Below are 72,089 nucleotides of genomic sequence, written 5' to 3'. Positions count from 1 at the left end.
GGATTCTTCTGCTTTAATATGGTGATGTTAGGGTACACTGCCATCTTGTCCCAGAGCTTTATGAGCTTTGATCAATTACGGATGTACTTTTGTGTGTTAATGTGCTAATCTGCAGCTAATCTGTCTATTCATATCAATGACAGGTTATGCTCTTCCATAACCTGTCATTGATATAAATAGACAGCTTATGCCCCCCCTGATCTGTAATGCCTGAAGACCAGAGTGGAAAAAACTGGCTCAAATCACCATTCTAAAAAAGAGAGAGGGAGAAGAGGTAGAGCAAGAGAGAGAGAGCTAAAGAGAGGGAGAGAGAGAGAGATAGAGGCAGGTGAGGTATCAGTTCAGAATAGAACAATGGTGACTGATTTCACTATGGACATTTAGAGGTGTCAAATCAATGTTATCATCAGTGTTTTTACGCAGATGTATCTGGATAGAAAGAAGGCAATAGTGACATGTAGAGAGTAACAACAGAAAGACAGGGGAAATTGAAATGAGGCAATTATGCAAGACCCAGTAAGAGAGGAGAAAGGATGATGGTACAGAGGAAGTGTCAAATTAAATCAAATCAAATTGTATTGGTCACATACACGTGATTAGCAGATGTTATTGCGGGTGTAGCGAAATGCTTGTGCTTCTAGCTCCGACAGTGCAGTAATATCTAACAAGCAATATCTAACAAATTACACAACATATACCCAATACACACAAATCTAAGTAGGATTGAATTAAGACTATATACGTATGCACGAGCGATGTCAGAGCGGAACGGACTAAGATACAGTAGAATAGTATAGAATACAGTATATACATATGAGATGAGTAATGCAAGATATGTAAACATTATTAAGTGGATGAGATACTGTAGAATAGTATAGAAAACAGGATATAAATATGAGATGAGTAATGCCAGATATGTAAACATTATGTGACTAAGATACCATAGAATAGTATAGAATACAGTATATACAGTGTAGGGTGAAAGAGAATAAGACTTGAGTTAAATCATCCCTGTTCCTTTTCTGAACCCCATGCTCCCCTTTCTCCTCTCCTCTCTCTTATCCCAAAAAGCACAAGGGGTCAGAAGGGACAAGAATGTACTTTTTTTTTTTAAACATAAGATATTTTTTTCCTCTCCAATAAATCATCGCTAGAGCGCTATCTATAGCTAGACTCATTTGAAATGAAACCCAAAACACTGTCCAATGCCTGAAAAAATACATTATCTGTTTCTCTCACAGCTGGGGTACATCACAGACAAAGTGAAATGATTATGTTCTTGCACTGTTATGAATATATTGAATGTTATTACAGATATTTTCACCCTATTTAACATCCAGGTTTTGCATTAAGAATCTATTTCTTCTGAGACATGGAAGGGTAGCCTACCGCTGAGTGTCACATTGACATGTTTAATTAAAAGCCACGTAGGCTATTTCAGGAGGGACTTATTGTGTCACCTCTTAAAATGGTGCATTAGCTTAAATACTTATGTGGCACTAATGATGGATCAGGTGATCACGGGTTTTCTTCTTCAGCTTGAGCTTGCAGGCACCATTAGGGGCTCCTGAGTGGTGCAGCAGTCTAAGGCATTTCATCTCAGTCCTAAAGGTGTTACAACAGACCCTGGTTCGATTCCAGGCTGTATCACAACCGGCCTTGATTGGGAGTCCCGTAGAGCTGGCATTGAAACAGAATGCAGTGAGGTTGTTTCACAGCACATATTTCATGCTCCCTCTGAAGCAATGCGCTGACCCTTGAGAAGTTTACTGGTCAACCCCTACAGTCTACTCAGACACTCAGATAAAGTGCATGCCACAGGGAGCAGGTCATGGAAAGTCTTGCGTTTGACTAAGTGCTACTCATGACACATGCTTGCTTGAACATTTGCAATGCTCTAAAAGGCTTGGTGTTTGATTAGGAGAGGAAGTTTAAGAAAGCTGTTCGAGTCCCCTTCGATACAGACATGCAGTCCACTTTTCCTCACCCAACCCACATAAACAGCGTCCCCTGTTGGCGCGTGCGTGCAGTGACGGGTGAGAGTTGGAAGTTGAGAGGTCGTAGTATGAGGTAAAAAGGTAGCTAGCTGGTGCTGCGACAGCTGCAAAGCTTGCATCCATCTCGCGCTGTTAACTTTCATAAATGCAAGTTTTATAACCAATAATAATAGTTTTGCTTCTACTTAGCATGCGTTTACTACAACCAGGCGTCAGAAAAATAGTTTTCGCTTCAGCAACTGGTTTTATGCTTGCTAACGCTAGCTATCTAGCTGGCTAGTATGTCGCAACCAAGTTGTTGACATTTCTTCTGGCCGCACCCGACTGGTGCTCATTGTAGCGAATTTGGTGTGAAGAGCATTCAGGTGGGTGGCAATTTTTTTGTGTTTTATGGTTACATTTCTCACAGTACTCTGATATTGAGTGAAACTTTGTTGTACGAAACAGTTTGCAAATCAGTGTTGTCAAGCCAACTCTTGCCAACATTGGTTAGTTAGGCTAGCTAGCTAACAGGCTAGCTGTAATGGACTGGCTGAGCTAGCTAACTAATTTAGCGTGTTAGCTAAGCAGCTAAAAGAAAAGCAGACGCGTATACGTTACTTAGATTACATTTCAGATAAAGTATTGTTTTGTTTTTTGGACAAACAAACTAGCTAACAATTGGCTATGTTTACATCCGATACTATCTCACAGGACACATTGTAATTTGTGCAGGGATGCAGAACTAACGTTACCTAACAATTAGCTATGTTTACAGCTGACACTATTTCACAGGAACACACATTGTAATTTGTGCAGGGGTGCAGAACTAAGTATTCCATGTGAAGGTGGAGAAATAGGCTTCATTGCAACCAGTAGCTAGAAAGGATTTATCCAGTATTGTATCCAATAATCCCTGTCTTTGAGTTTAAATAAAGGTGTGCTGTTAGATTGCGAAAATGGCTTGGCTCATGATGATCAAATTAAGTCTACTAGCTATCCTTTTTTTGTTTAGACTAAATCATCAACCGAATTAAACTGCTTTCTCTCTGTCAGTATGAGTTTTTCACAGTGATTAAGCAGACCCCATGAATAAACTCACATGCCCTCTGTCACCAATGCAAATCCTCAGTGGTGATGTCCATTATCAAGCATTTCTAGGCCTATTCACTCTTAATGGTATTTTTGAAGAACTTTCAGGTTGTTATCCATGCACATTCACAGTACACACACACACGTTCTTCACAATGTGTTTCTTTCAGGAGGAGGGAAGGCAGTGCTTTATGTGGGCCTCTGTGGGCACGGTATCCTGGCCAACTTCCCTGACCCTGATAAGAGCCCTAGCTGGATGGTTTACCTCCCAGATATGAAATCATCACTACTCTGGCACCATTGTGCTATTCAAGTCCAATCAGTGTGTCCTGTCTATTGCCCTGACTTCGATGACCTACTGAGGTGGAATAGCCCATGTGATGCAATTCAAGTGCAATGGACATTGTACTGTGATACATGGATAATGCCACACTTGTAACTACTGGTTAATAATTGGGCCACAGTTAGGCCTAGTTAATGTTGTTGAGATCTTCTCAGTTCATTTTGAAAGTAGGCTGACCTTAGTCTACTGTATGAACACTGACTAGATCTACAGGCAGTGCAGGGCTTGAAATTCAGGTACATTTCTCAGTGGCAAAATGGGCCAGTGCCAACTGAAAGCTACTGCCTGGAATAAAATAAATAAATAAATATATATATATATAATACTGGCCTTGGCCAAGATCTCACAAAGCGGATAATAATTGAATTACAATGTGTCATATTTATGTTGATTGTTTGGAGGGGGAAAATAAATAAAACCTGTGCAATCTAAAAAAGGGTGTTCATTTTAGTTATTAAACTTCTTGACGCACGGATCCCTTTAGCAGGATCATTTTCATCATCAACCGCTGAATTGCAGAACGCCAAATTCAACAAAAAAAATGCTAAAAAAAATTATATTCAAGAAATCACAAGTGCAATATAGCAAAACACAGCTTAGCTTGTTGTTAATCCACCTGTCGTGTCAGATTTTGAAAATATGCTTTACAGCGAAAGCAATCCAAGCGTTTGTGTGAGTTTATCGATCACTAGACAAAACATAAGATCACCTAGCAGCAATGTAGATTGGTCACGAAAGTCAGAAAAGCAATCAAATTAATCGCTTACCTTTGATGATCTTCGGATGTTTGCACTCACGAGACTCGCAGTTACACAATAAATGTTCCTTTTGTTTGATAAAGATTATTTTTATATAAAAAAAACTCAATTTGTTTGGTGCGTTATGTTCAGTATTCCACAGCCTTAGGCATGTCATCAAGGCTTGACGGAAATTCCAAATAGTATCCGTAAAGTTCGTGGAAACATGTCAAACGTTTTTAATAATCAATCCTCAGGTTGTTTTTAACAAACAATCGATAATATTTCAACTAGACTAAACTATTCAATACTGGCGAGAAAGAAAATGTCTAGCTACCAGTGTTGCACGCATGAACTAATGGAAGGACATCGGCCATCCACTGACGCGATTTGATAAATCTCGCTCATTTTTTCAGAATAAAAGCTTGAAACTATGTCTAAAGACTGTTCACACCCTGAGGAAGCCACATGAAAAGGAATCTGGTTGATATCCCTGTAAATGGACGAAAGGCAGGCAATGAATGGAACAGTGATTTTTCAAAATAAGAGTCACTTCCGGGTTGGATTTCCTCAGGTTTTCGCCTGCAAAATCAGTTCTGTTATACCCACAGACAATATTTTGACAGTTTTGGAAACTTTAGAGTGTTTTCTATCCTACTCTGTCAATTATATGCATATTCTAGCATCTGGACCTGAGAAATAGGCAGCTTACAATGGGAACGTTATTTTTCCAAACATAAAAATTCAGCCCCCTAGCTTCAAGAGGTTTTTAAGCTAGAGACCATTGTGTTTGGCTAATGGTGTTTTTGTGCTCCAGGCAGTTCCTCGTAAATCTAATGCCTTCCCCAGACTCGTAGAACAGCTGTTTGTCGGTAATGCTCTTTTGCCCTCCCACACCACTTTATACACAGACCTCCGCTAGACATAGAATCACCGTGTTTATCCATCTCTCTGTGACCGCCAATAAGTTAACGACAAATACAAAATTCCCAATGTCTTTGCAATTGTTACAAACAAAGGAAGGATAAAAAGATGCTTCAAATGAAAACTGAGATGACTACCTATAGTATAGGCCTATATACAGTGCATTTGGAAAGTATTCCACAACCTTAGTCTACTGTATGGTCTGACTAGATCTACAGGCTGTGCAGGGCTTGGAATAACATTTGTAACATTTTGTTACGTTACCGCCTTATTCTAAAATTGATTAAATTATACATTTTTCCTCAATCTACACACAATACCCAATAATGACAAAGCGAAAAACTTTTTTTTTTAGAAAGTTTAGGAAATGTTTAAAAACAGGAAGTATTCAGACCCTTTTGCTATGAGACTCGAAATTGAGCTCCGGTGCATCCGGTTTCCATTGATCATCCTTGAGATGGTTCTACAACTTGTTTGGAATCCATCTGTGGTAAATTCAATTATTTGGAAAGCCCACACCTGTCTATATAAGGTCCCACAGTTGACAGTGCATGTCAGAGCAAAAACCAAGCAATGAGGTCAAATGAATTATCCATAGAGAAGACAGGATTGTGTCGAGGCACAGAACTAGGGAAGGGTACAAAATACATTTTGCAGCATTGAAGGTCCCCAAGAACACAGTGGCCTCCATCATTCTTAAATGGAAGAAGTTTGGAACCACCAAGACTCTTCCTAGAGCTAGCTGGCGGCCCGGCCAAACTGTTGGCCGCCCGGCCAAACTGAGTGGTCCCTCTGACAGATGGTTACCTTAGTGTTCATTGACCAAGATATCGGAAATATTGGCTGGATTCACAAAATGCTTGTCTTTCATTTGCTGTTACACCATGTATTTTTCAGAAATGATGAGTATTTAGGTATTTCACGTTGATGTCTGTAATTACTCTGGCTGCTTCGGTGCTATTTGTGACGGTAGCTGTGATGGTAGCTGCAATGTAAAACTGATTTATACCTCAAATATGCACATTTTTCGAACAAAACATAGATTTATTGTATAACATGTTATAAGACTGTCATCTGATGAAGTTGTTTCTTGGTTAGTTTGGTTGGTTCTTGGTTAGTTAGGTTGGTTTTGTGCATGCTACCTGTGCTGTGAAAAATGTCTGTCCTTTTTTGTATTTGGTGGTGAGCTAACATAAATATACGTGGTGTTTTCGCTGTAAAACATTTTAAAAATCGGACATGTTGGCTGGATTCACACGATGTTTATCTTTCATTTGCTGTATTGGACTTGTTAATGTGTGAAAGTTAAATATTTCTAAAAAATATCTTTTGAATTTCGCGCCCTGCACTTGAAGTGGCTGTGCAAGTTAAGGGCTTATAAGTAAGCATTTCACAGTAAGGTCTACTACGGCTGTTGTATTCGGCGCATGTGACAAATAACATTTGATTTGATGAATCCAAGATTGAACACTTTGGCCTGAATTAGAGGTCAATCAATTAATCGACATGGCCGATTTTTAATTAGGGAAGATGTCATAATCGGTTAAAGGACTTTTTGGTAGACGATTATTTTGCAATCCACGAGGAGACTGTGTGGCAGGCTAACCAACTGTTTGATGCTGTACTCGCGTAAAAGGACCTTGTGGCTGCATGGAGCCAAGATAAGTTGCTAGCTAGCATTAAACTTATCTTATAAAGAAAAATCAATCTTCACATAATCACTAGTTAACTACACATAGTTGACGATATTACTATCGATATTACTAATATATGCATATTATTATTAGTATTGGATAGAAAACACTCTGAAGTTTCTAAAACTGTTTGAATTATGTCTGTGAGTATAACAGAACTCATATGGCAGGCAAAAACCTGGGAAGTTCCACTTCCTGTTTGGATTTTTTCTGAGGCTGCTAGATTTTCAACCAAGCTCCCAATGAAATTACATCGAGATATGGATGAGTTTTCACTTCCTACGGCTTCCACTAGATGTCAATAGAACTTGGCGTTTTCTTCAGTAATCCACAGGCTCAAACGCAGTCAAAACAGGAAGACAAAGAAATCCAAATTGTATCCGTAAAGTTCATAGAAACATGTCAAATGATGTATATATTCAAACCTCAGGTTGTTTTTAGCCTAAATAATCGATAATATTTCAACCGGTCAATTTAAAAGGTAAACAAGAAACGCACTCTCTCGGTCTTGCGCAGTAAAAAGCTCTGTGACACGGCAGGGTCCACTCATTCAGACTGCTCTTACTTCTTAATTTTTCAGAATACAAGCCTGAAACAATTTCTGAAGACTGTTGACATCTAGTGGAAGGCATAGAAACTGCAATTTGAGTCCTAAGTCAATGGATACTGAATTGGCATTGAATAGAAAACTAACAAAAAAAACTACTTCCTGAATGGGTTTTTCTCAGGTTTTCGCCTGCCAAATCAGTTCTGTTATACTCACAGACACTATTTTAACAGTTTTGAAAACTTTAGAGTGTTGTCTATCCAAATCTACCAGTTATATGCATATCATATCTTCTGGGCCCGAGATGCAGGCAGTTTAATTTGGGCATGCATTTCATCCAAAATTCCGAATACCCTAGAGAACTTAACTGGGAATATTGAAGACTCATATTAAAAGGAACCACCAGCTTTCATATGTTCTGAGCAAGGAACTTAAACGTTAGCTTTTTTACATGGCACGTATTGCACTTTTACTTTCTTCAACACTGTTTTTGCGTTATTTAAACCAAATTGTACATGTTTCATTATTTATTTGAGACTAAATTTATTTTATTTATGTATTATATTAAGTTAAAATGTGTTCATTCAGTATTGTAATTGTCATTATTACAAATATGTATAAAAATCGGCATCGTTAAAAAAAATTGGGTCCTCCAATAATCGGTATCGGCATTGAAAAATCATAATCGGTCAACCTCTAGCCTGAATGCCAAGCGTCACGTCTGGAGGAAACCTGCCACCATCCCTACGGTGAAGCATGGTTGTGGCAGCATCATGCTGTGGGGATGTAATTCAGCAGCAGGAACGGGGAGACTAGTCAGGATCGAGGGAAAGATGAATGGAGCAAAGTACAGAAAGATCCTTGACGATAACCTGCTCAGGACCTCAGACTGGGGCAACGGTTCATCTTCCAACAGGACAACGACCCTAAGCACACAGCCAAGACAACGCAGGAGTGGCTTCGGAACAAGTCTCTGATTGTCCTTGAGTGGCCCAGCCAGAGCCCGGACTTGAACCCGATCAAACATCCTCTGGAGAGACCTGAAAATAGCTGTACAGCAACGCTCCCCATCCAACCTGACAGAGCTTGAGAGGATCTGCAGAGAAGAATGGGAGAAACTCCCCCAAATACAGGTGTGTCAAGCTTGTAGTGTCATACCAAAGAAGACTCGAGGCTGTATTCACTGCCAAAGGTGCTTCAACAGAGTAATGAGGAAAGGGTCTGAATTCTTATTTTGTTTTTCTTGGTTGTAAATTATTTTGCTTTGTCATGGGGTTTTCTGTGTAGATTGATTGGGGGGGGGGGGGGGCAATTTAATCAATTTTAGAATAAGGCTGTAATGTAACAACGTGAGAAGTCCAAGGGTCTGAATAGTTAACGAATGCACTGTATTTCAATGATATAGAAATTATCATTTTATTGGTCGTATATATGGTTAGTGTGTGTGTATATATGGTTAGCAGATGTTAATGCGACTGTAGAGAAATGCTTGTGCTTCTAGTTCCGACAGTGCAGTAATATCTAACAATTCCACAACTACCTAATACACACATCTACGTAAGGGATGGAATAAGAATATGTACATATAAATATATGGATGATCAATGACAGAGCAGCATAGGCAAGATGGTATATAAAACAATATATACATATGAGATGAGTAATGCAAGATACGTAAACGTTAGTAAAGTGACTAGAGACCCATTTATTGAAGTGGCCAATGATTTAGAGTCTGTATGTAGGCAGCAGCTTCTCTGTGTTAGTGATGGCTGTTTAACATTCTGATGGCCTTGAGATTGAAAAACAGCTTCTGTCTCGGTTCCAGCTTTGATGCACCTGTACTGACCTCGCCTTCTGAATGTTAGGGTTGAACAGGCAGTGGCTTGGGTGGTTGTCGTTGATCTTTTTGGCCTTCCTGTGACATCAGGTGATGTGGGTGTCCTGGAGGGCAGGTAGTTTGCCCCCGGTGATGCAATGTGCCGACCGCACCACCCTCTGGAGAGCCTTGCAGTTGTGGGCGGTGCAGTTGCCGTACCAGGCGGTGATACAGCCCTACAGAATGCTCTCAATTGTGCATCTGTAAAAGTTTGAGGGTTTTAGGTGACGACAAATTTCCTCAGCCTCCTGAGGTTGAAGAGGCGCTTTGCGCCTTCATCAAACTGTGTGTCTGTGTGGGTGGACCAATTCAGTTTGTCTGACGTGTACGCCGAGGTACTTAACTTTCCACCTTCTCCACTGCTGTCCCGTCGATGTGGATAGGTGGGTGCTCCCGCTGCTGTTTCCTGAAGTCCACAATCATCTCCTTTGTTTTGTTGACGTTGAGCGAGAGGTTGTTTTCCTGACACCACACTCCGAGTGCCCTCTCCACCTCCCTCTAGACTGTCTCGCCGTTGTTGGTAATCAAGCCCACTACTGTTGTGTCGTCTTCAAACTTGATTGAATTGGAGGCGTGCATGGCCACGCAGTCATGGGTGAACAGGGAGTACAGGAGGGGGTGGCTGAGCACGCACCCTTGTGGGGCCCCAGTGTTGAGGATCAGAGACGTGGTGATGTTGTTTCCTACTTTCACCACCTGGGGGCGGCCTGTCAAAGTCCAGGACCCAATTGCACAGGGGCAGAGTTCAGACCCAGGGCCTCAAGCTTAATGATGAGCTTTGAGGGAACTATGGTGTTGAATGCTGAGCTGTAGTCAATGAACAGCATTCTTACATAGTTATTACTTTTTTCCAGATGGGATAGGGCAGTGTGATGGCGATTGCATCGTCTGTGGACCTGTTGGGGCGGTATGCAAATTGGAGTGGGACTAGGTGGAGGTGATATGATCCTTGACTAGTCTCTCAAAGCACTTCATGATGACAGAAGTGAGTGCTACAGGGGCGATAGTCATTTAGTTCAGTTCTCTTTGCCCTCTTGGGTACAGGAACAATGTTGAATAGTTCTAGTCACGGGTACATCCTGTTTGAGTTTCTGCCTATAGGACGGTAGGAGCATTTGACGAAGGGAGGGCGGGGGAGGGCCGTGTTTGCATCGCGGAAGTTAGAGTAGCAGTGATCCAGTGTATTGCTCGTACAAGTGCTGCAATCAATATGGTGATAGAATTTAAGTAGCCTTGTTCTCAAATTTAATTGAGTTTTTTGTTTAGCTACCGTCTAATTTTTGAACTATCATGAGCGTTATGAACTATCATGTGTGTAGTGATGCACCAAATCTTTAGTGCATTTTTATAGGATAAGCATTAGGGTTGCACAATTTGGGAAATATTCAGAGGTGGAAACTTTCTGTGGGAATTAACGGGAATATATGGGAATTAATATTAATACCATTTAAATATAGATGTTTTTTGCATTGGATATATTTACCATATCATATGGCGACAAACATAAACCTTTTACCTTATCATAAGTAGACATAATTAAATCCTTCCAATAGAAATAAAAAAAAAACTATTTAGTTATGAATTGAACATTAATTAAATGAGTTGACTCTTCATGTGATGATTTCACTGAATAAAAGAAAGGGAATATTGAATGATCCCCAATGAGCCATCGCATCTCCAAAAAACGTTTTCAACATACATCTGTAAAATGATAGTCTAGAAACTAAAGCTTTGGATGTCTTCCTCTCAGGCTTCCATGTCTTCTCCCTGGACCTCAATGTCCACCTCTTGAACATCAGTCTGAGGCCTCATCTTCACTGTCACTTTCCAACCTTGTTGAGGATGGCTCGTTGTCAGGCTCAAAAAGCCACACATTTGCCCGGATGGCCACCACTTTTCAACCCTTGTATTGGTCAGCCTGGTGTGTGTGTGTGTTCCCAAACACGGGCCAGTTGTGCTCTGAGGTGGCTGATGCTGGTGGGATTTGGAGGATGATGGAGGCAACCGGGGAAAGAGCCTCAGATCCACAAAGTCCCTTCCACCAGGTGGCTGATGCAATATGGCAGTCATGTTAACATATCTCATCTCCATCCCAAAGCCCTTGCTTGGAAGTGTACTTCGCTAGAATGCCAAGAACCTTGCCCTCATCCAGGCCAAGGTGGCGAGACATGGTAGTGATGACACCATAGGCCTTGTTGAGCTCTGCACCAGACATATGCTCTTGCCAGCATACTTGGGGTCAGACATGTACGCTTCAGGCAGAAGTCTTCATGCTTTTTGATGTATTTCAGAACTGCAGTTTCCTCTGCTTGGAGCAACAGTGAAGTGGGCAGGGCAGTATGGATTTCTTCTCTTACATCTGCATGCAGTCTGAACATCAGACAGGATGGCATTGTCTCCCTCAATCTGTGCAATGGCTACTGCTATAGGTTTCAGGCTGCTTACCACTCTCTCCCAAAATAGATCGTCCAGGAGGATCCTCTTGATGGGGCTGTCCATATCGACCGACTGTGATATGGCCATTTCTTGGAGAGACTCCTTCCCCTCCAGGAGAATGTCAAACATGATGACAACACCCCCCCATCGGGTGTTGCTGGGCAGCTTCAATGTGGTGATCTTATTCTGCTCACTTTGCTTGGTGAGGTAGATTGCTGCAATAACTTGAGGACCCTTCACATACCTAACCATTTCCTTGGCTCTCTTGTAGTGTATCCATTGTTTTCAGTGCCATGATGTCGTTGAGGAGCAGATTCAATGCATGAGCAGCACAGCCAATGGGTGTGACGTGAGGGTAGGACTCCTCCACTTTAGACCAAGCAGCCTTCATGTTCACAGCATTGTCTGTCAACAGTGCAAATACCTTCTGTGGCCCAAGGTCATTGATGGCTGCCTTCAGCTCATCTGCAATGTACAGACCGGTGTGTCTGTTGTCCCTTGTCTGTGCTCTTGTAGAATAGTGGTTGAGGGTGGAGATGATGTAGTTAATTATTCCTTGCCCACAAACATTCGACCACCCATCAGAGATGACTGCAATACAGTCTGCTTTCTCTATGATTTGCTTGACCTTCACTTGAATTCTGTTGAACTCTGCATCCAGCAAATTAGTAGATAAAGCATGTCTGGTTGGAGGGATGTATGCGGGGCAAAGAACATTCAGAAATCTCTTCCAATAAACATTGCCTGTGAGCATCAGAGGTGAACCAGTTGCGTACACAGCTCAAGCAAGACATTAATCAGCATTTCTCTGACTACGTTCCTCCATTGAGTCAAAAAAACTTCTAATTCCAGGAGGACCATGAGCTGTTGCTATCGATAAGGTGTCTGATTCATCATTTTCACCTCGAATAGAAGAAGAGGGACTTTTGTCACAGGTTGTGAGCGCTGAGGGAACTTTATGCACTTGGCCAGATTCTTCACATATGATTTGGCACAGTATTTGCAAATGTACACCGCTTTTCGTTCTACATTAGCTGCAATGAAATGTCTCCACACATCAGATATTACCCGTGGCATTTTCCTGTAAAGATTGGGGGGAAATGTAGGGGGAAAAACCTAATACAATTCCATGTACAGGTAAACAGTTAGGTAGTTAGATGTTTTAAAATGAAACGTGTATGGAAACAGGTGAATTAACACTCCTCAGTTAGCAGGCTTAAGCAAGCTAAAACCCACATGGTAGCAAAAACTAACTAGCAGAAATTGTTAACAAGTTGGAAATGATTTAACACACTTTGCAGTAGGCAACTATTTACTAGTTAACAAAAAATCATGTATGTCATATAAAATATATTCACCCCACCCAGTATTGTAATCAAAACTTACAGAAAGAATGAAGTCCTTGGCTCAGACAGTGTAGTAGTGTGGGCTCAATAGCATCTCATTAGTGTGCGAGATCTTGAGAATCAGCTGTACATGTGATGGAAGAATGCACTGTGCATGCAGAGGGTTGCAATTCCATTGACTTGGGGACAGTTTAACCAAAATATGCCACAAGACCTAGAATTGTATTATTCTTATACCACAAAAAAAGGTTCACTGTTATAAGCAATTTTTTTAAATGAATTTAGCAAAATTCCCCAAAATTCCCCAAAACTTCCCATTGAAAGTTTTCTGAGAGTTTCCGACCCTTTGCAACCCTAGTAAGCATTAGAATAAGCCAGTATTTGCAACCATATTTGATCATATATCTCTAGGAGCTAATTCGTTGTCAGTATTGTGGAATAATTCTGTTAAGGTAAGATTTTTGAATGGAGAAAGCTGACCCAAGGGCAGTGCTGCCTTTTTGATTCAATCAGTATCGACACATGCCTCAACGACGCAATGAGAGAACGTTCTCTTTAGGTGGTGTTCTGGGATTCATGTTACATCTTTGACGGTTGTAGGAAATATGCATCGTTAAAACACTCGTAAGCCTAAATTCCATTGCTATCGGGAAACCAGGCCCTGGAGGGTTTCCAAAACCTCCCCGGGCCAGCGGGCAGCCCTGTATGTTGATTCCTGCTGTGTATTGATCATTAGCACAACTAAGCCTTTCACTCTCCCTGACCTTTATCGGAGATCCAATGGAAACAAGTCATTAAAGTGTTGTTTTTTTCTCCCCCCACTGACTAACCCTTCACTCCCTGCAAACTGCACAGCTCATCAGACTGCAGCAATTAGCTGTGAGCATAGTGGTGATGGAACCCAGGGGTAGAAGTCCTCTGTTTTTCCACTGCAACTGTTCAGCTAGACTAACTCACTAGTTCAGTTAGGGGCCCGTGTGGCTCAGTTGGTAGAGCATGGCACTTGCAATGCCACAGTTCGATTCCCACGGGACCAGTACGAAAAATGTATGCACTCACTACTATAAGTCGCTCTGAATAGAAGTATGCCAAATTACTAAAATGGAAGAAATTAAATGTAATTACTTAGGCTATGGTTTAGAGAGCAGAGAACCAAGAATGGGCAAGACTCAGCTTGCTGTTTAGACATGGTTGAGCTCTCATTTCCATTTGCTCTATGGTGATATCTGGTCTAGACTCAGACTGGAATGCAATACCATTGCCAGAGTATGCAGGGTCAGACTAACAGCAAATATTCTGCATTGCAGTTAGGCAAGATCATATTTTAGGCAATGCTCTGTGGACATTGCTATGGTGATTTGAATAAACATTTCATCAAACCTCATCTTATGATTTTATTACAGGTTGTCTTCAGGTCCTTTATTTTAAGACTGACCTTTTTATCAGATTTTAAAAGGCCTTAAAAGCAGGGTAGGTAGCCTATACAATTTGATAGTATTGTCTAACTAGTGTTTCCCCTATGTATTTTTTTTAATGACTAAAATCAATGTATGTATAACATTTTATGGAGCAATATATTTTTTAATAACATAGTCTTTGAACTAACAATCACTAAAATAAAAACTAGACAGTCAAGTAGAATCTAATATTCCAAAAATGTCATGGTCCCCATTTTTAATTTTTGTGAAAACGTTTGAGTCACTCTGATGACAATGTGTAGAATTACAGGAAACTAGCATTAAAGAGCTGAACACTCCAATAGGCATGTGTGTTATTTTGTTGCTCATTAGAAAAACCATATTTCAGTCTTGGTGTGTTTCCTGACCGATTCTGCTTTTGGTTTATTATATTAATTATATTTGTCCCCCATGAGACACTGAAGCCTATTTCACTTCCTCAAAATCCCCAGAATGAAACCAAGATGACTCAAGACATCTAATAAATGTTTATTTTTGCTGAGGATGTTTTGGTTGTGCAATTTTACATCTAACTAAGGTGTTTGGCGCTGTATTTCTCAAGTAAAAAAAAAAAGTGTTGTCTTATGTAAACAAAGTCTGAGCTGCTGGGCAGGTCTGTCTCATTGTCTATGCTATTGGATAGAGTGCAATCACTGCAGCTGTTCACCCAATGTTAGTGGGCAAATGGACATCGTCAAATCAAAACCCAACCTTCATTTACCTGTTGTGACGCACGGATGTGCCAAACTCCATTTCAGACAAAATGAACCTATTTACACTTTGTAGTCAATGTCGACACTAGAATAACTGTTTTCAATAGGCCGTTTTCAAAGGGATTCATTGCTTTTTAAAGGCACTCTCTTTTTAAAACTGTAAAATGTTTTCTCCACCCCATGGCAAAATGTGTAGTATTGTAGGAAATTTGATTTAACTCACATTTTATTGGTTGCATACACACATTTAGATGTTATTGAGGGTGTAGCAAAATGCTTGTGTGTTCTAGCTCCAACAGTGCAGTAATATCTAACAATAGACACATGTTAAAAACAAAAGAATGGAATTAATAAATATTAGGTTGAGCAATGTTAGAGAGTCCGGAGTATAAATATACAGTGCATTTGGAAAGTATTCAGACTCCTTCACTTTTCCACATTTTGTTACTTTAGCCTTTTCTAAAAATGATAATTTTTCCCCCCTCAACACAATACCCCATAATGACAAAGCAAAAAAAAATATTTTTGCACATTTATTAAAAACGTAACTTATATGAAATTCACATAAGTATTCAAGCCCTTTACTCAGTACTTTGTTAAAGCTCCTTTTGGCAGTGATTCTTCTCTGCAGATCCCTTCAAGCTCTGTCAGGTTGGATGGGCAGCGTAGCTGCACAGCTATTTTCAGGTTTCTCCAAAGATGTTCGATCAGGTTCAAGTCCGGGCTCTGGCTAGGCCACTTTCAGAGCCTTGTCCCAAAGCCACTCCTGTGTTGTCTTGGCTGTGTGCTTAGGGTTGTTGTCCTGTTGGAAGGTGAACCGTCGCCCCAGTCTGAGGTCCTGAGCAGGTTTTTCTCAAGGATCTTTCTGTATTTTGCTCCGTTCATCGTTCCCTCGATCCTGACTAGTCTCCCAGTCCCTGCTGCTGAAAAACAAACCCACAGCATGATGTCAATTGGTCTGAATACTTTCCAAATGCACTGTACATATGAAGTCAAATCTAATTTTATTGGTCACATACACATGGTTAGCAGATGTTATTTGCGAGTGTAGCGAAATGCTTGTAAGGACTAGAAGCGAGGCAGCCCTCTGTCGGGTCCATCAAGTGGGTAAAACAGTATGTAAACATTTATTTTAAGTGACCAGTGTTCCATGACTACGTACATAGGGCAGCAGCCTCTAAGGTACATGGAAGAGTAACCGGGTGGTAGCCGTCTAGTGACAGTGACCTAAAGTTCATGGCATTGTACTGGGCAGGGGCTGGCTAGTGGTGTCTCTTTAACAGACTGATGGCCTTGACATATAAGCTGTTTTACAGTTTCTCGGGACCAGCTTTGATGCACCTGTACTTACCTCGACTTCTTGATGGTAGCAGGTTGAACAGGCCATGGCTGAGGTCCTTGATGACCTTCTTGGCCTTCCTGTGACACCGGGTGCTGTAGATGCAGGCAGTGAGCCCCCGGTGACGTGTTGGACAGACCGTACCACCCTCTGGAGAGCGCTACGGTTGTAGGCGGTGCAGTTGATGTACCAGGCGGTGATACAGCAGGACCAGATGCTCTCAATGGTGCATCTGTGAAAGTTTGAGGGTCTTATGGGCCCAAACAAATTTCTTCAGCCTCCTGAGGTTGAAGAGGCGCTGTTTCACCTACACCACACACACTGTCTGTGTGGGTGGACCATTTCAGATTGTCAGTGACGTGCACACTGATGAGCTTTTCACCTTCTCCACTGCGGCCCCGTTAATGTGGATTGGGGAGCGTAACTGAAATTTTATTTTCACCCATGTCAAAACATGTAGAATTGCAGAAAATGTAAATTCAAAACGGCAACATTTTCTCTCTGCGACCTCTAAAGCCGTGCCCCACGCTAAGTTTGCCACAGCTGCTGAAAAAATTATAGGAAAAACACTGAACTAGAGCTGGGACAATAAACCAAACATTTCTGACGTTGCCTTCCTCTTACCAATGCAATTTTGCTGACATCGGTGATTAGGTGACACAATGTTCCTGCTGATTTTGGGGTTTAAAAAACATTTTGGTCAACAGTAATGTGCAGAATTTGTATTTTTTTAAATATTTTATTTAACCTTTTATTTAACTAGGCAAGTCATTTCCTGCAATGAAAGTGTATGCCTTGTCCCTTTTTCGCTTCACTCCTGCTCCACCCTTTTGCACACTGAGTAAAGCAAGCATACTGACAGTGAGCGAAAGTTTTTAAAACTGTTGGAGTTGAGTCTCTGCTTTATGTGAGTATAACAATTATTTCTTAACTGTCAATATAGAGGAAATAGCACCACACTACCATGTAATTGAGATGAAGCGCCAAATGAGAGCAGAGGGCATTTGCGGTGAATACCACAAATAGCCTATATTGGCCTACAAAAGGGATGCTTTTGCAGGACATTACAGTTTACTGTTAGATCAATTCCATGGCTAAATAGCAACAATATCATATTCAGAGTTTGCAATCTAGCTAATGTGTTTTGAGTTCCCACTTCCTCTGGTGGTAAATTATGTGTAAAATAGCCTAGGCCAATATGTAGAAAAAACATGCAGGCAAATTAATCTCTCAAGGTATCAGGATCCTATTTTGACATAAATGTCCATTGTGCATTCCCTGAACATGCTAAATGAAATAGCTGACTTCTTTCATGTGTTACTTGGCACTGGAAAAAGTCAGTCTCAAGCCCTCCCGCTTAGCTACCTTGCTTCGAAGTATAGACATTTGATACCTGAATCACTGAATGAGGGAATTATTTTATAAGACTTTTTGGTTAGTCTGTTACAGCATAATATCTCCAGGAGAGCTACTGGATATGTAATTTTTTGTTGTTGCTGAATAAGCAAATCAGTCGATTGAAATAAATGTAATTAGGCCCTAATCTATGGATTTCACATGATTGGGCAGGGACGCAGCCAATCAGTTTCCCCCCCCCACCACAAAAGTGCCTTTAAATTGAACCTTTATTTAACTAGGCAAGTCAGTTAAAAACAAATTCTTATTTACAATGACGGCGTACACTGGCCAAACCCGGACGACGCTGGGCCAATTGTGCGCCGCCCTATGGGACTCCCAATCATGGCTGGTTGTGTTACAGCCTTGATTCGAACCAGGGTGTCTCTAGTGACTCCTCTACCATTGAGATGCAGTGCCTTAGACCCGAGTGGCGCAGACAGAAATACTCCACTTTTCACCTCTCATCCTCAGAGGACCCTAAAGGTGTGTCCTCCCCACTTCCTGTGTGTGCTCTTAAGCGTGTGTGTTGGGAGTAAGTTGTGGGAGAGAGCAGTAACAGGGGAGGTGTAGTTGTGCTGAGCCAGGGTGTTCCTCACCTCTGCCACGCTTCATGTTAAAAAACAACTTTTAAACCCCAATCCTGGCTTTGTATGACACACACCTGAGTTGTTAGTGCACCAGTCTATCATCCACGTTGCATGCTGCTGCTGTGAGAGCTGCTGTGTCATGCTGTTGCTATGCATGGTGGTAATGACAAGAGGGGGGTTGGGACTGGGAGATTTGTGCAATAACAGCGGTAATTGAGGTGGAGGAGCGTGAACCAGAGGTGAAACACCTGCTTGGTCGAGCAGAGGCTTATACTTTTATCCAAAGCACATGCGTAGCATCCCAATTTTTAGGCCAGTAGCTGACACCTAACAGTAGTTCTGGGAAAGTTTGTCCCACCTGTTGGGTTTCAAATAAAATAATTTGTCACATGTGCTGAATACAACAGGTGTACAACACCTTACTGTAAAATGCTTACTTACAAGCCCTTAACCAACAATGCAGTTTTGAGAAAATAGAGTTAATAAAATATTTACTAAATAAATAAATGAAGTTATACAATAAAATAACAATCATGAGGCTATATACAGCGGGTACTGGTACAGAGTCAATGTGTGGGGGTACAGGTTAGTTGAGGTCATTTTTACATGTAAGTAGGGGTAACGTGACTATGAATAGATAATAAACAGTGAGTAGCAGCAGTGTAAAAACAAAAGGGGAGGGGGGGGGGGGGGTGTCAATTGATTAAATTAAAAGTTTTGGCAGTTTCCTGGACTTTCTGACTGGCCGCCCCAGTTGGTGAAGGTAGGAAACAACATCTCCACTTCACTGACCCTCAACACTGGGGCCCCACAAGTGTGTGTGTGTGCTCAGCCCTCTCCTATACTCCCTGTTTACCCATGACTGCGTGGCCATGCATGCCTCCAACTCAATCATCAAGTTTGCAGACGACACAACAGTAGTGGGCTTGATCACCAACAACAACGAGACAGCCTACAGGGAGGTGAGGGCACTCGGAGTGTGGCGTCAACAAAACAAAGGAGATGATTGTGGACTTCAGGAAACAGCAGAGGGAGCCCCCCCCCCCATTGAAGGGTCCGCAGTGGAGAAGGTGGAACGTTTTAAGTTCCTGGGCGCATACACATCACAGACAAACTGAAATTGTCCACCCACACAGATAGTGTGGTGAAGAAAGCGCAACAGTGCCTCTTCAATCTCAGGAGGCTTGTCATCTAAAACCCTGGCAAACTTTTACAGATGCACAATCGAGAGAATCCTGTCGGGCTGTATCACAGCCTGGTACGGCAACTGCACCGCCCTCAACCGCAAGGCTCTCCAGAGGGTGGCACGGTCTGCACAACGCATCACCGGGGGCAAACTACCTGCCCTCCATGACACCTACAGCACCTGATGTCACAGGAAGGCCAAAAAGCTCATCAAAGACAACAACCACCCGAGCCACTGCCTGTTCACACCGCTATCATCCAGAAGGCGAGGTCAGTACAGTTGCATCAAAGCTGGGACCGAGAGATTGAGAAACGGCTTCTATCTCAAGGCCATCAGACGGCTAAACAGCAATCACCAACTCAGAGAGGCTCCTGCCCACATTGAGACCCAATCACTGGACACTTTAATAAATGGATCACTGGTCACTTTAAACAATTCCACTTTAAATAATGCCACTTTAATGTTTACATGCCTTACATTACTCATATCACATGCATATACTGTATTTTATACCATCCACTGCACCTTGCCTATGCCGCTCGGCTGTCGCTCATCCATATACTTATATGTACATATTCTCATTCACCCTTTTAGATTTGTGTGTATTAGGTTGTTGTTGGGAATTGTTAGATATTACTGCACCGTTGGAAATGCACAAGCATTTCGCTACACTCTTATTAACATCTGTGACCAATACATTTTGATTTGCTGCCGATGCAGGGTAGAAGCTGTTAAGGACCTTTTGGACCTAGACTTGGCATTCCGGTACCGCTTGCCGTGCGGTAGCAGAGAGAAGAGTCTGACTTCGGTGACTGGAGTCTTTGACAATCTTTTGGGGCTTCCTCTGACACCGCCTAGTATATTGGTCCTGGATGGTAGGAAGCTTAGGCCCAGTAATGTACTGGGCTGTATGCACTACCCTCTGTAGCGCCTTGCGGTCAGATGCCGAGCAGTTACCATACCAGGCAGTGATGCAACCGGTCAGGATGCTCTTGATTGTACAGCTGTAGATCTTTTTGAGGATCTGGGGACCCATGACAAATCTTTTCAGTCTCCTGAGGGGGAAAGGTGTTGTCGTGCCCTCTTCACAACTTTCTTGGTGTGTTTGGACCATGATAGTTTTTTGGTGATGTGGACACTAAGGAACTTTAAACTTTCCATAGAATTCGATAGAGGACTCTAGATGGATAAAACACATTTTGGCATGGACATTGCCAATGGCTTCCACCATTTTAAAATGGTCAACTTGGTGGGACTCTATGGGTTAAGGAAGGAACAATTAGGGAAGCACGTTATATCGGTGAACATATCGGAATCAGTCGATATTAGCTAAAAATGCCAACTTCCGTATTGGCCAGATGTATAGTTTAACGCCGATGTGCAAAACTGATGTCAAAGCTGACGTGCATACCTATATGACGTAATGACGCCACATAAAATGTTGCGCTACACGTGCAACACAGCATTCCTAACCTAGCCCATGTCTGATATGTAGATCGAGCATTTGAAAGAGTAAGAATATTTCAGCGAGACAACTCAAAGGCAAAATCCATTAAAGCCAAGATAATGGAATTGATTGCCCTTGACAATTAACCGTTCTGTCGTGGGTGATGTTGGCCTTCACGACTGGTTGAGCACCGGTACACACTACCAAGTGCGCTATTTTTCAGATGTTGCCCTACCGGAGTTACACAGTAATAGCGTTACTGCTATTAGCTTCACAACATACTTTGGAACACCGTTTGGGTCTTTGCGTGTCAAATAACACTATTTGACAATAACACTATTTGACGCGTTAAATAAGCTTTTAATTTGACACTTCAAAAAACACAGTTGTATTATAGAAGGATGTGTGTTCTGAAATTGCATGTGCAAGCCAATATTTAAACAAGGTTGGAATGTAAAGCAATGAAATGGGGTATCAGTCTACTCTGTGACCCACAGAACTGAAGAGTTTATGCCAATATTAGCATTGTAGCTCTTATCGCGGGACATAGGTTGACATATATGGCTCAATTCGGTTGTTTAGAGTCGATAAGATCGACGACGCTAATGTTCTTTGGGTGTCACTGAGTAGACTGATACCCCATGTAATTTATCCACAATCCATAGGTAAGGCTGTACAGTGAAATAAGTTTGAGGTTGTGGACAGGTGTCTTTTATACTGATAACAAGTTCAAACAGGTGCCATTAATACAGGTAACGAGTGGAGGACAGAGGAGCCTCTTAAAGAAGAAGTTACAGGTCTGTGAGAGCCAGAAATCTTGCTTGTTTGTAGGTGACCAAATACTTATTTTCCACCATAATTTGCAAATTAATTAATTAAAAATCCTACATTGTAATTTTCTGGATTTTTTTTTCTCATTTTGTCTGTCATAGTTGAAGTGTACCTATGATTAAAATTACAGGCCTCTCTCATCTTTTTAAGTGGGAGAACTTGCACAATTGGTGGCTGACTAAATACAGTACTTTTATGCCCCACTGTATATATATTTTTTCCACCTTTATTTAACCAGGTAGGCCAGTTAAACTGTAAATGAGAACTTGTTCTCAAGTCGGAAGTTTACATACACCTTAGCCAAATACATTTAAACTCAGTTTTTCACAATTCCTGACATTTAATCCGAGTAAAAATGCCCTGTCTTAGGTCAGTTAGGATCACCACTTTAATTTAAGAATGTGAAATGTCAGAATAATAGTAGAGAGAATGATTTATTTCAGCTTTTATTTCTTTCATCACATTCCCAGTGGGTCAGAAGTTTACATATACTCAATTAGTATTTTGTAGCATTACCTTTAAATTGTTTAAATTGGATCAAACATTTCGAGTAGCCTTCCACAAGCTTCCCACAAGAAGTTGGGTGAATTTTGGCCCATTGCTCATGACAGAGCTGGTGTAACTGAGTCAGGTTTGTAGGCCTCCTAGCTCGCACATGCTTTTTCAGTTCTGCCCACAAATTTTCTATAGGATTGAGGTCAGGGCTTTGTGATGGCCACTCCAATACCTTGACTTTGTTGTCCTTAAGCCATTTTGCCAAAACTTTGGAAGTATGCTTGGGGTCATTGTCCATTTGGAAGACCCATTTGCGACCAAGCTTTAACTTCCTGACTGATGTCTTGAGCTGTTGCTTCAATATATCCACATAATTTTCCATCCTCATGAAGCCATCTATTTTGTGAAATGCACCAGTCCCTCCTGCAGCAAAGCACCCCACAACATGATGCTGCCACCCCCGTGCTTCACGGTTGGGATGGTGTTCTTCGGCTTGCAAGCCTCCCCCTTTTTCCTCCAACATAACAATGGTAATTATGGCCAAACAGTTCTATTTTTGTTTCATCAGACCAGAGGACATTTCTTCAAAAAGTACAATCTTTGTCCCCATGTGCAGTTGCAAACCATAGTCTGGCTTTTTTTATGGTGGTTTTGGAGCAGTGGCTTCTTCCTTGCTGAGCGGCCTTTCGGGTTATGTCGATATAGGACTCGTTTTACTGTGGATATAGATACATTTGTACGTGTTTCCTCCAGCATCTTCACAAGGTCCTTTGCTGTTCTGAGATTGATTTGCACTTTTCGCACCAAAATACGTTCATCTCTAGGAGACAGAAAGCATCTCCTTCCTGAGCGGTATGACGGCTGCGTGTTCCCATGGTGTTTATACTTGCGTACTATTGTTTGTACAGATGAACGTAGTACCTTCAGGCGTTTTGGAAATTGCTCCCAAGGAAGAACCAGACTTGTGGAGGTCTACAATCTTTTTTCTGAGGTCTTGGCTGATTTCGTTTGATTTTCCCATGATGTCAAGCAGAGGCACTGAGTTTGAAGGTAGGCCTTGAAATACATCCACAGGTACACCTCCAATTGACTCAAATGATGTCAATTAGCCTATCAGAAGCTTCTAAAGCCATGACATAATTTTCTGGAATTTTCCAAGCTGTTTAAAGGCACAGTGAACTTAGTGTATGTACATTTCTGACCCACTGGAATTGTGATACAGTGAAATAATCGGTAAACAATTGTTGGAAAAATTACTTGTCATGCACAAAGTAGATGCCCCATAAACCTAAATCTGATACACTCCACTCAGCAACTGATTTCTATTAACACTAGTAGACAAAGGGGCAAGACTAGATATCATCTGGAGATTTTCCGTCAGTCTCATTACTGGGTTTTGAATTTCTGCATGTTTATGTTACAGTATGTCTGTCATGTTATACTGATTTTATAATAAAGACCACCGACTGTAAAACAGCAGTAGCTTTTAAAAGAAAGTGGAATATGATGCCAGTATTGAGTGGGCTCCAGATAACATCATTCTCACAAGCATGATCCAACAAAAGACACAACTCTAGTAGGCTGGTTTATATGCAAATATATTTAGGCTATTCAGTGAAAATGTGAAATATTCAGGTCTAAGATGAGGTTGTTGGCGAGCTGCATAAAATCCAGTTCCCTGATCACAGCATTTTAGCAGTAAGAAACCCCTGGCTCCGACCCCTATTTACATTCCACAATAGGAATGTCTGCCTTGGTTTTTCCACTGTTTGTGTGGAAATGTAGGAAGATCCACAGAACATGAGGGTTTGCTTTTGATGAGGACATAACTCCATTTTGTCTTACGTTAGGTTGGTTCATGATTAATCCAATCCTTCCTCAGTACGCCCAAACTTGTAGTTCCACATCAACATAGGATTTTGGCAGAATTGATTAGCCTACTCTGGAAGTGTTTATCCTACGTATCTCCTTCATGATCAGTTTAATACTGTAGTGAACTAACAAGTTGTCTTCACTGATGCATAAGGAGAGTCCAAATATAAATATGAAGTAATCTCTCTCCTTCCCAGGTATGGCGGTGTCTGTGCGTGGGCTGTACTTTGTGGTGACCCTGTTTCTGGGCAGTTTCTTTGGCAGCATCTTCATGCTGGGCCCTGTGCTACCTCTAATGCTGGTGTCACCCTCCTGGTACCGCTGGATCACAGACCGTATTGTGGCCACCTGGCTCACCCTGCCCGTGGTGAGTCATCTTACCCCTTATCTGTCTCTCTGTGTTCCTTATGTCTGCATCCACTTGTGTCTCTTATCACCTTTGTTTGAAAACTGTTTCGCCTTTTTGGTTTTGACCTAACATTCTTTGATCTCTTGTCTTGATGTTCTTTGACCTCTCACTGACTTTGTTTTGTACTATTCTTGGTGTCTGTGTTTTGGAACCAAATTAAATGAGTCTTCCTGTTCCTACGTACCTCCCGCCCCCTCCCTACCCCTGTGCAGGCCCTGCTGGAGCTGGTGTTTGGGGTGAAGGTGGTGATCACGGGTGATGGCTTCATCCCAGGGGAGCGCAGTGTGATCATCATGAACCACCGGACGCGTCTGGACTGGATGTTCCTGTGGTGTTGCCTGCTGAGGTACAGCTACCTGCGACTGGAGAAAATCTGCCTCAAGGCCGCCCTCAAAGTTGTGCCAGGCTTCGGTGGGTGTAGGCAACACACATACACCTCAGCATGGGTTACACAGTGAAAAAAATGTATACACACGACTGTAAGTTGCTTTGGATAAAAGAGTGCTAAATGGCATTAATCTGGTTAATTTGCGTCAGGCTGGGCCATGCAGGTGGCCTGCTTCATCTTCATCAAGCGTCGGTGGGAGGAGGACCGCAGCCACATGGAGAATATGCTAGAGTACTTCTGTGACATCAGAGAGCCCCTGCAGCTCCTCCTCTTCCCTGAGGGCACTGACCTCACCGGTAACAGCTTTCAGTGACAACAGTCACTTAGCCAACCAGGGCAAATTCTTATTTACAATAACGGCCTGGCAAAAGGCCTCCTTCGGGGAAGGGGGCTGGGATTAAAAATATAAATATAGGACAAAACACACATCATGACAAGCGACAACACTACATAATTGGTGATGTTTGGTATATGACCAATGTTCTCTCACTTTTACAGTAGTGTGCTAAACCCTATCCAAGAAATGTAATTTATGACAGTCAATTATCCTAGATGCTAACAATATTATTGAGCCTACTTCTCATTTTCTGTTTTTCTCTCTCCTGCAGACTACACTAGAGCAAGAAGTGATGACTTTGCTGAAAAGAACGGCCTGCCTAAGTTTGAGTATGTGCTGCACCCCCGCACCACTGGATTCACCTTCATCGTGGACACTCTCCGCAAAGGTCAGGGGTTAACTTTTTCTATATTTACTGTCATTTTTTACTCATGTTGCTGTAACATACAGTAAGGTGAAACCAAGGGTGTTTTACTGGCTGTTTGTATTGTAATCATCTGTCATCACTTGTTATGACAACAGTTAGCCTATGTCAAATGACTCAAGCGTGAAGGAATTATAACAAGCTACATCAGTGTTACCTGTTTTTCTTTAGGAATCTCAGACTAGTACTTCATCAACACTGTGACACATTACAGCACCCCAAGGCATCTCATATTGCCCTGTGAGCTAATCCTGGCAGCCTTCCATCAGTCTTAAATACCGCCGCCTGCGGCGCTTAGCTGGGCACTAACTCACCAAGCAGGTGTTCTGAACCACAGTGATGTCATCGGACTTAGCCCTGTTCCCTCACCTCTGGTGATTGACATGTTATCTAGGTGGTCTTTGTCTGAGTGCGCTGTGCCCCTGGCCTATTTATATCCACTGACTCTCATACAGTACAGTAGGGAGTCGGTGGGAGCTCAGGGCTGGCAGGTGTCGTGTCATCCTCCCAGGCTGATATTTCACTCAGGTCCCGGCTCATTGTGTGGTATGGGAGTGGGGCTGCAGGCTTATTTAAGAGACAGGAATGATATAGTGCTCAGTGTGGGAGGCAAGCATGTCCGCAATATACTTAGTTAGTTACATTTGACTCAAGGATATGGATCTTCTGCATCAGCATCTACACAAACCCCACGGTTAAAATAAAGATGCACGTCGGTCATGCATACCTCCCCTCCTTTACAGGAGACAACCTGGATGCCGTCCATGACATCACCGTGGCCTACCCCAAGAACATCCCTCAGACGGAGCGCCACCTGATCCTGGGGCAGTTCCCCCGGGAGATCCACTTCCATGTGCGCCGCTACGAGGCCTCCGCCCTGCCCACATCCCCTTCCGCCCTGCAGGCCTGGACTCAGGAGCGCTGGGCAGAGAAGGAGGTACGCCTGAGGGACTTCTACGCCGCTGAGCCCCGGGGATTCGACAGGGAGGGCATGTGCCGCGTACCCCCTTGTAAGACGGAGCTCCGCGTGGCTCTGATCAAGGCAGCATCTCTGTTCTACTGGAGCTCTTTCATAGCCTTGTCCTTCGCAGGCCTCTGGCTCTGGGCCCCGCTCCGTCTGTACTTCTTAGTGATGATGGGCGTCTACTTCGGCCAGCAGAAGCTGATAGGAGGGCTAGAACTACTGGAGCTGGCCTGTCATCGCTACTGGAAGTCTGTGACTGGGGACGAGAAGGAAAAGATGGTGGACGGGAAGAAGGAGTGATGAGGAAGGGACGGCAGGAGGCTAACGTTTCTGCAGTGTTCAGTGGGGATGCTAGGCCTGAGTCCACAGTTGGGCTTGGTGCATATGCTGGAGGGTCATGGGCAATCTCCCTCGCTTCACAGGGAGTAAAGGGTGAACCGGCAGGCAATGTGCATGGCTTCTAGGGTGAGCTAACCTCAGGGCTGAGGATGCAGAAAAAAAACACAGGAAAGAATGAATGTTGTTCTTCTTGCTGGCTTGCTGGAGTCATAGTAGCTCATCACAGCCATTACGCTGTAAAGCCTTCATGTGTCTGACTGTCTAGCACCTTTGCTGTCTACAATTAAGAGGACTATCATTGGTCATCCTTTTTGTTCTTATGTTTATATTTCGTATCGTGTTAGAACCAGTGTCCATACATGTGTATGGGTTTCATATACAGAATATAATGTCTTAGCCATGTGTTTTAAATTGATTTTATTATTGTTTTGCGTGTTTCCATGGTTATGTATTTATTTATTTTAAGTGATGGAACAGAGCCATATACATAGCACTCATACATTAGATGTGTGTATGCTGTGATTATTTTAGTCCATATTTTAACCGTTATTGTTCTGTGTTTAGCCAATGTAGATTATCCATTAGTCTAGCCAAATGAATCACTGTTTTCCGCAAGCAATCATTAGCCAACAAAAAATGATTACCGGTAGAAATGAATGTTATCTGTCCAAGCGATGAGTCAGTTATACACTTAGTGTAGAATTGTTTACTGGCGTTGAATCTGAACACTCTTAAGACATTAAGGTCACTGTCATGCCATTTACATTAAAGGTGCAATATGCAGAAATTGCTTTGCCATTCCCTGGTTGCTAAAATTCTAATAGTTTGCCAAATTTCAGTTTGTGACAAAGCAATGTATAGTGTAGCATATCATTGTACCATCTGAACTGCAGTGAAATATATTTTCAATAACCAAAAATATTGTATTTTCAGCTGTTTTGAAGCTGGTGTACAAAACCGAAAGTAAAAGATGCATAAACAAAACTTAACGGGAAGCATAGAAATAGTGCATATAGAACAGATCTACGGCTTCTTAGACTTGCTTTCAATGATAAAGACAGATCTATAACTCACATTTCTATGTGAATTTGGTCAGGTTGCCCAAAAAGTTACATATTGCAGCTTTAAGCCTTTATAAGTTAAGCTGTTTTCATTGTTTAACTCTTGATAAACCTGATGATTTTTGTATGCATGCTGGAAAAAATTGCTTTTGCAGGAGGAAATCCAAAGGCAAGAATTGGCCATGTGATATAAGAAGGAACCAAACAGAATGTAGTAATCTGCCAAAACTGGGCAGGGCATTTTCACCACGCGTTGCTGACAAAGGTGCTGTGGACTGCGGACTGCAGCAAGACTATCGTGCACTCTGGATGGAATGGGTGACGATTTAGGATTTGAGATCTGTGACTGAGCACATATAAAATCATCTTAGTTTTCTGCTCTTTTTCGGAACCAACCGCAAGAGGGTCGAAGAATGTCATTGGGCAACACCACACCACAGCATCCACAGAGGACCAGACTTGGAGTGGAAAACTGGTCTTGAAGTCACCCTAATCCAAAAAAGCCTCATGCCCACCTCTCTCCCTGGGGAACTGGCATCGATGTTCTCGGTGTGCTAAACTCAATTTAGCGAATGACAACTGAGAAAGCTCTACTGGTTGTGCCAGGGGGAAAAAAACATATTTAAATGAGAGCATCAGATTGGGCAGTGCTCTGTCCACTAGTACCTAGCCACTGCTCTCAATGCCACCTCCAACCTTGCCATATATAGAGTTGAACGGTTTCTCGCACAATCCAGAACCGTTTTTATCAATGACACTGTGCACTGTTTGATCTACCGACCACCTCAATGCTGCAGGTCAAATGATCATTTTTGTAAGAGAAGTGTCCTACGTACCAAGTCATAGATGGTTGTCTGTTTTTGTTTCTTGAAATACGAGGCCCTGTTCAAGTGTAGGGGCTGGTTACTGTGATTAGGCTGTGTTAACAATTCTCATCAGCATGTCAATGGTTTACCAAATTACTAATCATCTCTATTACTAGAATCTTTGAACCAGCTAGAATTTCCACAATTCTCCCATCTTTCTCATCTGTTTTTGTTTCCCTATTTCTAGCTTTCTTGGTTGCTCAAAATTCTCTGTTGTGTTTTCTCTTTTTGTTCTTGTCCATAATAGACTCAACTGCTGATGCTGGACTCCTTTACAATCACTGTCCTCAGGTAAATCTTTACTGGCCACTGTTATCAGTTATCACGCTGTTCAATAAAAATATAATTTCAACCCATGCAGATGCCCTGCTCTGCGTGACTCTAAGAAATGTGTAATGTCAAATTATTTCTTCACTGGTGTGCTGCCTGGATGCTGACCCAACATTGTCAGCTCACCACGGTGAGTGGTCCAGATATTCAACCTAACTTTTAAAATGTGCATACAAAATTGTTCTAATTTTGCCAACCTGCACAACCTTTAGAATCTCATAGTTGTGGACTCCTGGAGCGTTCTTACTAAACATTGCAGTGAATGAATCAACAAGACCCTACACGCTCATGTTACACAACACCGAGCCATGGTGAGCTCATGCCATAGACCGTATATATAAATACACACACCACCGCAGTCTGCTGCAGTGCCGACAGACAGAGGGCAAGAGATTTGAAGGTGAAGCGGTGTTGCTGTGGCAACTAATGTTGACTCCACCATTCCCTAGCAACGTGATGCAGAATGATGTCAATGGAAAGTACGCTATTATTTTCTCTACTGCTAACGGAATGATGCCAGTTTGTGTGTGTGTGTGTGTGCACGTCGGTTGGGTCTATGAGCTTTGTCTCCAAGCATGAGTCTGCTCTGATTTTAAATCCCAACTCATTAATACTGGTGGTTGAGAGGGAGGGAGTGATGCTGACATCTTTGGGAAAATGCAGGTATAGACACCAGGTTTACACAGGACTTTTTAAAATAGTCACCCCAGGGACTATTAATCACAGGGCAATTATGGATATGGGTTGAATTATTCTGTCAGTTTGTCCTATATTGAATACATCATTTAAACAATCACTATGTGTAGGTTGGGAAAAGTATGTGAACACCTAGGCTAATGACTTCTCCAAAAGCTAATTGGAGTCAGTTAACCTGGAGTCCAATCAAATCAATGAGATGAGATTGGGGATGTTGGTTAGAGCTGCCTTGCCCTATAAAAAACACTCACAAAATGTGAGTTTGCTATTCACAAGAAGCATTGCCTGATGTGAACCATGCATCAAACAAAAGAGATCTCAGAAGACCTAAGATTAAGAATTCTTGACTTGCATAAAGCTGGAAAGGGTTACAAAAGTATCTCTAAAAGCCTTGATGTTCATCAGTCCACGGTAAGACAAATTGTTTATAAATGGAGAAAGTTCAGCACTGTTGCTTCTCCCTAGGAGTGGCCGTCCTGCAAAGATGACTGCAAGAGCACAGTGCAGAATGCTCAATGAGGTTAAGAAGAATCCTAGAGTGTCAGCTAAAGACTTACAGAAATCTTTGGAACATGCTAACCTCTCGTTTGACGAGTCTACGATACATAAAACACTAAACAAGAATGGTGTTCATGGGAGGACACCACGGAAGAAGCCACTGCTGTCCAAAAAAAACATTGCTCCATGTCTGGTTTGCAGAAGTGCACCTGGATGTTCCACAGCGATACTGGCAAAATATTCTGTGGACAGTTTTTTGAAAGGAACACAACACTGGAGAAAAAAAGTCACAGCACACCAACATCAAAACCTCATCGCAACTGTAATGTATGGTGGAAGGGAGCATCATGGTTTGGGGCTGCTTTGCTGCCTCAGGGCCAAGACAGCTTACTCTCATTGACGGAAAAATGAATTTTCAAGTTTATCAAGACATTTTGCAGGAGAATGTTAGGCTATCTGTCTGCCAATTGAAGCTCAACAGAAGTTGGGTCATGCAACAGGACAATGACCCAAACACAAAAGTAAATAACAGAAAGGCTTCAACAGAAGAAAATACATTTTCTGGAGTGGCCCAGTCAGAGTCCTGACCTCAACCCGATTGAGATGCTGTGGCATGACCTCGAGAGCAGTTCACACCAGACATCCCAAGAATATTGCTGAACTGAAACCGTTTTGTAAAGAGGAATTGTCCAAAATTCCTCCTGACCGGTCTGATCCGCAACTACAGAAAACGTTTGTTTGAGGTTATTGCTGCCAAAGGAGGGTCAACCAGTTATTAAATCCAAGGGTTCACATACTTTTCCCACCCTGCACTGTGAATGTTTACATAATGTGTTCAATGAAGACATGAAAACGTATAATTGTGTGTTGTTAGTTTAAGCAGACTGTGTCTACTATTGTGACCTAGATGAAGATCAGATCAAACTTTATGACCAATTTATACAGAAGTCCAGGTATTTCCAAAGGTTTCACATACTTTTTCTTGCCACTGTATACATGAACGGTGCTTCCCAACATATACAGTTCCCAGTGTATTAACTTATATTATATTGCGTGCAGAGTAATAGGAAGTGTAATTAACCTAAGATGACTTCGATGGCCAAGTCTACTGAAAGAGATCCAAGTATGGCTTAGGGTGGGTGTGACTGCATGGGGGGACAACACAGCTAGGGAAAAGAATCCCCAATACAATGCATATTGGGGACCAGAAACTTGTTTGTTGATCTTTCTGTTTTTTTCTACCTTGACTATTGGTGGAGTTGTTGAGTGCCAGACCTAATCATGTTGATCTTTTAATCCACCCTCTTTTAACCTCCTGACCCGTATCCTCTTTAGTTCAATCAGCTGAGATGCAGCACCTTACAAGTACACTACCCCACCTAGTTCTAACAAAATGGACCACCTATTCTATCCTGCCAAACCTTTGTAGTTAATCAAGATGTGTGAGAGCCTGCCTAGTAAGTGTTGGTTAGCACTCTGTTCCTTCCTTGAGTGATTCCGGACCCCTGCTGATTCTACCATCCATGACACCCACAGACAAAGATGGCTTCCAACAGGATCAACTCTAAAAAATAACCCCCATGCTTAGCTCTAATATTTATGGGTGGATTAGGAATGCTTTGTCACTGCCTTTTTTTAATAAGCCAATTTTACACACCACCAAACCCCTTTAGTGGGGATATTTTGTGGCCTGTGTTGAGTCACAAAAGTGCTTGTGGTTGTGTTGTCTGGTCACACAGCTGTGCCTGTTTGTCTCCTTATCTGGGTTGACTGGGGGTCCCCATTCTCTCACACTTTCCACTCCTCTCTGTATCCACTTTGAAGTTATCCACTATCAGTTTGTTGTGAGTTGGTATTGTTTTCTATTCATTTTTTGTTGTTAATTCCCACTGTCCCCTAATGGAGAGCATATTCCCTGTATTTTAAAGTGTGCTGAACATGAGTAAAAAAAAAAGTTAAATACATTCTTTAGACAAAACAGGTGAAAGTGGCAAAGTGTGTGTCTCCTGTGTAGGCTATGCACCAACACAGTGTGATTAACCCTCCGCCGTTGCTGTTATTTTTAGTCTACACAAAACTATTGAAAAGATATTGGCCGTGTTCGAGAGCATCAAAAACGTGATGTATCATGGGTAAATTGTGACTTACCTACAAATAAAATGGAGTAGTTATTTATGATGCTTGGGGATTTGTAGATCAGTCAGTCTCAACTCGCCTTTAAATTTGGCCATTGTTGAACGTGCTGACTGTCCATAGGATTACCATCGCAGCACACAGTATGTCATTTGTATTCAGTTGCCATCTAGTGATCTAAAGCTCAAATTGCACCAAACAACAATTGGAAACTTACTTTCAGCAAGAATACACACTTTATTCAGAAATCAACACTAGAGAGGAAAAATTGCCAAAGCAGACTAATGGGGAAAAAGAGATGATCTTGCTCTTTCTTTTTTAACCTCATATCAAGAAAAACATCTGAATAATAATTACTAAGAATAAAAATACAATGATAACCATTAGTAAAATTATAACATGAAATAATGATTTGATATTGTGTCAAATCAATCTATTGCATATTGTCCTGGGCAGGGGTTGGAAACAGAGCATACAGTGTGACTGAAAACACCGCTCCCTTCATTCCAATTGGCTGGAATCATCAGAGTTTGGGAGGAAGAGCAACAGTTCATGTAAAGGCCAGCCCAGCAGGCCAACAGTCTTTGGGCATGTTACTGCCCTGCTCAGCTCCACATGTACAAAGACGCAACAGGCTGCTTGCATTCCTCACTCACACAGAGGGACTTGTGGGGATGTGCATGGTGACAAGCATCCAGAATGGTAGAGATCGAGGATAAACACAGTACACACAGCACTGGGAGGAAGTTATAGAGACTCTAGCTATAAAGTTGACAACATATCCAGAGTGAGTGAACATATCTACTACTTATCATTAGGACCGGTACGATACCAGTATTGCGATACTCGTTAGGATGGTGGCAAGGGGAAAAAACACGAAGCAAATTTCACTTCTTTAGGAAAACAGCCTTAATTGTGGAAACAAACATTATGTTGTCATCCAGAGTCACATTGATTTATTTCCCAAGCTAAAGCACATATTTTCGTGAGATACTTGTATCGTCCCGGCCCTATTAATCATGAATGTGAGCGTCTCGTATGTAAATATGAGTGTGTGTGTCTTGCAGTGTTTGTAGTTGTGTTCAAAATCCTGTCTGTGAGTGTGCATAGAGTCCATAGCTATGTGAAAGCGGGCCCCTATCAATGTCTCTAGGTGACAGGAGGTGGTCTTTGGAGGAGGGGTTTAGAAGATGCCAATACAGCATCAAGAGATCCAACCAATCAGGAGAGGTCAAAAAGTCATAGCTACCTGTAGGTCAAAGGTGAGGGTGGAGCCAAGACGATATGGCCTGGGATGCTGAGTTTGAGGCTGTGGAGTGTGGGGGAACAGGGTTAGGGCAAGGGCGTGAGCGAGTATTTCGAGCATCAGCTCAGGAGTTGTCAGAGGGGACATGCTCTTCGAAGCCCTCGCTCTCCCTGACCAGTGCCCTCCTTGTAGCGCTGGCTGTCCTCTGAGGCAAACTCATAGATCCAGCCCAGCTTGCTGTTGCAGTTCTTACAGCTGATGTCTCGCACCATATGTCTGCCCGTCAGCATCACGCGATCCTGTACCTGGCTGTACTGCAAGTTCACCATCTAAAAGATAATGAATAATAATGCTAGGTTATTACACAGTCATAACATGGTAATAAACATGTGTTTGCTAGGTGTGTTACTTCTGCCTATTGCGGAAGTGGGTTTTCTAGGGGTCACGTGTAGTGTAACTTCTGTGTAAATTATGTGAGTGCACTTGCTAAACATAGTGAGCCTGCCATCAAAGTTATTAGTTTGAGTGTTGAGCATAAAAGGTGTTTTCATTGGACTATTTCACTCCAGGGGTGGAAATACCAACATGAAAACATGTCTCTGGCAGTAGTAGCAGGCTGGTGTCATGGCGGCGTGCCTTGTTAAAGAGGAAGACTCAGCCAGTGGCTCTGGTGAAGCGGGTGGAGGTGAGTTCCGAGCTGTTGGTCAGGATGGTGTCACATTTGGCGCAGGCAAGGAGTCGTGTGCCCCCACACTCACCTGCAGGACCAGAGGGAAGGAGTGGGTTAATGCTGATCTCTGAAAGATAAGATGGAGAATTTAAATTACACCTCTAACGTTACACTCAGATCAATGACAACTGCCATACTGGCCCTAACCACACACACTCACTCACTCTTTCATGGCCTTCTTGTCAAACTCAGTAATGCCATATCGAGCAAATGACGTCGATGGCATTTAACGTTTGAGAAAGTCGAAAACCATGACGTCGTACCGTAAACACAACCCAGTCTTAATACTCAAAGTCTTTTCGATTATTTGGGCTTTAGCTAGTTGTAGCTAATATGTCCTTTTCCATGTTAATTATTTTATTCCCTCAAGTCTGTTTTTGTTCATTATCGCTTTGTTGTTGTTCTCTCAGCTGTTTCTGTTGATTCTGTATAAACATCCGGTACATTAACGCAGAGAGGAAAAAGTGAAGCGAGAGGTTTACTCCGCCTAAAATCTGTACATCAAAATAAGCCCACGAAGTGAGGATATATATATAATATACATACAGTTGAAGTCGGAAGTTTACATACACCTTAGCCAAATACATTTAAACTCAGTTTTTCACAATTCCTGACATTTAATCCTAGTAAAGATTCCCTGTTTTAGGTCAGTTAATATCACCACTTTATTTTAAGAATTTGAAATGTCAGAATAATAGCAGAAAGAATGATTTATTTCAGCTTTTATTTCTTTCATCACATTCCCAGTGGGTCAGAAGTTTACATACACTCAATTAGTATTTGGTAAAATTGTTTAACTTGGTTGAAACGTTTCGGGTAGCTTTCCACAAGCTTCCCACAATAATTTGGGTGATTTCTGGCCCATTCCTCCTGACAGAGCTGGTGTAACAGAGTCAGGTTTGTAGGCCTCCTTGCTCGCACAGGCTTTTTCAGTTCTGCCCACAAATGTTATTATATATTATTATATACAGTTAAAGTCGGAAGTTTACATACACTTAGGTTGGAGTCATTAAAACTCGTTTTTCAACTCCACACATTTCTTGTTAACAAACTATAGTTTTGGCAAGTCAGTTAGGACATCTACTTTGCGCATGACACAAGTACATTTTCCAACAATTGTTTACAAACAGATAGTTTCACTTATAATTCACTGTATCACAATTCCAGTGGGTCAGAAGTTTACATACACTAAGTTGACTGTGCCAGAAAATGTCATAGTATATATATATATATACTAAGTGGGGCTTGTTTGATCGAGTAGAAGTTTCAGAATGGTTAGGTAGGTTGTTACAAATGTATGGAGGTAGAATAATTAATTAATTATACAAGCAAGTAAAGTATGATTTGCACATGTAAAAAATACATTGAATACTTAAATGTATGTACTGTAGTTATGTCCTTGAGCTGTTCTTGTCTATTAATGTTCTGTATTATGTCATGTTTTGTGTGGACCCCACGAGGAGTAGCTGCTGCTTTTGCAACAGCTAATGGGGATCCTAATAAAATACAAAATTCTGAGTTTTGTCCAGTGGCTTGCGAAAGTATTCACCCCCTTGGCATTTTTCCTATTTTGTTGCCTTATAACCTGGAATTAAAATAGATTTTTTGGGGGGGGTTGTATCATTTGATTTACACAACATGCCTGCCACTTTGAAGATGCAAAATATTTTTTATTTGCGAAACAAACAAGAAATAAGACAAAGAAACAGAACTTGAGCGTGCATAACTATTCACCCCCCCCCCCCCCCCCCCCCCCAAAAGTCAATATCAATACTTTGTAGAGACACCTTTTGCAGCAATTACAGCGGCAAGTCTCTTGGGGTACATCTCTATAAGCTTGGCACATCTAGCCACTGGGATTTTTGCCCATTCAAGGCAAAACTGCTCCAGCTCCTTCAAGTTGGATGGGTTCCACTGGTGTACAGCAATCTTTAAGTCATACCACAGATTTTCAATTGGATTTAAGTCTGGGCTTTGACTAGGCTATTCCAAAGCATTTAAATGTTTCCCCTTAAACCACTTGAGTGCTGCTTTAGCAGTATGCTTAGAGTCATTGTCCTGCTGGAAGGTGAACCTCGGTCCCAGTGTCAAATCTCTGGAAGACTGAAACAGGTTTCCCTCGAGAATTTCCCTGTATTTAGCGCCATCCATCATTCCTTCAATTCTGACCAGTTTCCCAGTCCCTGCTGAGGAAAAACATCCCCACAGCATGATGCTGCCACCACCATGCTTCACTGTGGGGATGGTGTTCTCGGGGTGTTCGCCAGACATAGCATTTTCCTTCATTGCCAAAATGGTCAATTTTAGTCTCATCTGACCAAAGTACCTTATTCTATATGTTTGGGTAGTCTCCCACAAGCCTTTTGGCAAACACCAAACGTGTTTGCTTGTTTTTTTCTTTAAGCAATGGCTTTTTTTCTGGCCACTCTTCCCATGAAGCCCAGCTATTTGGAGTGTATGGCATAAAGTGGATGGACAGATAATCCAATCTCCGCTGTGGAGCTTTGCAGCTCCTTCAGGGTTATCTTTGGTCTCTTTGTTGCCTCTCTGATTAATGCCTTCCTTGCCTGGTCTGTGAATTTTGGTAGGTGGCCCTCTCTTTGCAGCTTTGTTGTGGTGCCATATTCTTTCAATTTTTTATTAATGGATTTAATGGTGAGGTGTGGGATGTTAAAAGTTTCTGATATTTTTTTTATAACCCAACCCTAATCTGTACTTCTCCACAACTTTGTCTCTGACCTGTTTGGAGAGCTCCTTGGTCTTCATGGTGCCGCTTGCTTGGTGGTGCCCCTTGCTTAATGGTGTTGCCGACTCTTTTCAGAACAGGTGTATATATACTGAGATCATGTGACAGATCATGTGACACTTAGATTGCACACAGGTGGACTTTATTTAACTAATTATGTGATTTCTGAAGGTAATTGGTTGCACCAGATCTTATTTAGGGGCTTTATAGCAAAGGGAGTGAATACATATTAAAGCACCACTTTTACATTTTAATTTTTTTCATTTCAATTCACCAATTTGGACTATTTACTATTTACATATTACATGAAATCCGAATAAAAATCTATTTAAATGACAGGTTGTAATGCAACAAAATAGGAAAAAAGGCGAGGGGGATGAATACTTTTGCAAGACACTGTAGTTGCAAAAAATATTTGAGAATCAATGCAAGTGCATAATGTGGTGTGAATAAATACAACAACACTTGCGAACAGGTAAGTTGATATGTGAATCAATTCAATAAGATTTTCAAGATTGCAACTGTACTGAACAAAAATATAAATGCAACATGTAAAGTTTTGGTCCCATGTTTCATGAGCTGAAATAAAAGATCCCAGAAATGTTCCATATGCACAAAATGCTTATTTTTCTCACATTTTGGGCACAAATTTGTTTGCATCCCTGTTAGTGAGTATTTCTCCTTTGCCAAGATAATCCATCCACCTGACAAGTGTGGCATATCAAGAAGCTGATTAAACAGCATGATCATTACACAGGTGCACCTTGTGTTGGGGACAATAAAAGGCCAGTCTAAATTGTGCAGTTTTGTCACACAACACAATGACACCAATGTCTCAAGTTTTGAGGAAGAATGCAATTGGCATGCTGACTGCATGAATGTTCCCCAGAGTTGTTCTTAGAGAATTGAATGTTAATTTCTCTACCAAAGTAATTTTAGAGAATTTGGCAGTAGGTTCAATCGGCCACACAACTGCAGACCACGTGTAAACTGCCAACCCAAGACCTCCACATCCGGCTTCTTCACCTGTGGGATCGTCTGAGACCAGTCACCTGGACAGCTGATAAAACTGAGGAGTATTTCTGTCTGTAATAAAGCTCTTTTGTGGGGAAAAACTAATTTTGATTGGCTGGGCCTGGGCCTGGCTCCCCAGCTAGCAATGAGGAATCAGGAATGAGGAATATTTAAGCATACACAATACATGAACATAAACTGTATACGTGTAAGTCTGTGCTGTGTGTCTTTTAGTGGAACTTTGATCTCTCTACCTAGTTGTCTGACACGATTGTGGCTCTCTGAGGTGTGTCAGGCTGGTTTATGATCTTGTTAGATGCTGACTGATCATCATCATCCACGTGAGTGTTTGTGATCCCAGAGTCAGCACTAATGTCTCTCTCTGACTCCGTTTGTAAAAACGCTTGTTCGCCTGTTTTTAGTCGATGCTTTCTGTTTCTCCTGTATATTTGTCCATCCGGCATACAAACAACAAATTACATTGGCTGCTCTTGTCTGTTCAGCACGGCAGCTGGTTGCCACATATCTCCTCTCTAGATCCTGACGTTTTCTCCTGCGTGTATGTCTGGTAGTTGTCTCGTTTGTCTGTCGTAGTAGCTTTTCTGTTTAAGCTGTCTGTTCTTCAGCTTGTCTTGGATTTGAATGTTACCTTCAGGAGTCAGTAGGGTGGTAGAGGTTGGCAACTTGGACTTCAGCCGTAGTCCCATTAGTAGTTGTGCTGGTGATAACCCTATGCCCTCTAGTAGTGTGTTGTGGTACTCCAGCAGAGCTATGTAGGTGTCACAGTTGCTACTTTGCGCCTTCTTGAGTAGGTTCTTGACCATTTGCACAGTCCTCTCCGATTGTCCATTTGACTGAGCGTGTCCTGGATTGGAATTTATGTGCTTGAACTCCAAGCTTTCAGCAAAGCATCTGAACTCGGTGCTTTCATACTGTGGACCATTTTCGGGAAACAACAACATATGCTATGCCCTGCCTGGTGAATGTAGACTTCATGGCTGTGATGACACCTCTGCTCGTAGTTTCCCTCAGTTTGGTGATCAGTGGATATTTGGAGTAATGGTCGACACAGAGAAGATACTCTGAGCCGAGGTAGTGAAACAGATCAGTGCCGATCTTTGCTCATGGTCTTTCTGGTGGAGTGTGTGGAATCAATAGCTCTCTCGGGTTGCTGTTCTTGTTGGCGTTACAGACAGTGCACTGAGACACAATGTCCTCAATCTGTGTTGACATACCTGGCCAACATATAATGTCTCTTGCTCTTTGTTTGCACTTGACTGTTCCCAGATATGATTTGTGAACTTTTCAGCATTTCTTGTCTCAGTTGATTTGGTACAATGAGCTTTGCGGCTTTGAACATCAGTCCTGATGTGGAGCTGATTTCCTCCTTGAACGTCCATTATGGATGGATTGATTTGGGAACCGAACTCTTTTCATTGGTCTATCCGCTCATACTGTAGTTGTTTCTCTCAGCAGTTGCATTTCGGGATCTTCTGCTGTTGCTTTCCTGAACACTTGTAGCCTATCCTCTGAGATTGGCAGCTGAGGTATTATGCAGTTTACCTCCAACTCCTCTCCCAGCAGATCTTCATTCTGTACGTTGAGTTAGGCTCTACCTAACGCGTCTGCTATGTGCATTTCTTTGCCTGGCTTGAAGCAACATCCTCTGCAGCCTTGAAGGAGCTTGATGCAGCAGCTTCTTGAATGCTCTCGAGGGACTTGTGATCACTCTCAACTTGTACCTCTCTGCCATAAACATACTGATGGAACTTCTCACATCCGTAGACTATGGAAAGTAGTTCCTTCTCAATCTGAGCATATCTACTTTGACAGTCTGTGAGTGACCAAGAACCACATGCAACAGGTCTACCATCTTGGAGTGTGACTGCTCCTATACAGTACTTCATGAACTGGCATCTACTCACAGTAGTAGGGGTTTACTAATGTCAAAGAACTTCAGTGTTGGCACGTTTATTGTCGGTCTTTTGAGTTTATCAAAACTGTTCTTCTGTTTTTGTTCCCAATGCCATTCAGTCTCACTCTCAGGTAGCTTTCTGAGTGGTGCACTAACCTCAGACAGGTTGGGAATGAATTTGGCAAGATACTGTAGCATTCCCATGAATCTAGCCAAGATGGCCACCAGATCCTCAAAGTCTTTCAGTATGTCATTGTCTTTGATATCATGTATTCTCTTCACAATGCCTAGTTTTTGACATGTAACTCGCCCGAGAATTGCTGGAGCATCTCTTTCAATAATCTGGAACTCAACCATGTGTCTCTGTCCTTTCTACACACAGGTTAATGATTTATGACCCAATGGTGACATCTGGTAGGCAGAATAGGTAATGAGTTTGCAGGTAGACTTCTTCAATTTCTTTCTCAGTCCAAGTGAATTGAAGATCTTTGAAGATATTACGTTGCACTGAGCACCAGTGTAAGCTTGAATAGCACATCTTTGTTGTTTATTCTCAGTTTCTCAGTCCATTTCTCTTTGACATTGTCCATATCTGCAGTGACAGCTTCGATTTATTTTATTTTTCCAGTCATCTCAACTTCAACTGTGCCTAGGAACATACTGTCACTGTCCTAATTGCTCAACTGCCTGCATTTTCCTTGGTTGGCTCTGTGACTTGCAGATTTTGGCAAAGTGACTCTTCTTTTGTTAATCTTGAGCTGCCTTTGCTCTGTTCTTGTTGAACCTCTTTGCAGGTTTTATCTTGTGTACATTTTTACCTGACTGGACGTGATTTCACTGGCACTACACACATCAATAGCTTTAGCCAATGTGAGATACGCTTCTCTCAACAGCCTGCTTCTTACTTGGTCATCTTTTATGCCACAAACGATTCTCTGTCTTACTCATGCAGTTGACCGAACATACAAGTCTTTTGCTTTGTTCCTCAAGTCAGTGACGTAAGCATCAATACTTTCTGATGGCCCCCTGAGCCCTCATGAAAAACATGTGTCAAATGTAAGACAGGTTCCTTCTGGGTTCACAATAGTCTTTGAATTTCTGTTTCTAGGCAATCTTGTCTTTCACGCCTTCAGCAAATTCAAACATGTTGCATACCTTGATTGCTTCCTCTCCCGCAACATGTAAGAACGTAGCATATTGCACCTTTTCCTCCTTTTCAGCAACGCCACAATTAAAATTGTAACCAAATCTTCCGGTTTTCGGCAAGATTTTCTTGTAGACACAAGCTGAATGGTAGTTGTAACAGAGCCATCATCTATTTTTTTGTGGTTAGTCTGACACCATGTTATATTGTTGCAATATTAATTGTAACTGTCTAGAACTCGAGAGGGGTCCAGCTGCGACATCATATCTCAGACCAGTCGTCACTCAGGGTCTATTTTGCCACCTACTGATATGTCATCTCTCAGTGCAGTGCATCTCTCAGGAAAATTGAGGGTTTCGAAAGGAGTGGTTGTTTTGAAATTCATTGGCCACAGATAAAGTTATGTCAAATCACATTATATCTACAGTAGCTTTGATTGGACTGATATCAACATCATACTTTCCAAAATCTTAGCAAACAAGCTAGACAAGTAGTCATCATCATGAATCACGTCGACAATCTACTTCAAATCCTTTTCATTCCTTGTCATATGATGATAAATTATACATAAAACATATCAGTGCTCATCGGCCACTGGACATAAACATTACACAACAAGTTGGAAATCGCAAATTCAACAATGAGTGGTTTGGAAGAAATCAGTGGCTAACTAACTGGGAAAATACTTTTTTAACGGTCTTCCAACTCTGCATTCCAAGTCGGGAACCCGCACCTCTTTCTACACCTACGACCTGAAGATCACTGATGTCATGATTCAACCTTTTTCAGAGTTCCCAGCTGTCTTGAAAGCACCATAAATTCAGAGAATGCCAGACTTTGATTACAAAGTTTGAAGACAAAATGTGCCCACAAGAAGGACCACCACGCCACCTTCCTGTTCAAGTGAGCACAGCACAACAAGGTGAGTCCAAAATATCTTGTATGCTGCTGCATAAATGATGTAATATGCCAAGGAGATGTATACTGTAGATAAGAAAGTAATACTAATTGTATGTTGTGTAGTAAGCTGTTAGTAGCCCATATGCCTCACCCTAATAATTTGTTTTATTTTATTTTATTATTTTATTTTATTTTATCTAAAAAAATAATAATAATAATAATAATAATAATAATAATAATTTGGTCCCTTTCCCCTTCATAACTTAGCCTACTGTTCTGACTTGGTGGTGCACATGTAGCCGATAGCCTGTTTTAGAGAAATGTAATCATTGAATATTGTAAGAGCTTTCATTGTCTGCTTATATGCCCCATTTATTTATCCTACGGTTCTGGCTTGGTGTACTGGGAGAATACTGTAAGTACGGCCCATGTTCTGAATTCTGTCACTGTACATTTCAAAGGTGCTGAACAAATAGTTAAATTGACTTGGTCTGTTTTAGCTCGCTCATTAATGTCTTAATCTAAATTATGGATTGCCTCTTATCCGCTCATCGCCCACTTATGCCATATTTTGTACATCTCAATTGTCAGTAGAAACCACATTTGTTTAAGCAAGTCAGCCATATCAGCTATGTTTTTTTTAAAGGCAGTAAATGAGGCTGAATAAACTGTGTCACTGCCAGACAAGGCTCTGCTGATAGCCAGGTGTAGTGGTGGTAAGGCTTCACTCCATGTTGCTGAAAAAAAAGCTCTGCTGTTGGGACAGCTTTATGTAGGCCCTAACAGTTTGTGGGCACTGTTTGTCACTGTTATAGTGCAATTCATGTATTGATTAGTGTTGCTTTGTTTTGCGTAGTGGCTTTGCTGGCATGCATCAACATTTTGGTGGGGATTTTTCCCCACCAAGATGTGCATGCTAAAATCGCCACTGGCTCCATGCAGAATCAAGACTAAGGGAAGGGGAAGATTAGTACCCAGGCGAGATGAGCTAGCTAAATGCCAATGTCGAACCAATGCAATGATATTCATTTTATTGGCTTGCTACAGAGCTGCTTTTCCTGAAAATGTCTGTCTCATATGGCTAGCTAGTTGTTGTTGTAGTGTCCGTTAAATGTTACAGTACAGCCACAACATCATGATCATGTAGTCTGCAGACCAGCGAGGAGGAGAAAAGCCTGCTTTGGGTGAGCTAGCTAGAACAACATCAACTAGCTAGCTAACGTAATAATATCAGATTAACATCAGATTTCTCCTATCTCCAGAGTTCCTCTGTGGAGATAGAAGAACCTTCCAGAAGGACAATCATCTCTGCAGCACTCCACCAATCAAGCATTTATGGTAGAGTGGCCAGACGGAAGCCACTCCTCAGTAAAAAGCACATGACAGCCCGCTTGGAGTTTGCCAAAAGGAACCTAAAGACTCTCAGATCATGAGAAACAAGATTCTCGGCTCTGATGAAACCAAGATTCAACTCTTTGGCCTGAATGCCAACCATCACGTCTGGAGAAAACCTGGCACCTCTCTACGGTGAAGCATGGTGGTGGCAAAATCACGCTGTGGGGGTGTTTTTAAGGGACTGGGAGACTAGTCTTGATCGAGGCAAAGATGATCAGAGCAAAGTACAGAGAGATCCTTGATGAAAACTGCTCCAGAGTGGGGCGAAGGTTCACCTTCCAACAGGAAAACGTCCCTAAGCACACAGCCAAGACAACACAGGAGTGGCTTTCAGACAAGTCTCTGAATGTCCTTGAGTGGCCCAGCCAGAGCATGGACTTGAACCCGATCAAACATCTCTGGAGAGACCTGAAAATAGCCTTGCAGCAACGCTCCCCATCCAACTTGACAGAGCTTGAGAGGATCTGCAGAGAAGAATGGGAGAAACTCCACAAATACAGGTGTGCCAAGCTTGTAGTGTCATACCCAAGAAGACTCGAGGCTGTAATTGCTGCCAAAGGTGCTTCAACAAAGTACTGAGTAAAGGGTCTGAATACTTATGTAAATGTAATATTCTGTTTTATATTTTTAATCAATTAGCCAAAATGTCTAAAAACCTCTTTTGCTTTGTCATTATGGGGTATTGTATGTCGATTGATAAGGGGAATTTTTTTTTTAATCAATTTTAGAATAAGGCTATAACCTAACAAAATGTGGAAAAAGTCAAGGGGTCTGAATACTTACCAAAGGCACTGTACATGGATGGGGTTCTCTCAATACTATGCTCTCGCTCTCTGCATGTACTGTAAATGCATTGTGTAATATTAGTAAAACGGATTTCCAACATTTCCAGTTTGCCAGATTATCAATGTCGTTATGTTTTGCTACCAAGTGTGAAATCTTCGTGTCAACAGTAAATCTATTTTAGTTTTATGTAAACATTCTAAATTATGCAAATGTTTCTCTCATTTCTCATAGCGACTGGAACGAGCTGCAAAAAACACTAAAACTGGACAGTTTTATGTCCATCTCTTCATTCAAAGACTCAATCATGGACACTCTTACTGACAGTTGTGGCTGCTTCACTGATGTATTGTTGTCTCTACCTTCTTGCCAAGTGTGCTGTTGTCTGTGCCCAATAATGTTTGTACCATGTTTTCTACTGCTACAATATTGTGCTGCTGCCATGTTGTGTTGCAACCTTGTTGCCTTGTTATGTTGCTGCCATGCTATGTTGTTGTCTTAGGTCTCTCTTTATGTAGTGTTGTGCTGTCTCTCTTGTCCTGATGTGTGTTTTGTCCTATATATATATATTTTTTGAATCCCAGCCCCCATCCCTGCAGGAGGCCTTTTGCCATTTGGTAGGCCATCATTGTAAATAACAATTTGTTCTTAACTGAATTGCATGGTTAAATAAAATAAAACAGCACTAATTTTATCTCTGCTCATCGATCCAAGCACTTAGACCTCACTACAGTGTCAAAACATTGTATTGAGTTGAACCCAAAGAGTGTGATGTTTTGTACAGGACTCACTGGTGGTGGCACTCCTTCCTGACCAGTCTCTTCGTGACAGTCTACCTGTTGGTCTACGACATGCACTACTTCTTCTCCAAGCGGCAGATCATCCTCTACTTCCCCATTGTCATGGTGCTCATATTCTTCTTCTTCACAAGGGAGTCAACGACAGTGGCACACTATGCAAGGCTAGACTGTGTAACAGGTTTTTGCGGAGGAGCTCAAACAAATGGGGTATCTCCCGATTTTCACTGTAACAAACATAGTGCTGGAGCTTTTGGCAGACTTTGGTCGATTCATCTGCAGTTTCCAGCCACCTTTCTCAATAGGAATTTTATCCGCCCCAATAAATAGAAATTGGTGGTGCTGTAATAGCAAGCCGAGCAAGTTGAAAATATTGATTCCAGGGATATTGTTGTTGTCTGTGTGCTCCTGAAGTGCTGTGGCCCTGTCTGCTCTTTCATTAGTTTTGAGTTTTTATTCATTTATTTCTGGTAACCCCCTACCTTAGCGGCATGAGGTATGTTTGGTGTCTAATTGTTAAAATCATCCCAGTGTTGAGATGAAACTCCTGTGTATTGCAAAGCCACATGCTCTAAGTCCTCTCTGCTCTACCTAGGTGTTTTAATGGGCTGATGTAGGTAATACTAATATAGAGATAACCATTGTAAATGTATTTTCTCTTTATTGCTTTTTGCCTTTTTATGCCATTGTTTACTACTTCAATGCCCTTACATCTGTAATTTGAAGCATATATAAAACATGTTGTTTCACTATATTACATATTCAACAATAAACATATTACACAACACCTTACAAGGGTATCTGTGATGATTCTTGCCATTCAATTATGTTTGACGGCTATCTCTCCTGGTCAATTTAGTTTTATACGTTTAGGTTTTCAGCACTCAGTAAACTTTACATGCATACTTAATACACATCCGAGGTTGACGAGTGCTAAACTTTTTAAAAAGGGGAGACATTTACAGATCATAGTCTAGCCCAAAACTAATGACTGTTTCAGCATGTACAATTTATACATACATCATCTTAGCAAACATTTAAAAATGCAACATATTACTGAACAAAAATATAATTGCAAAATGTAAAGTGTTGGTCCCATGTTTCATGAGCTGAAATAAAAGATTCCAGAAATGTTCCATACGAACATAAAGCTTATTTCTCTCCAATTTTGTGCACAAATTTGTTTACATCCCTGTTAGTGAGCATTTCTCCTTTGTCAAGATAATCCATCCACCTGACAGGTGTGGCATATCAAGAAGCTGATTCAACAGCATGATCATTACACATGTGCACCTTGTGCTGGGGACAATAAAAGGCTAGTCTAAAATGTGCGGTTTTGTCACACAAGACAATGCCACAGATGTCTCAAGTTTTGAGGGAGTGTGCAATTGGCATGCTGACTGCAGAAATGTCCACCAGAGCTGTTGCCAGAGAATTTAATGTTAATTTCTCTACCATAAGCCGCCTCCAACGTCATACCAGCCTCACAACCGCGGACCACGCCAGCCCAGGACCTCCACATCCGGCTTCTTCACCTGCCGGATCGTCTGAGACCAACCACCCAGAAAACTGATGAAACTGAGAAGTATTTCTGTCTGTAATAAAGCGATTTTTCTGGCGAAAAACACTTTTTGATTGGCTGGGCCTGGTTCCCCAGTGGGTGGGCCTATGCCCTCCCAGGCCCACCCATGGCTGTGCCCCTGCCTAGTCATGTGAAATCCAGATTAGAGCTTTGCATTAATATTTTTGTTCAGTATTGGATAAGATTGAATCCAATGTTCAGAGATGGAGAACTCTCCCTATTTCTATCTTAGGTAGGGCCAACTTAATAAAAATGAATATATTAACAAGGTTGATGTATTTATTCCAAGCTTTACCCATTTCAATTCCATCCAATTTATTTAAGAAAATAAATGGCTAACTCTCCAACTTTATTTGGAATGGAAAGACGTCAAGAGTCAAATTGAATGTTTTACACCTACCTCATATGAAAATGCGTTACTGGGCCGCACAACTGCGCTCATTTAAACAATGGACAGCAGACTATCTTTGTGCTTGGAGGAGTATTGAAGCCATACATGTAATACCCTATGATTTAAAATATATTCACGACTTTGGGTCCAAGGCATTAAAGACAAAACTGACAATCCAATGATTTTCAATTCATATTTGGGAAAAGGTGCATAAATTCATGAAATGGAAGAAACCAATATCACCAGGCACCCATATTTGGAACAACACAACCTTAGCTCCAGCATTTAATGGCAATACCTTTAAGTCCTGGTTCCAAAGTGGCATCATGAATTTTGAGCATATGTATTATAATGGCTCTCTCATTCAATCAATTACAAGAAAAATATGAGTTATCCAAGACCAATTTCTTTAAATTCGGACAACTAAGAAATATTAGTCAATCGCTTCAAAAGAATCTGGATGGACCTAAAGCATCAGGCATTAAAAAAATACTGAAAGAAGCTGCAACGCCAAAGAAGTTGATTGCCATAATATGGGTTAAATGCATTTCTACCTGATAGCTCAGAAAACAGATCTCAAAGAAGAAATTGATGAGAACTATTTGTCACAGATATGTGAAAATGTTCCTATTTGCTCCTACAACCTTACACATAAATTATTGCAATTCAAGATAATCCATAGGACATACTACACTCCTGCCAGAATACATGTAATGCACCCAGAAATGTAATATCTGTTGCAGATGCAATTTGTTTTAAGGAACCCTATTATTATGCTGTGGTCCTGTGACAAACCGACATCACTTTGGGATTATGTCTGTGCAATCACATCATTGTGTCTAGGAATTTATATACATTAATCTCCACAAATACGTCAGTTGGGAAATATATACATTGATAGTTTTGTAACTTAGGTCTAATTGCTGATGGAAAGCATCATACTAACTGTCAATAACGAACTGGAGGGCTGAACTTTGTAGTTACATTCCATTAGATTTTGTGTTGAAAAAGAATTCAGCAAAAAAAAAACAAGTTGGATAAAATCTGGAAACCATACATTGAACATCTTGCGAAGAGTGTGACATTTCCCAACACTCTTAATCATGTTTGAATTTGATATTTAATATTCAGTTGCACACCCTTTTTTGCCCTCAGAACAGCCTCAATTCATCAGGACATGGACTATACTGTACAAGGTGTCGAATGCGTTCCACAGGGATGCTGACCCATGTTGACACCAATGCAGTTGTGTCAAGTTGGCTGGATGTCCTTTGGATGGTGAACCATTCTTGAAACACACTGGAAACTATTGAGCTTGGAAAAATCCAGCAGCATTGCATTTCTTGACACAAACCAATGCACTTGGCACCTACTACCATACCCCGTTCAAAGACACTTACATTTTTGTCTTGCCCATTCACCCTCTGAATGGTACACATACACAATCCATGTCTTAATTGTCTCAAGGCTTAAAAATCCTTCTTTAACCTGTCTCCTCCCCTTCATCTACACTGATTGTAGTAGATTTAACATCAATGAGGGATAATAGCTTTCACCTGGATAGTCTATCTCATTGAAAGAGCAGCCAATAGGGACGAGGTCACAGACCTGACCGTGTGGTGGAAGGACAACAACCTCTCCCTCAACGTGATCAAGACAAATGAGATGATTGTGGACGACAGGAAAAGGGGGACTGAGCACGCCTCCATTCTCATCGACGGTGCTGTAGCAGAGCAGGTTGAGAGCTTCAAGTTCCTTGGCGTCCACAACACCAACAAACTATCATGATCCAAGCACACCAAGACAGTCGTGAAGAGGGCACGACAAAACCTATTCCCCCTCAGGAGACTGAAAAGATTTGGCATGGGTCCTCAGATCCTCAAAAGGCTTTACAGCTGCACCATCGAGAGAATCCTGACTGGTTGCATCACTGCCTGGTATGGCAACTGCTCAGCCTCCGACCGCAAGGCACTACAGAGGGTAGTGCGTACGGCCCAGTACATCACTGGGGCCAAGCTTCCTGCCATCCAGGACCTCAATACCAAGCGGTGTCAGAGGGAGGCCCTAAAAATTGTCAAAGACTCCAGCCACCCTAATCATAGACTGTTTTCTCTGCTACCGCACGGCAAGCGGTACCGGAGCACCAAGTCTAAGAGGCTTCTAAACAGCTTCTACCCCCAAGCCAAAAGACTCCTGAATATCTAATCAGATGGCTACCCAGACTATTTGCATTGCCCCCTCCCCTCTTGTACGCTGCTGCTACTCTCTGTTGTTATCTATGCATAGTCACTTTAATAACTCTACCTACATGTATGTACATATTACCTCAATTACCTCGACACCGGTGCCCCCGCACATTGACTCTGTACTGGTACCCCCTGTATATAGCCCCGCTATTGTTATTTTACTGCTGCTCTTTAATTATTTGTTATTCTTATTTTTAGGTATTTTCTTAAAACTTCATTGTTGGTTAAAGGCTTGTAAGTAAGCATTTCACTGTAAGGTCTACTACACCTGTTGTATTCGGTGCATGTGACAAATACAATTTGATTTGATGTGTTCTTAATGTTTTGTATACTCATTAGCTGTGTTCGAATACCCATACTAGCTTCTGGCCCGATTCAAGGTAGGGGTGGTATACAGAAGATAGCCCTATTTCAGAAATGACCAAGTCCATATTATGGCAAGAACAGCTCAAATAAGCAAAGAGAAACAACAGTCCATCATTACGTTAAGACATGAAGGTCAGTCAATTCGGAAAATTTCAAGAACTTTGAAAGTTTCCTCAAGTGCAGTCGTAAAAAACCATCAAGCGCTATAATGAAATTGGCTCTCATGAGGACTGCCACAGGAAAGGAAGACCCAGAGTTCCCTCTGCTGCAGAGGATAAGTTCATTAGAACTATCAGCCTCAGAAATTGGAGCCCAAATAAATGCTTCACAGAGTTCAAGTAAAAGACACATCTCAACATCAACTGTTCAGAGGAGACTGTGTGTATCAGGCATTCATGGTTGAATTGCTGCAAAGAAACCACTACTAAGGGACACCAATAAGAAGAAGAGTCTTGCATGGGCCAAGAAACACGAGCAACAGACATTAGACCAGTGGAAATCTGTCCTTTGGTCTGATGAGTCCAAATTTGAGATTTTTGGTTCCAAGCGCCGTGTCTTTGTGAGATGCAGAGTAGGTGAACGGATGTGTGGTTCCTACCGTGAAGCATGTAGGAGAAGGTGTCATGTTGTGGGGGTGCTTTGCTGGTGACACTGTCTGTGATTTATTTAGAATTCAAGGCACACTTAACCAGCATGGCTACCACAGCATTCTGCAGCGATACCCCATCCCATCTGGTTTGCGCTTAGTTGGACTATCTGTGTAAGGGCTATTTGACCAAGGATAGTAATGGAGTGCTGCATCAGATGACCTGGCCTCCACAATCACCTGACCTCAACCCAATTGAGATGGTTTGGGATGAGTTGGACCACAGAGTGAAGGAAAAGCAGCCAACAAGTGCTCAGCATATGTGGGAACTCCTTCAAGACTGGGTACGGGTACGGTTTGTACTTGGCGCCATTCTTCCTCAACACACATCTTCCCTCTGCATTTGGCTCTTCTCCTTCTTCCTTGCTGTCCATAACCACGTCTATCCTTTCACTACGCTCATGCCGCGCCTTGATCCGCACAATATTGTTTGCAGAACATGCACCGATGTCTTTTCTCCAATACCCAACTTCTGTTCCTTAGCCCAATTTACTAGTCTGATTGTCTCTGGCCTCTCCATGCTCACAAAACGTGGGATACTCTGCATCTGAGAGCAGCGTAAAAAAACTAAGGCAAACTAGATATCTGGGAAGGGCTCGTCAGGGCGACTGACTGAACTGAACTGAACCGAACCGAATCCATTTGTCTCCACTCGACTGTTGCTGCGCAACAAGCATCATCAATTTGGGCACCAGGCATGTCCATATAGCCTCTCCTGTCTAACAGCTTTTCAGTCCTGAACACAGTATAATGATATTCCCTTCATTACATCTAGGGCAGGGTTCCCCAACTTGCAGCCCACAAGCCGGATTTGGCCCGTGGGTGATTTTATATACCCCCCCCCCAAGTTTGGACATAAAAACTAAAAACACCAGAAAATCAGCTCCAAGTTATTTTATTTTGGAAATCTGTTCCAAAGTATTCCAACGCAAAACAGAGAGAAGTAGTTTTTTACCAATGTAAGCATGGTTTGATTATTTTTTTTTTATATATCTGTTTGGGCCCATGGCTGAATCTAGTTGATGATATTGGGTGACATAACTCATTTGAGTAGTACAGTATATAATATTGAAACAATTTGTAAAAACGGTTAATCATGTGCAATGGGTGTACCAGATAATCAGGTGGTCAATCACACACACACACACACACACACACACACACACACACACACACACACACACACACACACACACACACACACACACACACACACACACACACACACACACACACACACACACACACAAAGTAGTCATTGGTGCAGACATTGGTGCAAAAGAAAAAAAGAAAAAAACAGTCCCTATCTAATCTGTAACAATCCATTGACACTGAAATGTGGTTATAAAATACTTGGACACAGAAGTTAAAGCTTTTCTCTACAGATATCTTGTTGGTCTATGGTAACAAATGACTGGTAAGGGCACATTTCCTTCATGTTAATTTTCAGCTCAATCATATTTGTGAGGCTTCCCAGTGGGGCAGGGATCTCACTGAGTTTTGTTGAATATCAAATAAAATCAAATGTATTTATAAAGCCCATTATACAGCAGATGTCACAAAGTGCTTATAATGAAACCCAGCCTAAAACCCCAAAAGGCAAGCAATGCAGATGTAGAAGCACGGTGACTAGGCAACATTCCCTAGAAAGGCAGGAACCTAGGAATGCAAGTGTTCTTCATGTTGGCACTGTGCTGGCACTGTCAGTAATCAATTATTGGAGGAGTGGTATTGCTCATCAAAAGCTTTGAGGATTATTTTAAAGGGACCAGGCATCAATCCAATAGGTATTGTTTTCTATACGGGGCTGTGGTCCTACAATGGATGGAACAACTTAAATTGTGACAGAAGAGCTGAAACATCCTGAGGTTAAAAAAAAAAGAACAGAACTGTCACACATTATAGAGCTGTCACACTTACATTAGCCTACAGAAACTGCACATTTAAGTTATGTTAGTACTGATTTAAAGTACATACTGTAATTTCATTATATCTCATACAGGGTGATTTCAAAGGAACACTACAAGTGGTTTAGGTATGCTGTGCCTGCATCTTTTTGGTATCTACTATATTTTCAATAATGCAGCATGCTTTACTCCAAGGCACAGGGAAGCATAACATGCCCTACTTTAACTGTGTCCCTGACACATAAAAAGCGATATTCCTATTGACGATTTAGGACCAACTCGATTGATGACAAAGTGAAACATCATACATTTTAGTGAACCACCCTTCCTCTGAGCTATTTGAGGTATTACTACTGTTCCAGAATGTTTGAAATTATAGTATATGGGTATATATATTCCTGGTATGTTTCTTTCTTCTTTAGTAGATTAAAGTTTCCTAGTAGATTAAAGCCGACAGCCCTGATTCAACTCAGCGCCAGTCTAGTAATAGTTAACCGATGTAATAGTAGGTGTGCCTTGTCCGATACGGACAAAACATTTATGCCTCTCCCCAGTTTGGACCTTGTTGTTGGTAAAACATATCTGTTGAGAATAGATCTACTACCAAGTCTCAGGATGGCAGCTAAAACACAGAAACTCAGCTTGAAGCGTGAAGTGGGACTTATTGGTGCTATCTCATTCATTGCCGGGACCATGATGGGATCTGGAATTTTTATGTCCCCTCAGTCTGTGCTGGTCAACATAGGAAGCCCAGGAGCCAGCCTGGTGATCTGGGCAGCCTGTGGTCTGCTGGCCACGTTGGGTTCCCTCTGCTATGCTGAACTGGGCACTGTCATTTCTGAATCTGGGGCAGAGTACATATATATTCTGCGGATATTTGGCCAAGTAGTTGCCTTCATGTTTGTCTTTAGCTTCGTCATTGTGATGAGACCTGCCAGTGCAACAGGGATAGCACTGAGCTTTGCTGAATATGCAGTGGCTCCTTTCTACCATGACTGTACCCCTCCAGAGCTGGTGGTCAAGTGTGTGGCTGCAGCAGGGATTTTGGTGTTAGCAATTGTGAACAGTATGAATGTACGTCTGGCTATGTTCATCCAGGTATTTTCCATGGTGATCAAGCTGGTGGCCTTGGGAGTGATAATTATTGGAGGTGTGGTGCTGCTTTTCAAGGGGAACACTGACAACTTTGAGGATTCCTTTAAAGGGACCAATGTGGAAATCAGTTCCATTGGGATTTCTCTTTATCAGGGCCTGTGGTCCTATGATGGCTGGAACACTTTGAATTATGTCACAGAAGAACTAAAACGGCCTGAGGTAAGGAACAATTAAACATTTTGATATTGTTTTGTCTGGATTTTTCTAGAGTGCTACAATTGTATGTTTTACCTGGAGTAGGAAAAATAGACCATTTCATTTGTTGTACTACTGAGGTTACAGGGCACATGAAACAAACCAAAAATACTGAGTATAGAATATGCAGGAAAATCAACTGCACCAATATCTGACAAAAAGTATACTTTATCGCATCCTGACAAAATGCTTTGATATTTGAACAATCCCACAGACAGCGATACTGTGTGCCCTTATCTAGATTGCATTTGATAGACTGATCCAGATGGAAAGACAGTGTAACATATAGTATGTCTGCAGACCAACATCATCAGCTAGGGGGCAAGTCTACACTCAGCTGTAATCTCTATATTCACATGGCTTCTGACAGAAATTTCAGGTGGCTTTAGCACCAACACATATAACAATGGTGAGAGAGGTCAACCTTGGCCTTGATTTTTCTAACCGTCAAGGAAAGAGAAGGAATTTCTACGCCATCCATAAACATGTAAAGGAATAGTCTAACTGTATGATGACATAGCATCCCCTTTTCTCACTCTCCTGGGGGGGGGGGGGGGGGTGTAATCTTTATGGGAACCATTTTGGAGCTATAAACAAAGATGACACAACGACATACTTTATTCAACCTGAGAAGTTAATATTAACTAAGGACTTTACACTCAGCATCAAAGATTAGCCAGGTCTTTGTCATAATTGTTCTTGACTAAAAGAAGAGAGGACCTATCGTTGACAACAGTTTCTCCTGTTGTTTGAATACATTTGGGGTCTGGCCATGGCAGAAACAGAGAGGATTCAACTGAAGCGCGAGTTGGGTTTAGTCAGTGCTGTGTCATTGGTAGCAGGAACCATGATTGGATCGGGAATATTCATGTCCCCTCAGTTTGTGCTGTCCTACATTGGAAGTCCAGGGGCAAGCCTGATAATTTGGGCATTGTCTGGCCTTGTAGTCATGCTGGGGGCACTCTCATATGCTGAGCTAGGAACCATTATTAAAGAATCAGGAGGGGATTTTATCTACATTCTTCGAATCTATGGACAGTTTCCTGCCTTCTTTGTGGCCTTCACCTTCCTACTAGTGGTGAAACCAGCGAGCATTGCAGCAATATCCCTCAGTTTTGCAGAATATGCTGTGGCACCTTTCTACCAAGACTGTTCTCCTCCTCAGCTAATAGTGAAGTGTGCTGCTGTTGCAGCCATCATGGTTGTAGCCATGGCAAACATTTTGAATGTACGTTTAGCCATGAGAATTCAGGTGGTCTTCTTGGTGGCTAAGCTATTTGCATTGATGGTTATAGTAATTGGAGGGATAGTGATAATTGCACAGGGCAATGTTGCTGTACAACAAAATGGTTTTGATGGTACAAACTTGGGTTTGAGCTCCATAGGGATGGCTTTTTACCAAGGCCTCTGGTCCTTCGCTGGCTGGTACAACTTGAACTATGTGACAGAAGAGTTGAAAAGACCTGAGGTAAGAATGCACTGTAATAAGTAATGTATTTCCTTACATGATCCTAAGGACTTAAACTATCTTTCTCCACCTTGCACCCTCTCAGGTAAATCTGCCCAGGGCAGTTATAATTGCCATCCCCATGGTAACCATACTGTATCTACTAGTCAATGTGAGCTACCTGGCTGCCATGACGCCAAGAGAACTGATGTCGTCGAATGCAGTGGCTGTCACCTGGGGGTGAGAGAGCTTGACTCCATCCACACACCTCTCTCTCATTTCTTTACATTTGTGGTGAGCTGACAAATTACCTTGTTGTCATCAACAGGAATAAGGTGCTTGGGAGCTGGGGATGGGTGATGTCTATCGCAGCCGCTTTGTCTGCTTTCGGCTCCCTGAATGGAACATTCTTTAGTGGTGGCCGGGTGTGCTTTGTGGCTGCAAGAGAGGGACACATGGTGAGAAACACATTCAAGAGACAGACAATTTTAACAAAACCTTTTTTTTCTGATGTAAGTGGTAGTTTTTTTATGTCAACATTTGTGTTTTTTTCCTACCCCAGCCTGATATTCTGTCCATGGCCCATGTGAATCGACTGACCCCCTCTCCGGCCCTGATCTTCACCACGGCTATCTCACTCTTGGTTCTCATCCCTGGTGACTTTCAGAGCATTGTCAACTTCTTCAGGTAGTTTATGCTGACTTTAAAATTGCTCAATACATAAACTTTTTGTTATTGCTTTATTTATCTTACATCACTCTCCATTGATATTGCCAGTTTCACTGCCTGGTTCTTCTATGCAATCACTCTGTCTGGGCTCCTCTACCTCAAGATCAAGAAACCTGAACTTCCCAGGCCATATAGGGTGAGTCTCATAGGATATCTAATTTCTACTTTTATTTATAAAGGTCTGAGTCTATTTGAACAAGACATTGGTTTTTAACAATTTAATTACCCAAATGGTCCCATCTGCTGCCCACACCTCTTGTACCATTGTTTTTGTTTGTTCAACCAGGTTCCCATTGTAATCCCCATCTTGGTCATCATCGCAGCAATTCTCCTTGTGCTGGCACCTATCATTGACAACCCTGCGATAGAGTACCTCTATGTCACCTTGTTTATCTTTAGTGGTGTTTTGTTTTATGTGCCCTTCATCCACTTCAAACTGTGCCCTGGACTGTTGGAGAAAGTCACTGTGTTCCTGCAGCTCTTCCTAGAGGTGGCCCCAGCAGACAAAAATCTATGATTTATTTTACAGAATATATGTCTGAGGATAATATGGTCTGCTGAGTAAATATTGACAAAAAAAAGTTTGTCTCAGATTGGCACCACCATAACCAAATTGTGAATGACTTTTCAATAGTATGTACAGTGCCTTCAGAAAGTATTCATACCCCTTGACTTATTCCACATTTTGTTGTGTTACAGCCTGAATTCAAAATTGATAAAATATTATTTTTCTCACCCATCTACACACAATACCCAATAACGACGAAGTGAAAACATGTTTTTAGAAATGTTTGCAAATGTATTGAAAATGGAATACAGAAATATCTAATTTACATAAGTGTTCACACCCCTGAGTTAGAATCACTTTTGGCAACAACTACAGCTGTGAGTCTTACTGGGTAAGTCTCTAAGAGCTTTGCACACCTGGATTGTACAATATTTGCACATTATTATTTAAAAAATTCTTCAAGCTCTGTCAAGTTGGTTGTTGATCATTGCTAGACAGCCATTTTCAAGTCTTGCCATAGATTTTAAAGCCGATTTAAGTCAACTGTAAATTGGCCACTCAGGAATATTCAATGTTGTCTTAGTAAGCAATTCCACTGTATATTTGACCTTGTGTATTAGGTTATTGTCAGTGGCGACCTATCATTCAGGGCAGGTGTGACACGCATGAATACGCGTCACATATCAGTTTGCAAACAATGTAAAACATTGAGTTAATAAGGCCGCATACAAACATGGTTTCTTTTTTGCGTTCTTGAGTAAGGCAGCTCCAAAATGCAGGTGTTTCAGCCTAGCTCAGTGCTTTCTGTGGTGGTCGGGCAGCCAGCGGAAAATACGGAGCGTAGGCGTTGGTAATGTTCTCTAGCTGCGCCGTGATTGGGTAATGTTCTCTAGTTGTGCCGTGATTGGCTCAGTGTTCTGTCACTCATGAGGACACTACGTCACCTCCAAATCTAAGGGTAGAGCTGGAAATTCAAGCCCCATTGGGTGCTGCCATAGAGTTACATTAGAAGTGCCAATCCAAGATGGCTCAAGGTCATTGGCCACATATAAAAGTATGTCAAATCATGTTATATCTACAGTAGCTTTGATTGGACTCAACATCAGACTTTCAAAATCTTAGCTAACAAGCAAGGAGACATCATCATGAATCAAGTTGACAATCTACTTACACATGCTTTTTAATCCTTCTCATTTAAAGAGAAATTATTGATAAAACGTATCGGTGGTCATCGGCCATAAACCTTACACAAGTTGGAAATCGCAAAATCAACAATGAGTGGTTTGGAAGGAATTATTGGCTAAATGCAAGCATTGCAAAGCAATCACTAGCCTGTCATTCAGTGGAGTGTCTGTGTGGTCCCAAGTCTGGGTTTAAGGGTCTCTTTTCCAAGCTTATTTTTTATTTTATTTTAACTAGGAAAGTCAGTTAAACCTCTTGACACTAGGGGGGCGCCATTTCGACTTTGTAAAAATTCGTTCCCAAATTAAACTGCCTCGTACTCAATTCTTGCTCGTACAATATGCATATTATTATTACTATTGGATAGAAAACACTCTCTAGTTTCTAAAACCGTTTGAATTATTTCTCTGAGTGAAACAGAACTCATTCTGCAGCACATTTCCTGTCAGGGAGTGAGATTTCAGAAATCGAGGTCCCTGTTCTGAGGTCAGTTTATAAGTCCCCATGTAAGCCATCGGGCTACATGCACTGCATACGCCTTCCTCTAGATGTCAGTAAGCGGGGAGAATTTGAATGGAGTGGATTGCGCAATCTGGGGCCCTATATAAGACCGTGGAACGGAAGTACCGTTCTTTTCAACGGGGCGCCTGGCGCAGCAGGGACATCACAATGGCCTCCTGCAAAGCTTTCGTTTTAGCAGTTCTATATCTCCGGTCATGTTTTTATTCGTTATAGTTGTTAAAGACATCATAAGGTAGTTAATTTAAACCGACTTATAGCAGTTTATATCAGTTTATTGCGATTTTCCTGGATTTCTTTGTGATGCGCTTTCACGAGTTGGACACCTCTCCAGTGGGTGGCTATCGTTAGCTGCTATTTCCACATGAGAAGAGGACATCTTTCAACCAAAAGACGATTGTTCTGGAGAAAGGACACCTTGCCCAAGATTCTGATGGAAGCTCGGCAAATAGTAAGCAATCTTTATGTTGTTAATTCGTATTTATGTTGACAAATGTCAAATAATAATTCCGCCATGAATTTCGGTGCGGTCTCGCTTTAGCGCACGCTGTATGCTGAAGTAACGTTAATTTTAAAAATGTAACACAGCGATTGCATTAAGAACTAATTTGTCTTTCATTTGCTGTCCAACTTGTATTTTTTAGTCAAGTTTATGAATAGTTTTCGATTAGAATAGGTGCCTCTCCAAGATGGCGCCGGACAGATTGCTTGAAGTTTTGGCCACTAATCACATTGTATAACCACGATTTGTGCCGCTAAATATGCACATTTTCGAACAAACTCTATATGCATTTTGTAATATGATGTTATAGGACTGTCATCTGAAGAATTCTGAGAAGGTTAGTGAAAAAATTAATATATTTTGGTGGTTTATACGTTATCGCTATTTTTGGCTTGAATCAATGCTGTTGTGATGTTTGCTATTGTGGTAAGCTAATATAACGCTATATTGTGTTTTCGCTGTAAAACACTTAGAAAATCTGAAATATTGGCTGGATTCACAAGATCTGTGTCTTTCATTTGCTGTACGCTGTGTATTTTTAAGAAATGTTTTATGATGAGTAATTAGGTAATACACGATGGTCTCTGTAGTTATTCTAGTCGCTTTGGTGAGAGTTGTGATGGTGGCTGCAATGGTAAACTATGATTTATACCTGAAATATGCACATTTTTCTAACAAAACATATGCTATACAATAAATATGTTATCAGACTGTCATCTGATGAAGTTGTTTCTTGGTTAGTGGCTATTTATATCTTTATTTGGTCGAATTTGTGATAGCTACTGATGCAGTAAAAAAATGGTGGAGTAAGAAAAGTGGTGTCTTTTGCTAACGTGGTTAGCTAATAGATTTACATATTGTGTCTTCCCTGTAAAACATTTTAAAAATCAGAAATGATGGCTGGATTCACAAGATGTGTATCTTTCATCTGGTGTCTTGGACTTGTGATTTAATGATATTTAGATGCTAGTATTTACTTGTGACGCTATGCTAGGCTATGCTAGTCAGCTTTTTTACTGATGGGGGTGCTCCCGGATCCGGGTTTGGGAGGAATTAGAGGTTAAGAACAAATTCTTATTTACAATGACGGCCCACACCGGCCAAACCCAGACGATGCCGGGCCAATTGTGCGCCACCCTATGGGACTCCCAATCACGGCCAGTTGTGATACAACCTGGATTCTAACCAGAGTGTCTGTAGTGACGCCTCAAGCACTGAAATGCAGTGCCTTAGGCTGCTGTGCCACTCGGGAGTCCCAAAAGTTCCGTTACAGTCCGTAGAAACATGTCAAACGATGTATAGAATCAATCTTTAGGATGTTTTTAACATAAATCTTCAATAATGTTCCAACCGGAGCATTGCAAATCTACTAATTTTACATTTTAGTCATTTAGCAGACGCTCTTATCCAGAGCGACTTACAGTAGAGTGCATACATTTTTTATTACATTTTTTTTTTTTTTTTTTTTACATTTTTACATTTTTACATATTACATATTACATTTTACATACTGAGACAAGGATATCCCTACCGGCCAAACCCTCCCTAACCCGGACGACGCTATGCCAATTGTGCGTCGCCCCACAGACCTCCCGGTTGCGGCCGGCTGCGACAGAGCCTGGGCGCGAACCCAGCCCAGCCTGGGCGCGAACCCAGAGACTCTGGTGGCGCAGCTAGCACTGCGATGCAGTGCCCTAGACCACTGCGCCACCCGGGAGGCCCGGGTGTATGCATATCCTATGATCTAATAATATGCATATCCTATGATCTGGGCCTGAGTAGCAGGCAGATTACTCTGGGCACGCTTTTCATCCGGACGTGAAACTACTGCCCCCTACCCCAAAGAAGTTAAGTCTCCTTCGGTTTCTGTGGAATTGGGATTCTCTTGGCTCCAGCAACACAATCCCCTTGACTGGTCTGCTGGTGCCATCATGGGCTGGAGCCAGTTCTGCCATGCTCATTGCCTGAAGTCAGTGCAGCCTGCCCCGGGAGGTCGTACTTGCCCTCGAACCTTTTGGTCCCAGACTTGGCGCTCTGGTACCGCTTTCTGTGCGGTAGCAGAGTGAAGAGTCTCTGGCTTGGGTGGCTGGGGTCTTTGACAATTTTCAGGGCCTTCCTCTGACACCACCTGGTATAGAGGTCCTGGATGGAAGAGAGCTCAGCCCCAGTGATGTACTGGGCTGTCCGCAACACCTTTTGTAACGCCTTGCAGTACGGGTGCACAGGTTCAGATCGTTAAGTCATACTGATTGGGTTTCTGGAATGGTAAACGGATTTTAACCCTTCCCTTATGTTGCGGGTCAATTTGACCCAGTAGTGAGTTTAACAACACTGAAGGGCAATTTCACGGTATCAGGATTACGCTGAGACTCAGATTTCTCATTTTAAAATGTATGCCAACAAAAAAACAATTTATTTCAAAGTTTAGCAAACCATACAGCTTTATGCACTAGGATTGCTTTGAACAATTTACACAGAAAATGTCACTAAAACACATTTACTGGAAGAACTTTGCAGATGCAAAGTTTGGTAACAGAATTACGGTAAAATCTCCCTCAGTTTTTTATGCGACCACGTTTTCCAAAAACAAAAATTTCTGCTCCGTATAAAGATAGAAATAGGTCTGCAGAAAGAATGGGGTGTCAGCCATGACATGACACCTTGAGTTTGAAAACATCTATTTTGTTTATTGAATTATAATTATAGTAACGGAATTACATCATGGGTCCCTGATCTGTACTACACAGGAATACATAATTATGGATGGGAATGTCATTCTCTTCATGGTGATGTATACTGAATAGGTACACAAAGGTAGAAATATGCAATATAATCCTTTGCATATATGGGTATTATTCTACATGCAGCACACGGGATGTGAATCCGGGTCTCCCCCGGGAGCAACCAACATCTTAGACCATCAGACCAAGAGTTAGCAGGCAGGGTTGCCTCATCAGGTGGCCATGACCGAGTCATGTCTGCTACATTCACCCCCCTTTAACCTCCTCCCCCATGAGAGACCGCCCCACGTTGGGCGCCATTGTTACACATGGAATACGAACCCGGGTCTCCCTTGGGAACAACCAACATCTTAGACCATTACACGTAATCCAAACCGGCTGCGCGCGTGCGCCATCGTGCGCTATCGTACATCAATTTATTTTGTCCCCCCACACCAAACGCGATCACGACACGCAGGTTAAAATATCAAAACAAACTCTGAACCAATGACATTAATTTGGGGACAGGTCGAAAAGCATTAAACATGTATGGCAATTTAGCTAGTTAGCTTGCACTTGCTAGCTAATTTGTCCTATTTAGCTAGCTTGCTGTTGCTAGCTAATTTGTCCTGGGATATAAACATTGAGTTGTTATTTTACCTGAAATGCACAAGGTCCTCTACTCCGACACTTAATCCACACATAAAACGGCCAACCGAATCGTTTCTAGTCATCTCTCCTCCTTCCAGGCTTTTTCATCTTTGAACTTATATGGTGATCGGCATCTAAACTTTCATAGTATTACCACGACGACCGGCAAAACAGTTCGTCTTTCAATCACCCACGTGGGTATAACCAATGAGGAGATGGCACGTGGGTACCTGCTTCTATAAACCAATGAGGAGATGAGAGAGGCAGGACTTTCAGCACGATCTGCGTCAGAAATAGAAAGGAGTTCTATTTTAGCCCTTGGCATCGCAGACGCGTGCGAGCAGTGTGGGTGCAATAATTGAATAACATAGATTTCTACATTTATTTTGCAACGCTCGCGCACGCGATGTGTCCGGTCTGGTCAGCATGTAGACCAAAAGGACATTTATGGGAATGAAGGCAGACACTCATTTTGAAGTTCGCAGGAATGGTTACCTCATCACGTGACCATGACTGACTCATGTCCGCTATATACACACTGCCTATTATTCTAATGAGCTCCACCCCCAAACAAAACCAAATTTTACAAATTGTACTGTACTGAACTATACTCTACTGTCCTTTACTTTACTGTGATGTGCTGTGCTGTCCAAACTTGTGAAACATGGACTTCTGTGATTGGTTCAGATTTGGTCCAGTCTCCAGTCATGGACATCTATGTTTGGGCCAAATTAAGGCCAAAGATCAACTACTGTGGACGTTGAAATCAAGGCCGGTCCAGACTGGCCCATAAAACATTGTCTGTGAACGTTGAAATCAAGGCCAGAGCGTACTGACCAAATTTCAACTACTTTTCAATGGATGCTGGTTACAGTAAATGGAAAGAGAGGGGGCTCATGAGTAGGAGTCAGGAAGACCTGGGAGAGGTAACATTAACTGGAGAGAGAGAGAAGATAGAATAAGGGAGGGGTTGTCCAGACTGTTTTCACACTCTCACTTTGACCACCAGACGACAGAAAGAGAAACAGGTATGAGCTGAACATAACAGTATGCCAGTGGAAGGGAGGACAGTAGCAGGTGACCCAATTGTGGTTTGTGAATACTATGATTTCACATAGCCAATTCAATTGCAGTAATTCTGTTAGAACTACGAGTTTTAATCACTTAATAATTTATAAACAAGAATCTATATCAGTAAAAACACTAACTAATTGGTAGGTCTACCTTTGTTATTTCAGTGAACTTTCATTGTCCTCCCTCCTCACGAGGGCAAGAAACTGGAAAATATCTTAAAGATATGTAGGTTTTTGTTAACGGAATTACAAGGAAAAATGCAATGTTTCTTAAATTTACAGAAGGCAAATAATTTCTCCAAAACTCACCTAAATATAAAGTAAATTTGGAAAGTATTCAGAACCCTTGACTTTTTCCACATTTTGTTACGTTACAGTCTTATTCTAAAATGGATTCAATTGTTTTTTTCCCTCATCATTCTACACACAATACCCCACAAGGACACAGCAAGAACAGGTTTTTAGAAATGTTTGCAAATTAAATATCAAATTTACATAGGTATTCAGACCCTTTATTCAGTACTTCGCTGAAGCACATTTGGTAGCAATTACAGCCTTGAATATTCTTGGGTATGACGCTACAAGCATGGCACACCTGTATTTGGGGATTTATCCCATTCTTCTCTACAGATCCTCTCAAGCTCTGCACAGTTATTTTCAGGACTCTCCAGAGATGTTCGATCGGGTTCAAGTCCGGGCTCTGGCTGGGCCAGTCAAAGACATTCAGAGACTTGTCCCGAAGCCACTCCTGCGTTGTCTTGGCTGTGTGCTTAGGGTCGTTGTCCTGTTGGAAGGTGAACCTTCTCCCAAGTCTGAGGTCCTGAATGCACTGGAGCAGGTTTTCATCAAGGATCTCTCTGTACTTTGCTCTGTTCATCTTTCCCTCGATCCTGATTAGTCTGCCAGTCCCTGCAGCTGAAAAACATCCCCACATCATGATGCTGCCACCACCATGCTTCACCATAAGGATGGTGCCATGTTTCTTCCAGACGTGACGCCTGGTATTTAGGCCAAAGAGTTCAATCTTGGTTTCATCAGACTGAAGAATCTTGCTTCTTATGGTCTGAGAGTTTTTAGGTGCCTTTTGGCAAACTCCAAGCAGCCTATCGTGTGCCTTTTACTGATGAGTGGCTTCCGCCTGGCCACTCCACTAAGGTCTGATTGGTGGAGTGCTGCAGAAATGGTTGCCCTTCTGGAAGGTTCTCCCTTCTCAACAGAAGAACTCTGGAGCGCTGTCAGAGTGACCCTGACCAAGTACCTTCTCCCCCGATTGCTCAGTTTGCCCAGGCGGCCAGCTCTAAGAAGAGTATTTGTGGTTCCAAACTTCTTCCATTTTAGAAGGATGGAGGCCACTGTGTTCTTGGGGACCTTCAATGTTGCAGAAATGTTTTGGTACCCTTCCCCAGATCTGTGCCTCGACACAATCCTGTCTCAGAGCTCTACGGACAATTCCTTCAACCTCAAGGCTTGGTTTTTGCTCTGACATGCACTGTCAACTGTGGGACCTTATATAGACAGGTGTGTGCCTTTCCAAATAATTTCCAATCAATTGAATTTACCACAGTTGGACTCCAATCAAGTTGTAGAAACATCTCAAGGAGGATAAATGGAAACAGGAGTCACCTGAGCTCGATTTTGAGTCTCATTGCAAAGGGTCTGAATACTTTCCGAATGCGCTGTAGTGTTGATATTAATTGACAGAAAAATGGTTGAAAATGTATCTATGAAATAAATAAGGAAAGTCTGCAACTCTAGTATGCTCCCATGGGGATTTAATCGGAAGATCCAACTCAGAAATGTATCTGTGCCTTCATTTACCGAATATCCTACCAACGGGACATCAAAAACTGTAATATCCTATGTTTCACGGAATCGTGGCTGAATGACGACATGGATATTCAGCTAGCGGGATATATGCTGCACCGGCAAGATAGAACAGCGCACTCTGGTAAGACGAGGTGGGGTAGCGGTCTGTGCATATTTGTAAACAACAGCTGGTGCACAAAATCTAAGGAAGTCTCTAGATTTTGCTCGCCTGAAATAGAGTATATTGTGATAAATTGCAGGCCACACTACTTGCCTAGAGAGTTTTCAGCTATACTTTTCATGGCTTTTTATTTACCACCACAGACAGATGCTGGCACTGAGACCGCACTCAGTCAGCTGTATAAGGAAACAAGCAAACAGGAAACCACTCACCCCCAGAGACGGCGCTCCTAGTGGCCAGAGACTTTAATGCAGGGAAACTTAAATCAGTTCTACCAAATCTCTATCAACATGTTAAATGTGCAACCAGAGGGAAAAAACATTCTAGATCACCTGTACTCCACACACAGAGACGCGTACAAAGCTCTCCTTCGCCCTCCATTTGGTAAATCCGACCACAACTCTATCCTCCTGATTCCTGCTTACAAGCAAAAATTAAAGCAGGAAGCACCAGTGACTCGGTCTATAAAAAAGTGGTCAGATGAAGCAGATGCTAAACTACAGGACTGTTTTGCTATCACAGACTGGAACATGTTCCGGGATTCTTCCGATGGCATTGAGGAGTACACCACATCAGTCACTGGCTTTATCAATAAGTGCATCGAGGACGTCGTCCCCACAGTGACTGTACGTACATACCCCAACCAGAAGCCATGGATTACAGGCAACATTCGCACTGAGCTAAAGGGTAGAGCTGCCGCTTTCAAGGTGCGGGACTCTAACCCTCTAACCCTATTTCCTTACAAGAAATCCTGCTATGCCCTGCGACGAACCATCAAACAGGCAAAGCGTCAATACAGGGCTAAGGTTGAATCATACTACACCGGCTCTGACACTCGTTGAATGTGGCAGGGCTTGCAAACTATTACAGGCTACAAAGGGAAGCACAGCCGCGAGCTGCCCAGTGACACAAGCGTACCAGACGAGCTAAATCCCTTCTATGCTCGCTTCGAGGCAATCAACACTGAGGCATACATGAGAGCATCAGCTGTTCCGGACGACTGTGTGATCACGCTCTCCGTAGCCGACGTAACTAAGACCTTTAAACAGGTCAACATACACAAGGCTGCGGGGCCAGACGGATTACCAGGATGTGTGCTCCGGGCATGTGCTGACCAACTGGCAGGTGTCTTCACTGACATTTTCAACATGTCCCCGATTGAGTCTGTAATACTAACATGTTTCAAGCAAACCACCATAATCCCTGTGCCCAAGAACACAAAGGCAACCTGCCTAAATGACTACAGACACGTAGCACTCACGCCCGTAGCCATGAAGTGCTTTGAAAGGTTGATAATGGCTCACATCAACACCATTATCCCAGAAACCCTAGACCCACTCCAATTTGCATACCGCCCAAACAGATCCACAGATGATGCAATCTCTATTGCACTCCACACTGCCCTTTCCCACCTGGACAAAAGGAACACTTATGTGAGAATGCTATTCATTGACTACAGCTCAGTGTTCAATACCATAGTGCCCTCAAAGCTCATCACTAAGCTAAGGATCCTGGGACTAAACACCTCCCTCTGGAACTGGATCCTGGACTTCCTGTTGGGCCGCCCCAGGTGGTGAGGGTAGGTAGCAAAACATCTGCTACGCTGATCCTCAACACTGGAGCTCCACAGGGGTGCGTGCTCAGTCCCCTCCTGTACTCCCTGTTCACCCACGACTGCATGGCCAGGCGCGACTCCAACACCATCATTAAGTTTGCCTGATCACCGACAACGACGAGACAGCCTATAGGGAGGAGGTCAGAGACCTGGCCGGGTGGTGCCAGAATAACAACCTATCCCTCAAAGTAACCAAGACTAAGGAGATAATTGTGGACTGCAGGAAAAGGAGGACCGAGCACGCCTCCATTCTCATTGACGGTGTTGTAGTGGAGCAGGTTGAGAGCTTCAAGTTGCTTGGTGTCCACATCACCAAACAAACTAACATGGTCCAAGCACACCAAGACAGTCGTGAAGAGGGAACGACAAAACCTATTCCCCCTCAGGAAACTAAAAAGATTTGGCATGGGTCCTGAGATTCTCAAATAGTTCTACAGCTGCACCATCGAGAGCATCCTGACTGGTTGCATCACTGCCTGGTATGGCAATTGCTCGGCCTCTGACCGCAAGGCACTACAGAGGGTAGTGCGTACGGCCCAGTACATCACTGGGGCTAAGCTGCCTGCCATCCAGGACCTCTACACCAGGCGGTGTCAGAGGAAGACCCTACAAATTGTCAAAGACCCCAGCCACCCCAGTCATAGACTGTTCTCTCTACTACCGCACGGCAAGCGGTACCGGAGCGCCAAGTCTAGGACAAAAAGGCTTCTCAACAGTTTTTACCCCCGAGCCATAAGACTCCTGAACAGGTAATCAAATGCTACCCGGACTATTTGCATTTTGTACCCCCCCAACCCCTCTTTTTACGCTGCTGCTACTCTCTGTTAATCATATATGCATAGTCACTTTAACTATACATTCGTGTACATACTACCTCAATTGGGCCGACCAACCAGTGCTCCCGCACATTGGCTAACCGGGCTATCTGCATTGTGTCCCGCCACCCACCACCCACCAACCCCTCTTTTATGCTACTGCTACTCTCTGTTCATCATATATGCATAGTCACTTTAACCATATCTACATGTACATACTACCTCAATCAGCCTGACTAACTGTATCTGTATCTGTATGTAGCCTCGCTACTTTTATAGCCTTGCTACGGTATATAGCCTGTCTTTTTACTGTTGTTTTATTTCTTTACTTACCTATTGTTCATCTAACACCTTGTTTGCACTATTGGTTAGAGCCTGTAAGTAAGCATTACACTGTAAGGTCTACACCTGTTGTATTCGGCACACGTGACAAATACACTTTGATTTGATTTGAAGACTCTTAGTTTTCATTTAACACCCAATTTGATATGCTCCTATGAACTTCACATGTTGGGGTTCATGGGACCTTTTACATGGAAGTGACCTGAAATTTAAAAAAAAATTGAATCATGATGACCCTTCATCTAGTCCTCTAGGTAGGGGGAATGAAGTAAATAAAAACAACAACAACAACAAAAAACACTACTTTGTACTTGACCTGTATTTGACGTCCACTTGTCCTGCAATTTTACCTGCAATTTGACATTTGACCTTTGTGCTAGAGACAAATGGCCTCATGTGCAGTAAAGGTCTAACCATGACTGTCATAAGGATATAAGTATGTTTCCCTGTGATGTTCAGAGGCTAAATGACAGTGATCTGAAGTTTGGCAAAAATTTCCTAAATGTCATTAAATGTAATGATTTGATTGACTATGACTTTGGCACATGTATCAAAGTACTTACTGTACAAGGTCAAATTGACCCAGAACGTCATCCGTGTATAGCTTTTTCGAATATAAGGGAAGGGTTAAATTGAAAGTTTATCAGTACCTGTATCAGATCTCTGCAAGTTCCAAAAGCTTTTTAAAAAGAATACCAAATCCTTGTAACGGCTTTCTTCCTGGGATGAAGGAGAGGACCAAAATGCAGCGCAGTTAGTGTTCAACATGTTTAATATAACGAACTGTGAACACTTACAACAATACAAAACAACAAACGTGAAAACCGAGACAGTCCTATCTGGTGCAGAACACAAACACAGAGACAGGAAACAACCACCCACAATCCCCAACACAAAACAAGCCACCTATATATGATTCTCAATCAGGGACAACGATTGACAGCTGCCTCTGATTGAGAACCATATTAGGCTGAACACAGAAACAGACAAACTAGACACACAACATAGAATTCCCACCCAGCTCACGTCCTGACCAACACTAAACAAGCAAAACACATAAGAACTCTGGTCAGGACGTTACAGTACCCCCCTCCTGAGGTGCGGACTCCGAACGCACCCCTAAAACTCAAGAGGAGGGTCTGGGTGGGCATCTGTCCGCGGTGGCGGCTCCGGCGCAGGACGAGGACACCACTCCACCATTGTCTTTGTCCCCCTCCTTAGCGTCCTTTGAGTGGCGACCCTCGCCCCCGACCTTGACCTAGGAATCCTCACCAAGGTCCCCACATAATTGATGAGACAGCTCAGGACAGAGAGGTAGCTCAGGACAGAGAGGTAGCTCAAGACAGAGAGGTAGCTCAAGACAGAGAGGTAGCTCAAGACAGAGAGGTAGCTCAAGACAGAGGGGTAGCTCAGGACAGAGGGGCAGGTCCGGACTAAGGGCAGCTCCGGGCTGAGGGGCAGCTCCGGGCTGGAGGGCAGCTCCGGGCTGGAGGGCAGCTCATGACTGGAAGGCAGCTCATGACTGGAAGGCAGCTCATGACTGGAGGGCAGCTCATGACTGGAGGGCAGCTCATGACTGGAGGGCAGCTCATGACTGGAGGGCAGCTCATGACTGGAGGGCAGCTCATGACTGGAAGGCAGCTCATGACTGGAAGGCAGCTCATGACTGAAGGGCAGCTCATGACTGAAGGGCAGCTCATGACTGGAGGGCAGCTCATGACTGGAAGGCAGCTCATGACTGGAGGGCAGCTCATGACTGGAGGGCAGCTCATGACTGGAAGGCGGCTTTGGCAGCTCCTGACTGGCTGGCGGCTCTGGCAGCTCCTGACTGGCTGGCGGCTCTGGCAGCTCCTGACTGGCTGGCGGCTCTGGCAGCTCCTGACTGGCTGGCGGCTCTGGCAGCTCCTGACTGGCTGGCGGCTCTAGCGGCTCCTGACTGACGGACGGCTCTAGCGGCTCCTGACTGACGGACGGCTCTAGCGGCTCCTGACTGACGGACGGCTCTAGCGGCTCCTGACTGACGGACGGCTCTAGCGGCTCCTGACTGACGGACGGCTCTAGCGGCTCGGGACAGACGGGCGGCTCTGACGGCTCGGGACAGACGGGCGGCTCTAATGGCTCGGGACAGACGGGCGGCTCTAATGGCTCGGGACAGACGGGCAGCTCTGACGGCTCGGGACAGACGGGCGGCTCTGACGGCTCGGGACAGACGGGCGGCTCAGATGACGGCTCGGGACAGACGGGCGGCTCAGATGACGCTGGGCAGACGGACGGCTCAGATGGCGCTGGGCAGACGGATGGCTCAGATGGCGCTGGGCAGACGGATGGCTCAGATGGCGCTGGGCAGACGGATGGCTCAGATGGCACTGGGCAGACGGCCGACTCTGACCTGCTGAGGAGCACAGTAGGCCTGGTGCGTGGTGCCGGAACTGGTGGTACCGGACTGGAGACACGCACCTCAAGGCTAGTGCTGGGAGCAGGAACAGGGCACACTGAATTCTCAAAGCGCACTATAGGCCTGGTGCGTGGTACCGGCACTGGTGGTACCGGGCTGAGGGCACGCACCTCAGGGCGAGTGCGGGGAGAAGGAACAGTGCGTACAGGGCTCTGGAGACGCACAGGAGGCTTGGTGCGTGGTGCCGGAACTGGTGGTACCGGGCTGGAGACACGCACCATAGGGCTAGTGCGTGGAGGAGGAACAGGACTCTGGAGACGCACAGGAGGCTTGGTGCGTGGTGCCGGAACTGGAGGTACTGGGCTGGAGACACGCACCACAGGGAGAGTGCGTGGAGGAGGAACAGGGCTCTGGAGACGCACAGGAAGCCTGGTGCGTGGTGTAGACACTGGTGGTACTGGGCTGGGGCGGGAAGGTGGCGCCGGATATACCGGACCGTGCAGGCGTACTGGCTCCCTTGAGCACAGAGCCTGCCCAACCTTACCTGGTTGAATGCTCCCCATAGCCCGTCCAGTGCGGGGAGGTGGAATAACCTGCACTGGGCTGTGTTGGCGAACCGGGGACACCATGCGTAAGGTTGGTGCCATGTACACCGGCCCGAGGAGACGTACTGGAGGCCAGATATGTAGAGCCGGCTTCATGGCACTTGGCTCAATGCTCAATCTAGCCCGGCCAGTGCGGGGAGGTGGAATAACCCGCACCGGCCTATGCACACGTACAGGAGACACTGTGCGCTCTTCCGCATAACACGGTGTCTGCCCGTACTCCCGCTCTCCACGGTAAGCATGGGAAGTGGGCGCAGGTCTCCTACCTGACTTCGCCACACTATCCTTTAGCCCCCCCCCCCCCCCCCCCCCCAATACATTTTTGGGGTTTCTTCACGGGCTTCATACCGCGCCGTCGTGCTAACCTCATTCGCCGGTATCCCTCCGCACATTGCTCCATCGAATCCCAGGCGGGCTCCGGCACTCTCCCTGGGTCAACCGACCACCTGTCTATTTCCTCCCAAGTGGTGTAACCCAGATCCGGCTCCTGCTGCCGAGCTAGCTCCTCGAAACGCCGCCTCTCTGCTTTTGCTGCCTCCAGCTCTGCTTTGGGGCGGCGATACTCCTCTGGCTCTGCCCAGGGTCCTTTTCCGTCCAGCTCGTCCTCCCATGTCCATTTCTCCTGGTCCCGCTGCTGCTGCTGCTGCCGCTGCTGCCCGTTGCTACGCTGCTTGGTCCGAGTTTGGTGGGTGGTTCTGTAACGGCTTTCTTCCTGGGATGAAGGAGAGGACCAAAATGCAGCGCAGTTAGTGTTCAACATGTTTAATATAACGAACTGTGAACACTTACAACAATACAAAACAACAAATGTGAAAACCGAGACAGTCCTATCTGGTGCAGAACACAAACACAGAGACAGGAAACAACCACCCACAATCCCCAACACAAAACAAGCCACCTATATATGATTCTCAATCAGGGACAACGATTGACAGCTGCCTCTGATTGAGAACCATATTAGGCTGAACACAGAAACAGACAAACTAGACACACAACATAGAATTCCCACCCAGCTCACGTCCTGACCAACACTAAACAAGCAAAACACATAAGAACTCTGGTCAGGACGTTACAATCCTACTCTTATTCAGCGTGCATTA

The 72,089-nt window shown here is 42.8% G+C and overlaps 2 protein-coding genes and 1 pseudogene across 2 annotated transcripts; 2 read left to right on the top strand and 1 right to left on the bottom strand.

Annotated features, from left to right (window-relative positions):
• Window positions 1–2,051: 2,051 nt before the first annotated feature.
• Window positions 2,052–28,018, top strand: lclat1 (lysocardiolipin acyltransferase 1). Its single transcript, XM_039009675.1, has 6 exons — window positions 2,052–2,362; window positions 24,494–24,663; window positions 24,918–25,116; window positions 25,243–25,389; window positions 25,702–25,818; window positions 26,598–28,018. The coding sequence occupies exons 2-6, from the start codon at window positions 24,496–24,498 to the stop codon at window positions 27,116–27,118; spliced, it is 1,152 nt and encodes a 383-aa protein (XP_038865603.1). The 5' UTR covers window positions 2,052–2,362; window positions 24,494–24,495; the 3' UTR covers window positions 27,119–28,018.
• Window positions 28,019–34,111: 6,093 nt separating this feature from the next.
• LOC120060025 lies at window positions 34,112–39,301 on the bottom strand (annotated as a pseudogene).
• Window positions 39,302–53,164: 13,863 nt separating this feature from the next.
• LOC120060024 (b(0,+)-type amino acid transporter 1-like) lies at window positions 53,165–56,770 on the top strand. Its single transcript, XM_039009091.1, has 6 exons — window positions 53,165–53,863; window positions 55,453–55,586; window positions 55,675–55,804; window positions 55,909–56,033; window positions 56,124–56,211; window positions 56,362–56,770. Exons 1-6 carry the CDS (start codon window positions 53,165–53,167, stop codon window positions 56,590–56,592), a joined length of 1,407 nt encoding a protein of 468 aa, XP_038865019.1. The 3' UTR covers window positions 56,593–56,770.
• Window positions 56,771–72,089: the final 15,319 nt, after the last annotated feature.

This window comes from Salvelinus namaycush, chromosome 15 (assembly GCF_016432855.1).
Source record: "Salvelinus namaycush isolate Seneca chromosome 15, SaNama_1.0, whole genome shotgun sequence".
NCBI lineage: Eukaryota > Metazoa > Chordata > Actinopteri > Salmoniformes > Salmonidae > Salvelinus > Salvelinus namaycush.
The sequence above is the reverse complement of the archived record's forward strand: the minus strand, read 5'-3'. Positions and strand labels throughout refer to the sequence as shown.

Coding starts and splice junctions, on each gene's coding strand:
- LOC120060024 (XM_039009091.1), top strand. CDS start 53,165: ATGGCAGCTAAAACACAGAAACTCAGCTTGAAGCGTGAAGTGGGACTT. Junction 53,864..55,452: donor AAGAACTAAAACGGCCTGAG/GTAAGGAACAAT, acceptor GCACCCTCTCAG/GTAAATCTGCCCAGGGCAGT. Junction 56,212..56,361: donor AACTTCCCAGGCCATATAGG/GTGAGTCTCATA, acceptor TTGTTCAACCAG/GTTCCCATTGTAATCCCCAT.
- lclat1 (XM_039009675.1), top strand. CDS start 24,496: ATGGCGGTGTCTGTGCGTGGGCTGTACTTTGTGGTGACCCTGTTTCTG. Junction 24,664..24,917: donor CCTGGCTCACCCTGCCCGTG/GTGAGTCATCTT, acceptor ACCCCTGTGCAG/GCCCTGCTGGAGCTGGTGTT. Junction 25,390..25,701: donor TGAGGGCACTGACCTCACCG/GTAACAGCTTTC, acceptor TCTCTCCTGCAG/ACTACACTAGAGCAAGAAGT.